The sequence below is a fragment of the Tamandua tetradactyla genome, chromosome Y, assembly GCF_023851605.1.
Source record: "Tamandua tetradactyla isolate mTamTet1 chromosome Y, mTamTet1.pri, whole genome shotgun sequence".
In the NCBI taxonomy this organism is placed as follows: Eukaryota; Metazoa; Chordata; class Mammalia; order Pilosa; family Myrmecophagidae; genus Tamandua; species Tamandua tetradactyla.
This window is the reverse complement of record NC_135354.1, coordinates 13397785-13469873: the sequence shown is the minus strand read 5'-3', so window position 1 is coordinate 13469873 and position 72089 is coordinate 13397785. Positions and strand designations below refer to the sequence as shown.

The window sequence follows — 72089 nt, the reverse complement described above, 5'->3', positions numbered from 1 at the left end:
TGAGTCATCCAGATTTTACTAAGTAGAGTTATATGAACTTCTTTGATTAGTTGTTCCAACATTTGTTTCTCCTCTGGCATTTTATGTTGTCAATAGGCTGGACTATCTGCATTTTGATATGCTTAGTGATCCTCTGTTGTTTTCATTGCATGCAGATATCTTGATTGATTTATTTGTTAGTTGATTTCCTTCAATAGTATAAAGTCTTGTATTTGCAAGATGGATGTGTAGCAGGTTGCAGGGTATGCAGCAGGGCATAACAGTAAAGGTATAGGTGAAGATTTGGGCTGTTACACTTGTCCTTGTGAACATGGGTGCCAGTGGCTAGGAAGGATGTATCTGTGTGGATGCACAGGTCTGGGGGCCATAACCCTGCTGTGCACTGGTCTAGGGTATGAGATCTTTTGAATGCATTCACAAAGTTATGGCAGCAGGTCAGCATTATGCCTTCATGGGCTGGGCATGGATATGACCCATCTGCACAGGCCGGCAGTTTCTCAGAGCTTGGAAGGGTGAGGGCAGTCATGCACATGTGCTGGTTTTGGAGTGCTGTGCACTGATTTTCTCAGAGCTGAAGGACATGATTGGGGGCCATGTGTATGCAGCTGTCTAAGAGTGCCATAAACTGATGTTCCCAGAACTGAGGGCATGATTGGGGACCCTGCACATGTGTGGGCCTAGGAGTGCCATAAATTGATGGACAGTGCTCAAGGGGTGTGGGGTGTTCCTGTGTAACCCTATGGGTGGATGGTGGGTGTATCCCTGTCATGGAGATTAAGTGCCTGCATATGAAGACAGATTTCAGTGGGCAGGGAGGGGAAGGTAGCTCTCAGGGGGATGTGCAGGAAAGGTGAGTTGGGTTGTGCTTGAGGTTGGGGTGTTGGGGCAGGTATGCATGCTTGGGATTGGTGTAGCAGGGGTGTTTGGAGTGCTTGGAGTAGGGGCAAGTGATGGGGTACAGGTGTGTAGTGTGGGGAAAGTTGGTCACAAGACTGTGCTGATGAGAATAGCACATTCGAGGAAAGTGGCTTGGCTTACTTCTCAGACCCTGTCTGCTTGTCCATGCACTTCTATGGGTTCCATGCTTCTGCATTAGCTCCAATCCTCTGCCTTTCAGTTCCTCAGCCTGTGCAACTAGGGCCACTCTATTTGGTGCAAAAAATTCTCCCATATCATTTGCATTCCTGAATCACCACCTCAGTTACCTTCCTATTCCTTTTCTAACATTTCCTTGAATTTGATCTACCTATTGGCCATCTTCCTGGACTTTACTATTCTCTTTAAAGCTGTTATTTCTTTGCCCAGACTGCCAAAATTTCATGAGTTCTTACATCAATTAAACTGTCTGAAAGCTAATTCTCCTTGCAAGGGTAAGTTATTGAAAGGCAAGTCAGTGAGTGTCTTGGTTCAGTCCTTTAGGCTACACCAGATAGACTGTCACAGATAAACACATAACCCAGTATGCGCACAGACTCCTTGGCTCCCTCTCACATGGGCTTTAGTGCAGGCTGACTTCATACTGAGTCAGGGAGGGATAGGGGAAGAGGCTAATAAAGTTGTCCTTGAGTTTTACAAAAAATTTTAAAGTCCTTTTTTTAAATTGGCCCTTTCCCAATTATTGAAATTGTGTCAGTTGGGGTTCTCTAAAAAAAGAGAGTCAAAAAGAGATATTATTAGATTTTATAAATGTGTTTCATGCAATGTGAGGATGAATGAGTCCAAACTCCAAGTCCAGGCCATTAGGTGACAACTCCAATGAAGGTCATCAATGAGCTCTCCAGGAGTGGCTGGCTGGCTGAAGAAGTTGAAAGTTCTCTCTTTTCCCTTAAACGTCTTCAACTTATTTGGATTAAATACAACTGATTGAATCATCTCATTGAGGAAGACGCTCCTTTAGTTGATCATAGATGTTATCAGCCAAAGATGCAATCAATAGACTGATGATTTAATAAATCAGATTCTTAGTTTATTAACCAGTCATGAAATATCCTGGTAATAACAATTAGGTCAGTGCTTGCTCTCACATGAACCTAACCATCACAGCAGCAATTTAAGTACTTTACAGAGCTCTGTCCAAGTATCTATGAATAGGTAAGAACTTTCTTAACCCATCTGTGTTGACTGGAAGACCTCTTGGTATATTTTTAATAACTTATATCTATTGAAATTTTCTGTTTGTATATATAATGTTTCCCAGATTTCCTTTAATTCTTTGTCCATGTTCATATTTTTCTTTAGCTCTTTGGATATATTTAAGGCAGATGCATTAAAGTCTTTGTGTCAAGTGTCTAATGTCTTATTAGATTTTAGATTCCTCATAGCTTCTGTTGCTTCAGTTAGTTCTTTAATTGATGCATTTTACCCATTTTTTTGTACACCTTTATCTGGTTGAAATTTGAGTAATTTCCAATTTTTTTTTTTTTTTTTTTTTTTTTTTAAAGGAAAGACAGAGAGAAGGAAGGAAGGATAGAAGGAAGGAAGGAAGGAGGAAAGGGAAACATTTTCAAACACTTTCTTGTTTTATTGTATTCTGTTTCTCCGTTTTTGTTACATGGGGTGGGGCCGGGAATCGAACCGAGGTCCTCCGGCATAGCAGGCAAGCACCCTGCCCGCTGAGCCACCGCGGCCCGCCCAGTAATTTCCAATTTTAATGTAGGACACCTGAAACCATATTCTTCCTCTTCCTTAGGACTATTGGTTCATAAATTTCATAAATTTTTTTTTTTATTATTTAAGGTGCCATTATTTTTACTGATTTTTCTACACATTTTACTCAATATTTTGAAATTTGTTTTCACTAAAATCTCTATTCTCTTCACTTCTATACAATTGTTATGAAATATTTTCTTGAATGCCAAGTGCTAAAGGTAAATAAATAGGGAAGGGCTATGGGAAGATGGTATAATAGGAAACTCTTGGAATCATCCACTCCACAAACGCAACTTTTGAATGGACAGTATCTTTTTTTTTTTTTTTTTTTTTTTTAAAAGGAAAGACAGAGAGAAGGAAGGAAGGAAGGAAGAAAGGGAAACATTTTTAAACATTTTCTTGTTTTATTGTATTCTGTTTCTCCGTTTTTGTTACATGGGCTGGGGCCGGGAATCGAACCGAGGTCCTCCGGCATAGCAGGCAAGCACTTTGCCCGCTGAGCCACCGCGGCCCGCCAATGGACAGTATCTTAATCAACTCTTTTGGAAGTATAGAATTTAGTTAAATGTTTGAAGCATCCTGGAAAGAGAAGGATGAAGAATCTGGTAAATTGGATATTTTCCCAAGAATTAAACCTGCTGTGTAGTAACTACCATCCCCTCCTTTGAGTTGTATGGCAAGCATCAGTGATACTTCAGTTGGGGTTCCTGATGAAGTCTGTTGATGCCTGCATGGACTATAAGAACCAAAGTCTAGGGCTGCCGTCTGGTCACTGATCACTCCTTTTGATATGGTACTTTTGATCACTGGGGATTGAACGGATATAGCCAATGTTACAAGGCTAAAGTCATAAGAGTTTTATTAAACAGGCAGGTCCCTCTTTATTCCCCTTTTTTTCTATTTTCATTCCTATTTGGGAAAAAATTACTTTGAAACACCATTGAAGTCCAGTCATCAATGAAAAATATCTCTGCCCCCAGAATCTCACATTAATGGGAAAATTAAATTCTGAATTTAAAGTAACTTAAAAGTTTAGAAGCCCATTATTAACAAATTATATAAAATACACAAAGAAATTGAAAATCAGACTTATTCACAGAGAAAAGAATCCCTCCGTGGGGAATTACAATCACTGAAACTAATCAAAGATGTTAAATGAATTGTAAACTATATCAATGACCTAAGGAATTCTTAGACAAAGAATTATATGAAATTCAGAAAACATTGTTTAGAGAAAAAAAGACATAGCAATTATAAAAGGAATTAAATTCTGGAGCTGAACATATAATAATTTAAATGAAATTCACCAGAGAAACTCAACAGAAGATTTGAACAGGATGAATAAAGGATTAGAGACCCTGAAGACAAAACAATTGAATTTACTCAACATGAGGAGCCAAAACAAAAAATTAATAAAAATGAAAAGAGCTGTAGGGCTTATTGGCATCCAACAAGTATATCTACATATGCAACCCTGAAGTCTGAAAGAACAAGAGAAAGAGAAAAGGACAAAATACATCTGATTTAGTAATGGCCCCAAACCTCTAAATCCAATGGAAGATATCATACACATGTTTTTACATATAGGAACCTCAACATTCTCCAGGAAAGTTAAATTCAAAGAAACTTTATCAATGCAAATTATAATGAAATTGTCAAAAACAAAATACAAAGAATTTTTAAAACATCAGGAAAAGAACTACTTGTCTTTTCATGTTCAAGGGATCCACCATATGATCCACCACACGATGATTAGAAATCATGAAGGCCAGAAGACAGTGGGATGATGTATTAAAAGTTACATTAATCTGTCATCTAGGAATTCTAATTCCAGTTATTATCATTCAAAAAACAAAGTGAGATAAGGCACATTTATAAATAAACAAAAACAATGAGTTGATTACAAGAATGCCTTCCCTATAAGAAATGCTGAAGGTAGTCCCTATGCCTTATGAAAATAAAAGGCCACTAGATAGGTAAACATAAAATCTCATACTACTGTACTTTTTATTTGAATGTTTCCTCTTCCCCCATAGACTTATAGAGCATATGTGGTAAACAATGGTTAAAAGGAATGTTAATGAGCATAAAATATAAAGATGTATTCAGAGGAAATAAAACTATAAACGGGAGAAGTGGAAGGTTTGTAAATTACTGAAACTCACGTGTACCCTATAAACTGAGTTATTAGTTTAAGATGTTAATTTTAATTATTAAGGTAAGCAGTAACATGGCTTTAAAAATACAGAAAAAGGAAAGCAGAAGGGAATCAAATTGTACATTACAAAAACTAACTGAAACTGGTAGTAAAGGGATAAATGAGAAAATAAAAGCCCATAATATATAAAAAAAACATTAGCTAAATCTCTAGCATGCATTATATATAAAGCTATAACTTATATATTTAAAGTTATATATAAATGGATTAAACTACTCTATAAAGAAACAGAGATGGTCAGATTTGATGAAAGACATGATCTCTTCATGTGCTGTGTTCCAGAGGCTCACTTTAGATGTGAAGACAGAAAGAAGTTGGAAGTATGGTATTTCTGCAAACCATAATCAAGAGAGCCAGAAAACCTATATATTTATCAAAGTCACTTTAACAAAAGAGAGACATTTTATATTAGTAAACATTTTTCAATTGATAAATATTTTGTCAAGGCAGAAGATAAACTACTATAATCATAAATGTTTCTGCAAATAGAGTTCCAAAATATATGAAGCAAAACTTGGCATAACTGAAGGTAAAAGTATTTTCCCAAAACAGTTGCTGTAGACTTTAACACACTACCTTTCATAATTGATAAAACTTCCAAGCACAAGATGAATAAGGAAATAGAGGACTTGAAGGATACTATAAACCAATTAGATATAACAGATGTGTATATTAAATGCTTCTTCCAGCAACAGCAGAAAATATCTTATGCTCAATGAAAATAGGTATTCTCCAGGATTAACCACATTACATTTTAGATCACATCTCAATAAATTTTAAAATAGTAAAATCATATGAAGTGTCTTCTCAAACAAAAGAGAAATGAAACTAGAAATCAATAATGAAGGAAAAGAGGAATATTTACATATGTGGAAATAGATAAACAAAAACAGATGAAGCAGAAAAGCTGATCCTCAAGTTATATGGAACTGTGAGTATAAGTTACATTATTAAGTAACTTAGAGGTCAAAGAAAAAAATCACAATGGAACATTGAAAATCTTAGAAGCAAATAAAAACAAAAACTGAGCAAATAAAAATTTATGGGAATTAGTGAAGGCATGGCTGAATGGGAAATTTTAATTTCATATACTTCCACTAACAAGAAATCAGTAACCTAACTTCAGACCTAAAGGAGCAAGAATAAGAATTATAAACTAAACTTAAAGACAGTCAGAGGAAGAACAGTAAAGACAGAGCAGAGATAAGTGAAATATAAAAGAGTTAACCCAGGGAATCAACAAAATCAAATACTGTTTTTTCAAAAAGAGATCCATAAATCAACAGCCTTTAGTCAGATTGAGAATTAAAAAAGAGAAGGAATGCAGTATTAACTAAAATCAGGAATGAAAGTGGGACATTACTTTAAAAATAAGGATTATAAGACAGTTCTCTGAACAGTCACATACCAACAAATTAGAAAACCATAATGAAATGGACAAATTCTTAGACATTTACATATTACCTAACACTTCACAAGAAGAAATAGAAAACTTCACAGAACTATATGAACATATGAAGATACTGAATCAGTACGCTAAAACCTACCAACAGAGAAATATCAGGACTGGATGATCTCCTGAATTCTACATTTGAGAATAATAAATACCTATCATTCTCAGGTCTTTCTGGCAAGTAGAAGAGGTGGAAATACTCCCTGACTTATGTCTGAGGCCAACATTACCCTGAAAGCAACACCAGATAAATATAATGCAGGAATGGAACATTACAGACCAATATTCTTTATGAATATCAGTGCAAAAGTCCTTTACAAAATACTGGCAAACCAAATCCAAAAAGCATAGTAAAGTAGCTATGAATAACTACAAAGTGGGATTTACTCCAGAAATGCAAGAATGACTAAACATAAGAAAATCAACTAAAGTAATAATCCACATTGACAGCCTGGAGGGAAAAGAAAATCATGGTCATTTCAATTAGTGCATAGAAGATTTGACAAACTTAAAAGTGCTCTCATGAAAAGAAAAATTCAGGAAATTAAAATAGAGGGGTACTTTCTCATCTTGACAAAGGGCATTTATGAAAAACCTTCATCAAACATCATACACAACGGTGAAAGATTGAAAGCTCTTCCCCTTAAGTAAAGAACAAGACAAGCATAACCACTGCCACCACTTTGATTAACATTACATTGGAATTTCTAACTACAGCAATCAGGAAGAGTAAGAAATAAAACATATCCAAATTGTAAAGGATGTAAATTTATCCCCATTCATAGATGACATGATCCTACATTTTAAAAATTCCAAAACATCCCAGAGAAAAGTACTAGAATGAATAAAGTCAGCAACATTTCAGTGAGCAAGATATGGACACAAAACCATTTGGATTCTATATATCAGTAATGAACAGACTGAAAAGGAAATTAAATCAATTCCATTTCAGTTTCATTTAAATGAAAATATAGGCATAAATATTATCAAGAAGGTAAGGAACTTGTACAGGAAAATGACATTGCTGAAATAAATTAAATATACACATAAATAGCAAGACATTCCAGGTTCATGAATGGAAAAATTTGATATTGTGAAGATGTCAATAGCATCCAAAGCTATCTACAGTTTCAAGGCAGTATTTATCAAAATCTAAGCAGCATTCATTGCAGAAATAGAAAAGCCAATCCTCAATCTTGTATGTAATTGCAAGGGTCCATAATAGCCAAATCAATATTGCAAAATAACAAAGTAAAGACCTCGCACTTTTTGAGTTTTAAACTTACTACAAGCCATAGTCTGTACAATTTGGTATTGCCCCAGTATAACAGAGGGTAGCTTAGAAACAAACCCAAGTGTTAGGGGCAATTAATATTTGGGAAGGGTTGTAAGGATGTAAATTGGGTTTAGAACAGTCTCCACAACAAATGGTTCTGGGAAAACTGATATCCACTTGCAAATAAACAAGTTTGACTCCCACCTATACCATAAAACAACTATAAATTGATCAAGGAGCTAAACATAATAGATAACACCATAAAACTCTACAAAACATAGGGGGAAGCCTTCATATCTGTGGCTTTGGTACTGATTTCTTAGATATGGCACAATACAGACCCTTAGAATTTGGGAGCAAAGTCTTACCATCTGCTGCAGATAACTAGTCTCCTTTTGAATAATAGCTTTTGGTCTGCTACTGGGTCTTGGTAGAGACTGAATGCTTAACCATGAACCACCAAGTTACCATAAGACTTGAGTTGCCTGTCATGAGCTGGATACTGTATGACACATCAAGCCATAAACTTGGGCATGTGCAGCAGCATTCCATCATAAAATGGAAATAGTTTATATGAGATAGGGCCAGAGGAGGTCCTGAAGGCACAAGTTACATGAGGAAGTGACCCCAAGGCCCATGGTCTCCACCCCTGCCACACTACCTTCTCTTTCCCAGACCAGAACCATGGTCCCTTGGGGATTTCCTTATAGTGACTTGATTAAGGAAGAGAAAACTCAGGCCTGGTTTAAAGATGGTTCAGCAAAATATGCAGGTACCACCCAAAAGTGGACAGCTGCAGCACTACAATCCCTTTCTGGGTTGACTTTGAAGGACAATAGTGAGAGGAAATTCTCCCAGTGGGAAGAGTTTTGAGCAGTACACCTGGTTGTTCATTTTGCTTGGAAAGAGAACTGACCAGAGCTGGATTTATATACTGACTCATGGGCTGTTGTTAATAGTTTGGCTGGGTGGTCAGGGACTTGGAAAGAACATAAATGGAAAACTGGTACAAAGAGGTCTGGGGAAGAGGTATGTGGATAGATCTTTCTTAGTGGGCTAAAAACATGAAGATATTTGTGTCCCATGTGAATGCATACCAGAGGGTGACTTCAGCAGAGGAAAGTTTTAATAATCAAGTGGATAAGATGACCTTTTCTGCGGATACCAGTCAGCCTCTTTCCCCAGCAACTCCTGTCATTGCCCAATGGGCTCATGAAAAAAGTGGTCATGGTGGTAGGGATGTAAGTTATGCATGGCCTCAGCAATACGAACTTCCACTCACCAAGGATGGCCTGGCTACAACCACTGCTGAGTGCCCAATCTGTCAGTATCAGAGACCCACACTCAGCCCCTGATATGGTGCCATTGCCTGAGGTGACCTGCCAGCTACATGGTGGCAGGGGTGCCCCTTCATGGAAGGGGCAGCAATTTGTTCTCACTGGAATAGCACATACCTTGGATATGGGTTTGCTTGCCCTGCATGCAATGCTTTTGCCAAATTACCATCTGTGGACTTACAGAATGCCTTCTTTATTTTCATGGTATCCCACACAACATTGCTTCTGATCAGGGAACACACTTCACAGTAAATGAAGTGAGGGAATGGGCTCATACTCATGGAATTCTCTGGTCTTACCATTTTCCCCATCATCCAGAAGCAGCTGGAGAGAAAGAATGGTGGAATGGCCTTTTGAAAACTCAACTATGATGCCAAATCAGTGGCAATACCTTGGAGAACAGGGATGATGCTCTACAGGAAGCTGTGTATGATCTAAATCACCATCCATTGTATGGTGCTGTTTCTCCATAACCAGGATCCATGGGTCCAGGAATCAAGGGGTGGAAATGGGAGTGGCACCACCAACTATTACCCCTAGTGATCCAGTAGGAAAATTTTTGCTTCCTTCCCCTGCAACCCTGAGCTCTTCTGGTCTTCAGGTTTTAGTTTCAAAAGTGGGGGAGTGCTTCCACCAGGAGAAACAACAATGATTCCATTGAACTGGAATAATTGACTATTACCTGGTCACTTTGGACTACTCATGACCCTGGATCAACAAGCCAAGAAGAGATTACATTATTGTCTGTGGTGATTGATACCGACCATTAGGGGGAAATAGGACTGCAACTACACAATGGAGGCAAAGAAGAATTTTCCTGGAATATAGGAGATCCCCTAGGGCATCTTTTAGTACTACCATACCATGTGCTTTGATTAAAATGAATGGAAAACAGCAACAACCCAATCCAGGCAGGACTACCAATTGCTCTGAAACTTCAGGAATGAAGGTTTGGGTCACCCCACCAGGCAAAGAACCATGGCAAGCTAACGTGCTTGCTGAGGGTAAAGGGAATGTGGAATGGGTAGTGGAAGAAGGTAGTGATAAATATGAACTATGGCTACCTGATCAGCTACAGAATTGAGGACTGTAATGTTGTTTTGTTCATGTTATACTATTTAAGTTGTAAGATATCGAGAAAATGACAAAAAAGACAAGTGTTGTTTGACTTGGCTAATTTGAGGAAGAAAATCTGATAGAGGCAGGGAGCAAATTGGTTAAACAGAAGCTGAGGAGGGAAGGAAAGGCTATTATTGCTTAATGCATGCAAAATTTCTGTATGAGATGATGAAATAATTGATGATGCAGATATAATATTACAAATGATTAATACCACTGAATTGTACATTTGAAGGTGGTTATGGGGTATTTTAAGTTTTATATACGGCATAATAATAAAAAGATAAAGAAAAAGGTAAAAGTCATATTAAAGAAGTAAAGGTCTTTTATTAAAAAGTTCAAAATCCTGCTGAAAGGAATTAAGGAAGGACCACATAAATGGAAAGACATTCCCTCATAGTTTGGAAAACTTAATATTGTTGAGAAGTCAGTGCTACTTGAACTGATCTAAAATTGCATTGAATCAGAGTATAGGAGTCTTACATGATGAAGCAGAAAAGCTGATCCTCAAGTTATATGGAATTGTAAGGTGTGTGAATAGCCAAAAAGCAACTGAAAAAAATAAGAACAAAGTGCAGGACTCCAGTTTTGATTTCAAAATTATTAAAAAGTTTCAATTAGTAAAACTATGATATTTTGTTCATGAAGAATTGTAATGGTCTGTTTTGATCCATTGAATGGCTCTGAGAAGAACTAAATTGAAGAGCTTTTCTTTCCTCTACCCCAAAACTGTCTCATAGGAGAAAAGCAGCCTTGTTTGGCATTTGCCAAAACACCCAAAAGCAAATGACTCAGCCTTTTCCATCTAGGGCAAAGATCAAACACTGGGGCAATATTCTACTTCTGAAAAATTTCCACATATTCCTGGAAATCTAGAAGGCCACATGTATGTCTAGGGCTGGATGTATGCATGGTCAGAAAAACCCTGAGAAGGCTCTGAGTTCTCATCTTTAGCTTACCTTAGGCTCTCAGAAAGTAGAAAGTAAAGGCAAAGTCAGCATCATAAATTGCTTGGCTAAGCATATAACACACACACACACACACACACACACACACACAAATTCCTGCTGCAAAGACTCAGTGATTTCTTTTAAGCATGTTGCTTATTGTTTGTTTTAGGTTTCAGGTATTAAAAGCAATGTCAATGAAATCACTAAATGACATCTACTGTGATGGGACAGACATCAGTGAACCTAAATGAAAAAGAATATCATTAAACAAAAAATAATTTTAAAAGGTCAGTAAATAAAAAAATTATAATCCACAACAATAAAGAACAAACCTTGGGATAGGGGAGAAATATAATTTCCAGAGCAATCACATTATATTATTCAAGGGTTCTGTTTTCAACAAAAGAAATTATGATGCATGCAGAGAAACAAACAAGTTCAGCACATGAGGAGGAAAAAAGAAAGGAAAAAAACATCCCTGAGGAATTTAAGGTGCTAGACTTATAAGACAAAGACTTTAACTGTCTTTTACATGGCAAAGAGCCCCCCCCCCAAAAAAAACAACCCATGGACGATGAACTAAAGAAAAAACATAAAAATAAATAGAATTCTGGAGTAGAAATGTACAATAAATAAAATGAAAAATTATTAGAAGAATTCAACAGTAGCTTTTAGCAGGCAAATGAAAGAATCAGAGAAAAAAGAATGGAAAAGATGGACAAAGACTAAGAGATCTGTGGGATATCATGTGTACTATACCAACCTATGCATAATGGTAAGTTCCAGTAGAAGAAAAAAGACAGGGACAGAAGGCACATATGAAGAAATAATGCCCAGACCCTCCCCAAATTTGATGAAATACTTATATTCACTTATTTAATAAACTCAGTAAAATCCAAGTAGAAGACATTGTCTATGTTTTAGAATCTCATTTACTTTTTGAGACTAAAGGAAGAAAGTTTTATTTTGTGCAGAACCTAAATTTTCTGTAGCACATAATCTAACTCAAGATGTCTGGATAGACAAATTTAAACAATCAAAACACAGGGAGCACAGAATAAGAATGAGGGCCTTTAATCCTGTATAGCTTATTGTAATCTTGAATACATCCCAGAGTATATTAAGCAGATAATGAATTGGCAAAGTCCATTGAGGAATGGAAGAAAAATTATGGAACTATTAAACTTTACCATTGGGGAAACACCTGATATAGGTTCAACATTATGGACACCCAAATCAACTGCCAAGCCCTTGATCTTAAGGCTTTACTATTGTTTAGCATATGTAGGTAGTGGAGAAGCTTAGCCTCCATATAAATAATGTAAGAATTAATTCAGGAGAACATTCTTTTGGTGCTCAGAGGTGGCTTTTCTGCAAGCCCAACTCTGCAAGTGAAATCATTGCCCTCCCCCCTGCATGGGCATGAAACCCAGGAGTGAAAATATCCCTGGCAGCATGGGAGATGATTCCCAGGAATGAGCCTTCCCCAGGCTCAACAATACCACCCTGACTAAAAGAGGGAAAAGAAGTGTAACATTTAAGGTATCAGTGGCTGAGAGAGTTCAGAGTCAAGAGGCTACTCTGGAGGTCACTCTCATGCAAGCGTCAGTTAAGCATTGCTCTCTATCATGACTTGCCAAACCCCAACTAAAACCAATCCTGCCAATCTCAAAGAACACTTATCTTTTATAATGACGTAAAGGGCATTATGTAAGATTCTACAAAGGTTTCATGCACTTGGGCAACTTTCCAGAAATCTACAACCTCTAGATGGGTCCCTGGGCCAGGTAAGTCCTGAAATGCAGAGGGCCCAACCTCTCCAGAACATCAACTAGTTCCATTCCCCTTATCCCACATTACTGACAGCCCCTTCCAATATGAAAAAGTTACAATGGGAATAGCCCAAATACCCCTCAAAAGTGGGAGAAAGATCAAAGGTGATGGTGGAGTTCTACAGAGAAGGTAGGGTTTAACAAATTAGTGTGACTGTTGTATCATTATATTGATATTTCTTTCGGTCTCCAGTATCTTAGAGCATCTAGAAGGAAAAACCTAAAATTGTGGAATAGTGACCCATACCAAATTCTGAAATCCTCTCTATAACTAATTGTTGTGTTGTGCTTTGACATGTATTGCTATTTTGTATTTGTTATTTTTCATGAAAAAGAAATCAAAGTAGAGTGTGATATTTAAAAAAAATCCAAGTAGAATAAACCTTAAGAGGTCCCCACTTAAGACTATTGACAAATAGAGACTATTGAAAGCTGTAACAGTGAAATAACTCATCATATACAAGAGATCTTTAATAAGATTAACAATTGAATACTTAATAAAAATCATGGAAGTCAGAAATTTACTGAAACACACATTTAAAATTTTGAAAGAAAAAAAAGCTATCATCCACAAATTCTATATAGATCGCAAAACTATGCTTCAGAATAAAAGTACTTTTATCCTGTTTGATTATTTTTACTCTAATGATTACTAATTGCTTTCAAAGTCAGCTTTAGGTTAAATTAACTTCTTTCTTTGATTACTAAAGGTGTAAAGTTAGGTTATTGGTTAGAGATCATTGTTGTTTTGAATTGTAGGTATTTATAGATACAAATTTTCCTTTAAGCAATGATTTTCACTGCATTCTATAAGTTTCAGTATGTTGCATTTTCACTTTATGTCACTAAGTAGTTTCTACATTACATGTAATTTCTTTCTTGATCCATTTGTTGTTTAAGAGAGGGCTATTTAATTTCCATATATTTGAATTTTCAGAATAGACAAATCCAGAAATGAAAAGAGTGGTTTCTAGTGGCAGGGGATTATGGGAGTGACCATTTCTTGTGAATGGAGGTTTCATTGAGGGTGAAAATATGTTCTACAACAGCAGTGATGGTGATGGTTGCACAACATTAAGAAAATAATGCCATAGTGTATTTTGAAATGGAAAAGTTGGAGTTTTTGCATGTATTTATATAAAATTAAAGAAATCCTATTGACTGTTAAGCAAACTACTGGGTAAAATGGCCTACAGATTTATCACTGTTAGAAATTAAACCAATCTTGCCAAAAATAAACATAGTATCTCGCCTTTAAACAGTGTTTGGCCAGTCTGGAAGTTGGGTCTGAAACCCAGGTCTTGTGCCCAATTTAACTGAATCTTCTCATAATTATGATTTTCAATGCCTAAAAAGATTCTGTATGCCCTGGAAACCCTAAAACATAAAAGTCATAAGGATCTTAAGGACCTGCTGGGGAAAGCCTGCCACTCTATTGGCTGGTAAATTTTGTCTATCAAAGTGTTCTGGGGAAAGGTAAATTGTTACCACAATGAGGGATCTGTTCAAGTGCTGTGGATCATTCAGATAACTACCAAAGTGAAAGACAAAGCTGTCAGTTCATATTTCCTATGCTACCATTTCAGGAAGACTAGACAGTAGTTTCTCCCAAGGACTTTAAATTTACCTTTACCAGAATAACTAATATTCAGCCTGAATTTATTTGAAGAGTGGTATTTGAACATACCTGTTATTCTTCTTATACTCTACTTTGTCATTCTCTTCACAATAGTGATTATTTCAAATGCTGCAAGAACCACATTTTAGTAGAAAACAAAACATGTTATTTTTATTGTAAACATGTTTTAATGTTATTTATTTCATTACTCTCAGTAAGAGATCCCATAATTGTGTATATCTGATCAGGTCCATTTTGTATTTCCAGTTTAGACATGATCTGGACTTACATACAACAATCCAGTTACTGAAGACTAAAACTGGACGATGTGCATTACTAAGTTTGTGCAATTTCAAAGTGAAATTTACTGATATTCATCCACATACTCAATCCATATATTCATCCATATACTCAATCCATAAATTTGAATGAAAGTGTTTGCCTGGCTTTATGAAATTTTATAGACTAAAGGAATCACTTCACTACAATCTAAACAACAGGAGGAGTAACCAGATAGTGAATTTTCTCTATCTTCACTACGGGAAGGGTTTGCTTCAATAAATTACCAATAACTGTAAATGTAGTAATGGTATATTACATCCAAAGTGATAGAGATTCTTTTACCAGACAACTCAAAAAATATATATATATAACCAAGATCTCCCTGCTATATGGAGAATATGACAATATTCTAAGCTTATTTTAATAGCCCCCATGTTTATGTGTTTGAGAAATTCTCTTAATATATTTGAGGTCATTTTCAGTGCTCATAAACTAATTTATAACCCTTGGGAGTTGTAATGGGAGCAATTTGTTAAGGGGCTTGTTTGGGGTCATATTATAAGAGTGCAAAGAAATTTAGTAGATACAATCCTGGGAAGAATAGGAACAGGAAGATAGAACTAATTGTTTTGATATTGAGACCTTGACTAATAAACTTAGTGCTTTGGGACAAATACATATTTGTATTTGTATTTGTATTTGTATTTGTATTTGTATTTGTGCTTTGGGACAAAAACATATAATAAAGTTGCAAACTGGGTAGATTCACATCATTATGCGAAAAACTGCAATGGAAATTCAGAATGGAAATGGGGGACTTGGATTGGACTGCTTGGAATATTTTAGTGCTAGAATGATATGAGAAATGCATCTGAGATTCTTACTATAGTCCAGCAGAAATAGATATATGATTGTTACAAGATATACCCAATAGGCCAGTGTTACAGAACTATTCATATTTAAGGGAACAATTAGGTATTGGTTTGACTGCATCAAAAGTCAAAGAATGCTGCTGAAAAGAAAAGGATCTAATAGGAAAACAATGTTACATTTACATATAGAGACTGCATAAAACAGATCTAATTTCACTCAAATGATTTATGGCATAAGTTCTTCCTGGTTTCACAATGGATAAATAATGATGGATATTTGTTATTAATGGAGAATTGAGTTACAAGTAATGTAACTATTGATTAGGACAGGTGTAAAAAATGGCCCATATGATGGGTTTGTCCTCAAGATTTAAAACAATTTTGAGACATGTATATTAACTGGAAATTAATCTATGCCCTTCATACGAAAACTATTACACTAGATAGCAGCCATGGGTGTCATTATATTTCAAATCTGGGAAAAAGTTATTTGGGTCTAAATTAACATGTAAATGTGATTTTACTTTATGTTTTTGATAGGAACTCAGATACAGACTAGATTTCCCAAGAATAACACAATTAAAATTTTAGATGATCTGGACCCAGAGTTAAGATACTCTTTAGGTTTGGAATGGGTAGCACTTTGTAAGGAATATCAATATAGTACTCAATAGCTAAGATTTGAAAAGTACAGTCAATAAGACATCACAACATATAAAATTCTTTCTAAAATTAATGTATGGTGGAGACTTTTGTGTGTTATCCATGAAAAATCTCCTGAAACCATACAACATTGGTAAGATATATTTAAGGGCTTTTTCCATCAATGCAAAAATTCTATTAAATTTTAAAACTAATCCTATTGCCAATCTGACTACTCCTATGCTTTGCATTTTATGATGGACTTGCTACATATTTAGATAGCTACAGAAAGGCCAGAGAATGGTAAAAATGGGAATGGAAATAATTAGGAAATTAGTATTACTAAAATATAGGAACAAAAAGGAGAAATTGTAAGAATAAATACAAATCTAAAAGAAAAAAAATTATTTTACTCTGATGCAAAAAGGGAAACTTTCCTCCCTTTTCTTACAGCTCTTCCTTTGAGAGTTCAGTCTTTAAGAGCTTAATAAACTTCTAATCAGTTTCACAGAACCAACAATGCTTTTCTTAAGAGACTAGGAGCCATCCTTTCAAATGTAAACATTAAGGCCAAGAGAGTGCCCTCTTTCCCTCTTTTGATGAGAATTAAACTTAGGGTGTTTGACTCTAGGTTGTAACCACTCATTTATTATCAAAGTATATTTTATTTTTTCTTTTTTGCATAAATACAGGTGCCCCCCAACTATTAGGTGAGTCTGATAAACTATGTGTAACAGAGGGCTCTTATTTGGGGACAAGTAATTATGCATGTATGTTTTGGCTATGCAGAAGATAAGATCTGTGTCTATCCTTCCAATCTCTTTTATACCTGTCATGTACCACACTGCAGTCCAGTATAATGCTTAATCATTAAAACTGTTTTCTTTCTCTTCTTTCTGAGTTGACAGATTTTATTTTCAGTTATTTCTTCAAATACTACTAATATAGATTTGTTTAGTTCTCCTTCTTCTACTTTCAGTATTTGCTTACTATATTTTGAAATTGTGTTTAAGATGCTTTTCACCAAATATAATTGGCTCTACTTATTTCCTGATGCTGTTCTAGTTGGATAGAGTAAAATGTGTAATTATTGCCAGGATTTTATTCCCAGAAAGAACTTTTTTTTCCAGTTGTGGTTTGACTTTCCTTTTTTTTTTTAATAATTTTTTATTAATTTAAAAATTACAAGAAAGAAATGCAAACATTCTTAATATATGCTCATTCCGTTCTACATTTCTAATCAGTAATTCACAATATCATCACACAGTTGCATATTCATCATCATGATAATTTCTTAGAATATTTGCATCAATTCAGGAAAAGAAATAAAGACAACAGAAAAAGAAAACAAAAACAGAAAAAGAAAAAAAAATTACATACCATACCCCTCACCCCTCCCTTTCATTGATCACTAGCATTTCAAATTAAATCTATTTTAACATTTGCTCCCCTGTTATTTATTTTTATTCCATATGTTCTACTCATCTGTTGATAAGGTAGATAAAAGGAGCATCAGACACAAGGTTTTTTCACAATCACACACATTGTGAACACTATACACAAAGAACATTTTGTTGCTGATGTGCAGTTTTCCAGTGTTCCCTTTTCCCTATGGCTTGTTGACTGCTAAAGTCTGAGAAGATGACTAACGTTTCAGCCTGATTTTCAGCTCCTAGAGAAGCTAAAATGGGCATAGTGCTTTGGTAAGAAATAAATCTTTGTATTCCGGCTTATTTCTTGTTATAGTATCCTTAGTCTGTCCTCACTGAGGCATGTATTTTAAAGATATGTTGTAACTTACCCAAGACCCTGTTTCTAAAAAGGCCATTTCTCCTAATGATTCATCTCTTTATATATGCATATTTGTTTTCCTTGTGGAAGAATAAAACACATTTAGAAAAATACAGGAAAGCAAAATATAAAAAATAAAAAAATAAATCTACAGTCCAATTCTGAAAGTACTATTCTCTATAAAATTCCTTTCAGATTTGGATTTTATCAGGTAGTTCATTCTTCTGTAGAAATACTGGAAAGCATAAGAGAAAAAAAATTTAAACCTATAATTCTACCATTTGAAGCTAATCAGCCATCTTCATGGTGAAAATTATTTCAAACATAGGCATGCACATAAACATTTTACTTCTCATGATTTTAAATGGAGTCATGCAGAATAAATAAATTTTATATGGGCTTTTTTATACTTCATCTTCTTTTTTGATGTACTACATTAAGAACAAGACAAGTTAGCATGTCCATAAATAGATCTACACTATTTTGTGACCTCTCAATATTCTAGTAGGGATGGACCATACTGCTTACTCATTTTTTATATTTTAAAAACATTCATTGTTTCTGTGTTTTTGCTATAATAGACAGCATGGTAATTAACTATTTAAAGAAAATAATTTCCATAGGATAAGTCTTCAAAGTGAAATTGTTGGGTCAGAAGTTATAATTGCACCAGTGCATAGGATTTTGCTTGATTTATTTTTTTTACTGGTATCATGTTTCGCCTTTAAGTTAAATATTTCCCCATCTTATTACATATGTTGTATAAAAATATTTTGATGCTTTATGTGTACTTGAAGCAGGATGAAATGTCTGTATTACATCTATTCATTCTTCTGTTGATATTGGACAGTTTGCTGGCTTTTAATTGGTCATGGTGGTAAATCATACTTTAATGAACACCTTTTTATAAATATTTTATTTGATCTTTAGTCTTGCTATCTGAGAATACATTCTTAGAAAAAATACTAGCTCAAGGGGTATAAATATTTTAAGGTTTGATGGTACATAAAACACAAAATTTTTGAACATATGTTTAGTTCCTTTTTATAGAATACGAGAAAATTTATCTACTTTCCATCAGGTTGTTCTAATATCTAAAACACAAGAACAGAATATGTTTACAATGTGATAAATATAATTATTTTGGAAAAAAGGTCATATTAATATACACCATAAGAGGTTCATTTTTTCTTCTCTGTATCTAGGTCATACATTCAAAAGCATGGGAAAAATTACATAATTCTTACTTAAAAAGAGAACCCACTTAACTTACAAATATCCAGGAAAGATAATATGAAATTTATTTTCTTTGTCATTAAAAAAATTATATTTTATGGTAATTTTCTTTCTGGGTGAATTATATTCATGTTATCTCTTCAAGGTAGCACTGTGTTAATTTTTATAGTCAGGGAAAGTCTAACGCATAGGTAAAATCTTGAAGTCAAGATTTCTGCTTCTCTTCAACATTTGACAAACTGATTAGTATGTGTCTTGGGGAAGGCCTATTTGGATTTATTCGATTTGGAGTTCCTTGAGCTTCTTTGACTTCCTTAATTATGTTCTTTATAAGGACTGGGAAGTTTCCCCCCAATAAATCCTCAACTACTTTCCTAGTCCTTTATTCTCCTCCTTCTGGGACAACAGTGGTTCTTACATTTATATGCATTGTTTTGTCCATCATTTCTGAGATCCAATTCAAAATTTTTCCATCTATTTTGCCATTTGCTGTTGTGAGTGTTCAAAAATGTTGTCCCTCCTCTAGTTCACTTGTTTGTTCTTCTGTCTCTTCAAATCTGATATTGTGTGTTCTAGTATGTTTTTCATTTGGTCTATAGCATATTTAATCTCTGGGATATCTGCTATTTTTCTACTTATTCTTTCAAATTTCTCTTTATGCTCTTCTAGTGTCTTCTAGATCTCCTTAAGTCATTAGCCATTCCATTTATTTTATTTAGTAGAATTATATGATTATCTTTAATTAGTTGTTCCAACATGTGTGTCCTCTGGTGTTTTATTCTGGTCATTAGGCTGAGTTGTATATGTCTGTTCATGATATGCTTATTAATCTTTTGCTGTCTTCATGGCATGTAAATATCTTTATTGGTTTACTTTATAAATTGACTTCCTTCAGTAGTCTAAAGCCCTGTATTTGTGGGATGGTTGTGGAGTAGAATGTAGGGGCTGTGCAGGACACAACAGTGTGGTGATGTGCTGCAGCACAGTTACGGGCACAGGTGGTAGATGCTGTGCAGATGCTTGTAAGCATGGATGATCACAGGCAGGGAGGATGTGGCTGTGCAAGTACATGAGTCTGGGGCCTGGTGTTTGCTGGTCTAGGGCATGAGATTCTTTGTGTGCATCTTCAGAGCTCAGGGCAGTGGTTCGAGATTGTGGTTATGTGGGCTGGAAGTCGGTAAGGCCTGGCTGCCCAGGTCAGTGCTTGCCTAAGCTGTGCTGGCGTGACTGGGGACTGCACATTGGCAGAGATCTGGAAGGGCTGTAAAACTGCAGTATACATGTGCAGCGCTTAGGGGGTCAGGGTGGGGTTGCAGGATTGTATAGGCAGGGGGTGGTGTAGCCTGGGTATGGAGGTAAGCACTCCCAGCCATTGTGTGCTGGCAATCCCCACAGGGGCAAAGGAGGGGGAGATAGGGTTCAGAAGGGGCAGAGCAAGACTGTTCTTTTGCACAAGAGGTAGATTGGGCTGGAGCAGGTATGCACACATTTGTGATGAGTTGTGTGGCGCGAGTATGTGTGCAGAGGGTGGTAGGGGCACCTGGAGCACAGTTGGAGGGGATAGAGGGTGGTGGATGGGGTGTGTGGGGTGTGGGATGAGTCGTGGGTCACAGGGCTGTGCTTCAAATCTGTGAAGGTAGTGCATTCAAGGAATGTGGCTTGGCTTACTTCCTAGTCCTGATCTCCCCTGCTTGTGCACTCCTGAGGGCTCCAGCCTTCCGTCTACACCAGTCAGGTCTCTGGTTCTGTTTCTCAACTTTTGCAACCAGGGCCTCCCTATGTGGTGCAGAAGACTATTGTGTGTCTTTTTAATCTTTGTCAATTTCATTCTAAATTTTGAATCTTCTCTGAGAAATTGTGAGCAAGTCCCCTCAGATATCCTAGGATTGTTTCAGTGCCAAACACCAAGGTCTAAACATGAGCCCAAATGTAGAACTTTGCTAGGAACCTTATTTTTAAAAGTCCTCTTTCCTTAGACTGCAACACATAGGTTACATGAATAAAACTGAAGACTTTTAAACACAAGTATTCAAAAGTAACTAGGATCATGCTATAAATTAGAGGAAAAAGATGTATTAGGAATGAATATGAGTAAGAAAGTACAGGAAAACATATAGATGAAGATAAAACACCAAAATGTTGGTATAAATTTATTCTTTTATTGTTAAACATCCAATGTCATCAATCAAGCTACTGATGAAGAATTATAGCACAATCAAGTATTTGTAGGAAAAAAATCTTGTATGTGGTTATTTAATAAATATCATAGGTCAAAATGACATCCGAGTCACATATCCATGAAGAACATATTTACAATTTACTGGTAGAACACCTACAAAAGATCAAATTTATCTGCATATCTTTTCAAACTTAAATCCTGAAGAAAATTTACATATTCTTTACAGATTGCAGATCAAAAAACCCCTCAAAAATGTAAACAATGCAGAACAGGATCACTGAGAATAAAGTTCTACTGTTAAAGTATCAAAAGAGAAATAACAGTGTCTTAAAATCCTTAATATAATTCATTTTTCTAATAGCTCTACAGAAACCAAAGTGAGTTAAAGACAATGTATCAGCAACACAAAGACCTTTTATGTTTTATGTTAACAAATACTTGCATTAGCCAATTGTTTTTTACAGCTTCCTTAGAGATATGCTTTTCTATCTAAATAATAGTAATCACCATCAATTCAAACCACATTTATTAAGCCTCTGGTGTCTTATGCATGTAACAAGAATGGAAAGATGAATATGGTATGCCAGTTAAGCTGAAGAAACAAATTTGTATTTTCTCTCTGGGCAGGCAATTTTTATACATATGGCACTGATCTGCCAATTTAGTATTTGAGAGGATCCTGAACCCTGCTCCTATGGATAAATAGATCAAGGGGTTTATTAAAAGAAAATGACTTTTTTTTTCTTTTGCTATTTTGTCCCAAAACACACTGTATAGATTTCCTTCTACTATTCTCTTAGTTAAAAAACAAACGGAACTGACTTAGCATAGCATTTCACTTAGCATTTTTATTAGAAACTGCCTTAGTGCATATAAATGAGTTAATTCCATAAATATATCATAGCACAGCCCAACTTTATTAATTTGTACAAGCTTGAAAATTACCAGGCTACTAAAATCTGATCACATGACTTTCTAAGACTACAATGCCATATTTTCCCGAGAAAAATCAATTAGGCTTGTTTTAGTGTGCATATTGTTAAATGTGAATTATTTCTAAAATGTCACATATTCGATATATAGTACATTGATATACATATGAGTAACTTAGCTCAAAGTTGTTGGTGAGTATGTAATTTTAAGGAAACAACTTATTTCACATCAATTAAGATACTGAATGGCAATGAGTATTTCCATATACATTGTTGAATCAGAGAGGCCTATCAGAAGAGCTTAATTACCGTGCTGTAACCATCCAGAGTCCCAGGGTCACATTAGCAGCCAAAAGCACACTCCCACCAAGCAAAATGAAAAATCCTATCAGATCTTTGATAGCATCATCTCTAATCACTGACGCAAGGGTGGCATCAAGAAAAGAGTTTAAAATCCACTGTCCATCCAAAGCAAAGCAGGGCACCGCATTAACAATAGCCAGAGCTCCTGAGAGTGAAACCAGGTACCTGGTTAAAATCAGTTAAGGAGCAGACTTTGAGGTGTGTTTGAATCCAGAAGAGAGAACAAATTTTAATATTACTTAAAATGGATAAACACTATTTATCCATCTGTCAACCTCACTACTTTAAATTTCTGCCCATATCTGCAAGCCATTATTTTTCAAATGCTGTTATTTAAAATACATTAATTTATGTTGATTGTACAATTATGCTTCTTTTGTACAATTTACAAAGAACAAAATCCTTGAGGAGATAAAGGCAACGAGATAAAGGCCAAGCAAGCATTTACATACTAAGCTGATCTGTAGCTGATTCTCAGTAAGATAAGTATAAACCCTATGGTAGCAAACTACCCAGCCCTTAGGCCAAATTCAACCCACTGCCTGTTTATAAATAAAGTTTTATTACAATACATGCACATTATTTTTATATAATATCAGTGGTTACTGTCAAGGTAAGACTAAATTTCAAGTAAAAGACTTTTAAATATTTTTCACATTAGTAATTGTGATAATGTAACAATATTCAGTCCCTAAAGTACTTTCTATATGGTTCTATACACAAAAGTTTGGTGATCCCTGATCTTTACCTTTAATGACAAATTAAGGATTGTGGAAGAAGTTAAAAAAAGAGAAAATTTTCTTATCAATATAAAGTATTACCCTTTATTAAGAAAACAGAACTTTGACACTTTAAGTGACATCTAACTTTACTATAACCTATAAATCTGGGATAAACTAAAAAAAGTCCACAAGGTATAATGTGATTAAACATTTTGAGAAAAACCTTATTCATTTGATTTCCATTTCCTATTTTTCGCAATGTTGGGAAAAGAAATTTATAAAGATTATCAGACAAAAATAAAAATGCCTCAACTTCAGATTTTTCAAATTCTACATCAAAATAAATTGTTAAAAAACACGTTTTATATATAATATATGAAACAGTACACAGTAGTTTGTTCTTTGAGTTGCAATATTAGCAATGGGAATCAGATTCTCTCCCTGGAACCAAGCAGTAATACATATAATTTTTGGCTATGCAAACACAATTTGCTAATAGCTAACAGGCCCAGATGAGGAAGGATTTATCATCTTACTAGTAACTGAGGTTTTCATCCTTTATAAATTTACTAAAAAGAATAATTTAGAAATGGAAATCCAACTTTCAATTTGCATTCCACATTCCATCCCCTTTCAATTAATCTTTCTTCCTCACTGATTCATCTTTCTCTTCTGACTCTTTCTCTTCTAATTACTTAACTGTAAAATCTCTTTATTAACTGCCACTTGATACCTGTAAGTTCTATACATACTCCTGTCAAGGTGAGACTGATTATGTTCCAAGTAAAATACTTTTAAACATTTTTCACACCAGAAAGGATACTTAACAAATGTCTCAACAACCACAGGAAAATCAAGACTTAAAAACTTGAAGCGTGGAACAAAACTGGTGATACTCACTGAAAGAGAATAACAATATTTTTCATACAACACAGCAGCAACACTATGGATTTTATAATTAGCCAGATTTACCAAGATATGGAAAATGCGGGCTAGCTTATTAAATGGTTCCCAAACATACGTAGGCAAGCTAATAGTTGCACATATAAAAACACTTTCTATTCTAGCACATCCAATATAAAACCAGTGCAATGAAGAAATTCAAACCACAGAACATTTTCTTTTCAAGGTGAGGCTAAGATGAGGGTTCTGTACACCAAATTTAAGTACCAAATACAGAGAATGACTTAAAGACAACACTAGAACTTACATTCTATTGCTTGGGATATACCCGGAAGATATAAAACATGTGAACAGACTTTTACACACTGATATTCACAGTGGCACTACTTACAACTGCCAAAACATGGAAACTATGTCCCTTAATAGATAAATGGATAAAAAAAATGTGGTATAAACATACGATGGGATTAATTCGGCAGTAAGAAGGAATGAAATCCTGATGCATCTAATACATGGATCTATCTCAAGGACATTATGTTGAGTGAAATGTCAGACACAAAAGGACAAGTATGTTATCATCTCATTTATATGAACTAATTATACTATGTAAATTTACAGACATAAAATCCAGAACATGGGTTTCCAGGATAAGGATGCAAAATGCTTAAAATGTACAGAATGTTTAACTACCTTGAACTTAAAAATTTGGAAATGGACAAGATAATAGTAGCATGTTGTTGTGAGAATAATTAACAGTGCTGAATGCTGAGTGAGATCAAAAGAGGAAGTTCGGAATCTTCTAAGTTTCCAAAAGGAAAGTTGGAGATAAAAACATGGGAATGTGTAACCCACTGAATCTTGTCGTGAACGTTGTGCATGATTAATACAAATATGGAAAAGCCCTTTCAATACACATTTAACTATTCTAAGGGCAAAATAATAGAGGGGTATAGGGGGGAATTATTTTTCACCAACTATGAACTATAATTAACAGCAATATTTTAATACTCTTTCATCAACAGTAGCAGATGTGCCACACCAGTACTTTAGGTCCATAATATGGGGGATAAGAAGTATGGGAGAATTAGGGTTTTATTTCCTTTCTGCAGTAATGAAAATGTCATAAATTTGATCAAAGGCGGTATGTACAACCAGGTGTTAATACTGTGAACCAGTGACTGTATACTTCAGGTAGTTTCTATTCTATATGAATGTATCAATAAAATTGCATTACAAATAAGTCTTTTCCCTCTAAAAAGCTTAAATTTTACATTTGTTAAAAACATTATTTCACTTAATCTCTGAGTTTCATCTTCACTGCCTAAATATGAGGGAATATTTGAGGATCTTTCCATTCTGTTAATTTCATAATCCAGTTGTTTGATAACTTTTGTTCAACAACTCTTCTCCTGTTATTCTGCAGATCCATCTTTGATACAGCTGAATTACCCTAATTGGAAACATTTCTTCATTGGCTGGCATATTTAATATTTGATGTCCTTGGTAACTTATAGTCAAACTAGATGCATAGGGAGAACGACCTAGGTTGTAACTCTAGATATAACGATAAAGCAGTGAAAGAGCTATTTAAAGAATATAGAACCCACATATGTATTAAATGATGAAGCAAAACATGGGTATGTACATACTTTGGGATATCATATGACCACAAAAAGGAGTGATACTGATATATGTTACTACACAGATGAATCATGAAAATGAGCTAAGTGAAAGAAGCTAGTCACAAAACACCATGTATTTGTTTTTTATCCCATTTATAAGGAATTCCAGAAGAGGATAGCTACTTACAGAAAAAAGTAGATTACTGTTTGCCAGAGGCTGGGAGGATGACTGCTAGCAGATATGGGGTTTCATTTTGAGGTTATGAAACTTTGTTTGGAGATTCTATGTGGAAATACTTTGCACACTTCTGTGAATAAACTAAAAACCCCTGAACTGTACACTTTAAAAGGATTAACTGCATGATTTATGAATTATGTTTTATTAAAGCTCTTAAAACAAAAATGACAAAAATTCTTGTATAAAGAAATAAGTTAGACTATATGATCATCAACAATATGAAAAGGCAACCTACTTAATCCAATTATGCTGGCACAGAACAATGATAAAGGTCCAGTTTTGAAATGATATTCATATAAAATTCATATCATACATAAATTAATTTATTGTCACATTCTATTCATCCTAGAATTCTGTGGAATATGCTTCTCTTACCACTGCTTTGGGGAACTGGATAAATTTCCTAAACTGTCAGAGAATATCTGTGAAAGACCATCCACTTTTTCAGACTTAAATGGCGGTAAAGGAAAAATAGATCACTCTTTTTAAGAAGGAAAGGGCTACATTTGTCTTTATAAACTTTCATTTTTTTCTACCACCTAAGTTTTATTTAAAACTGAAGAGCAAGTCAACAAGACACTGATAAAAAAACCAAGCTAGCAATAAATCAAATCCATACAAGGATTTATCGAGTTTCTACCATTAAGAAAGTGTGGTCTTAATGGATTTCTGAGGGGTACTACAATAATACCCACCTGCATAACGGAGATTCAGTGGATGTCCTATATACAACATATCAACTTGAGGTGGGTGTTTCACTTTTATAAAGCGAGTGTGAGTTTCCAAAGAAGGTATTAAACAGAAATTTGAATTTGATGCTTTTTTACAATCTTTATTGGTTTTACAAATTTGAGTTGCTTCAGTTGCTTTCCGAGCAGGTAGACATGTATACTATAAACAAAATTTTAGTTTGTTAATATAAAAAATGATACAAAATATCCCAAGTTATATTTCCAAGTTATACTTTCTGGTATCTTCCATGATGTCTAGAACTTTAGGAATATACCTTATATAAAGTATGCCATTATAGGTATCTATTTAAGTTAGATTCAAATACTTCAATTAGCCCAAATTAGAAATTACCACTATAATTAAAAAAATTCTCAAAGAAATGTAACATCTGAATACATAAACTGTGGCAATTCATATTAATTAAACAGAATAAAAGGGAAATATTTTCATACATTCTTTACCCTTATTTGTAATAATTATAGTAAACAAGGTAGAATACTTCAGCACAACTTACCAAATGCTTATTAAAATTATTTCTGTAAGAAAAGCACATATCTGTGAGGCTTTGATTGTTACAACATTCTGTAGAACCATCTAGCCGTGTGTATGCTAAAGAGAAATACAGTCAGTCATTGAGAGTCTGTCACACAGAAGTGAATTAATAATAAAAATTTTGCTTTCAAGACAAAAAAAGAATAAGTAAATTGGTATATTAATTTAGAAACAACAGTAGTAATAATAGGTTCAATTTGATGGCTTGAGCTGTGGAGTTTGATTTTAAATTAAAAAAAGAAAAGAAATACATGGAATTTGAGATCAAAGATTAACACTGTTTCCACATAAACTTACCCACCCATAAATCTAGAGGCCCAGGGTCTTTAGATTTCAGTTATATTAGCTGTTTAACTTCAAATATGTAAGCCAACACTATTGATTGCATAAATTATGTTCTTTACCACATACCTTTTTATCAGCATTTATATTTAAAAATTAACAATTAGTTCTTAACCACCAACTTCAGTACGCATACAGTATTGAAAAGAAAAATTTGGTATTGGTAGTAACAGCTGACACATGTTGATTCACTAAAACCGCAAATAGATATGCTTACTGTTTGGTTTTTAAATAGTAGAGTAGTATTAAACTGTTCTACCTCAACATCACGAACATCACCAAGGCTGGTTTAATTCCACTTCTGCTTAAAAAGGGCTTGCCTCAAACATCTTTAAAGATTCAGTGGCCTGGTAGTGAATCAGAACTTTCCAGCAAGCACCAGAAATGACAGTGGATGGGGCTTGGGGATTTTTGCACCTGTAATAACTCTAGTATCATTCTGGATCAGGACAGAAAACAAAACTTTCCCCACATTCATATCCAAATACTTGCTTTCAGGATTATTGAATGTCCATGTACCACTTAGTGATTTAAATATAAATGAACACTAGGGTGCATGGGTGTTAAGCAGCTAATAAATAAATAAAGCAGTTTATATCTGAGAATAAAAGGAAGTAGTTGGGCTGTCATGAATTAGGAGGCTCCATATCCTTTTCTAAGGGATTCTTATGGCCACTCAGTTTACAGCCCAGCAAATTGTTCACAAAAAAAGTCTGAAAACTGAATTTTTGTGAAGTTTCTTCATTTTTACACATTGGCAGTTAATTAAAATTAAAAAAATAAAATAGTGGGCAAACCAAACTAAATATTAACATAACTAAATTAACGTAATTTAAACTGCTAATCCTGGATTTGGCATTAAGCTAATACTTAGTTGACAATCTTTGGAGTATAGTGATTATTCCACCCAAACTCATGATTGCACCCTTACTTGTCCAATAAATATTCAACATGTTAGCTTTCACGTGAGAACTAAACTTGGTGTTTTTCTGTTGACCTTTACTAACCTGAAAAGTTCTAGATTTCCAAAAAAAATCTGAGTTTAAAGTCTTTTCTAGACAATCAGTTAAGGTTAAATTGTTTAAGTCTAGAGCAGTTACATAATTCCACTACAGGGAAAACATTTATATTATGAACATACCTAAATAGGGTATTAGAGTAGTCAAAGAAATAATCTAGTTGTTAGAATCTATGTCAGTATTATCTAGCAATAAATACATTAAAAGTTACAAGTATATTTCCATTTTGTATACCAAAGAAACCATACATTGTAATTTGGCACTGAAAAATTTCTTTTTTTAAATGGAAAAGTTGAGCAACCTAGGTTCACAAAATGTAGGAAAATAGTTAGGCAGTCTGTCATCTAAAACTAAGTAAGCAAGAGTCTTTTCTCAGCTCTGTAAGGCAGTATAATATTTCTATTGCCAAGCAGTTAAAGACATGCAACACTTTCTTCTTTAGATAGGAGAAAGATTGTTCAAATAGGTAACTCGAGTTTGGATTCAATGCCTCAGTTTTGGTAACAATTTCCTCTTTGAACATTCACTCCCATCATCTGTAATATTCAAGTAATAGATTTAATAAATATATTCTTCCATCCTTAAGACAAAGTTCTCAGGACAGAACAATTTGCATAATAAACACATAAAACGGAGTATTCCTCAAACAAGAAGAGAGGATAAAAAACTAATTGTTGGAAAAACTACCCCTGAAGTGCCATAATTCCTGGCTTTAGTGTTCATTTCTTTTTTTATTTTGGGGTGTGTGTGTGGTGTATAGTCTGGGAATAGAACCTGGGTCTCCTGCATGAAAGGCAAGCACTTTACCACTGAACTACTCATGCACCCTAGTGTTCATTTATATTTAAATCACTAAGTGGTACATGGACATTCAATAATCCTGAAAGCAAGTATTTGGATATGAATGTGGGGAAAGTTTTGTTTTCTGTCCTGATCCAGAATGATACTAGAGTTATTACAGGTGCAAAAATCCCCAAGCCCCATCCACTGTCATTTCTGGTGCTTGCTGGAAAGTTCTGATTCACTACCAGGCCACTGAATCTTTAAAGATGTTTGAGGCAAGCCCTTTTTAAGCAGAAGTGGAATTAAACCAGCCTTGGTGATGTTCGTGATGTTGAGGTAGAACAGTTTAATACTACTCTACTATTTAAAAGCCAAAAATAAAGAATTAACAGAATGCAAAAGCATATTCTAACAATTTCTTTAAAAGTATAATTTCAGGGGGTTAATATTTTTAGTAATACACCTGAAATTTACCTATTAACACGTTAATGAGAACAGTTACTCTGCTTAATTACCATCTTAATTAATTAATATTCTTTTAAAGTTTAATATTAAACAAGGGAAAAATGAAGAAAGAAATAGCCTTTGGAAATTACTGGTTGAAAGAGTGTACCAGAAAGTCTTTTCAAAGTGGCTCCATTGTTTGAAGTACTACTTACTCCTGGAATTTCAGTTATTTGTACTAAATTCAATTTAAAACTGAATATAGATATCTTTTGGATTATTGGTCTCAAATGTGGGAAAACACATTTTCACTCATGCAAAAGGGGTATCAGTCATTAAATTTAATTTAAAATTAATGTTTATATGTTTATAAATGCTTGTTATATTAAGATTCCTATTAGAAGCATATCTACTGATTAATGAACATATAAGCTTTCATAATTTAACACATTTTACAAAATGTTTACAGGAACTAAAGGAAAATGATAAAAGATTTGTAGTGTGAAATAACAGATTATTTTTCTCAATGCAGAACACATTTGAATTATACAACCATCTTTCATTCTCTGGAAGGTTTTGGAAAATGATGACCAACTCCTAAAAAAATAAATAAATAAAACTTTTGCTAATATTTCAACTTTAAAGAATCAAATTAGTCCACTAATCCATTGTGCAGACACAACCAGGCACTGTAGGCTTCTTAATATGACATAATAAGAACTAAGCACTAAAAATGGAATATTGTCAATAAAAACATATGTATTTAGAATCTAATAAAGTCTTTATATGAAATTAAAACTGGATAGAAAATTTGGGGTGCAGATGAACGTGTTAATGACATCATTAAGGGGGATACACTCAGATGAATCTTGATTATGAGAAACTGACAATACAAATAATTCAGTTTCATCAGCAGATAAATGACATTTCAGAGAAAAGTAGCAGAAACTGTTGAAATAAAGAGATTTAAAAACTAGAAACAAATCAACTGTAAAAAAGCCTCTAGTAAAAATAAAAAAAATACTTGGGAATCAGGAATTATTAACCTTTTTAGGTGTGATAGGGATATTTTGGTTATATTTTAAAAGACTGATTTATAAAAGATATAAAATAAGATTAAAGGGTGAAGGGATAAAAGGTCTGCTTTAAAATATTCTGATAAAGCTTGGATATTGCATTTAAAAGTATGGCAAAAGGTTAACAATCATTCAAGCCATGAGAAAGGTCCATAGGGTTAGTTATACTCTTTTGACTTTATAACAATAAAAAATAATTAAAAAATATAGGTTATACTTGGAATACACTTTTTTTCCCCAATTAGTTATTACAATTTTACCTTTGCCAAACACCATACTTCAGTAAAATTTATTCTTGATTATTATATATGTTTGTTAACAATAGTAGATGATGTTCACAAGCAACCAGGGCATTTCTAGACTTAAAGTTAAAGCCTTTCTGTATAATTTTCCAACCCATTCAATAAATCGAGCTTCCACAAATTCGCAGAAATAGCTGGGAGACATACACTTTAGAGTTAGTTCCATTGCTCCATCCCCAATAATCTGTAAAAATCAACAAACATGACCTATGATAACTTGTAAATGCCCTGACACAAAATAATTCTACTCAAATGGCTTTGGATATGCCCTAGGCATGTTTTACTGGCAACAGACAATGATTTGGATTTCCCTGCAGTGGACCTGTTCAAAGCTTGTCTGCTTCATTCCTACAGAAACCCTTAAGAACGCTGGGTCAAAAATACATTAGAACAGAACTCTACCTTTTAAGTTTTATTTGGTTATTAATTGTCAGTATTTTATCTCTTCTGATGCAAGTTTAATTTCTGCTACTTATGTACTGTTTTCTTTTATAGATGTATAGATAAAAATATGCTGCAGCATGTATTTATATACTGGAATTTAATTTTTGGTCAGTTGAGTATAACAGTTAGCTCTTCTAAAAGAAAGAAGTAAACACTTGTGCCACAAAAGTGAAAAGTGATGTTAATATTAGTTAGAAACTCAACAAAGTGTTATAAACATACATACTGATGATATCTTACCAAGAAGAATGTCTGCTAGTTAGACCTAGTATACATAATTGTTATGCTTTAAAAGATTTCCAACAATATACATCCATAGTCTAAGGGTTGGTGAATCCAAGCACTTTTGTGCCTTAAGCATTACATTATGTTGGAGAAATATACACACCTCTAACTGGAAGGCTTAACTGCTGTAAAGTTGATGTACTTATACAGAAACCAATTTGGGATTTATACGCGATATTATCTAGACATTCATTCCAATCTTGTACATTAGTAACGGGACAATCCTGTAGATGGGTGACAAGGTCTCCTGCAAAAAGTCCTCTGGGTCCAAAAGTGGGTGAGTCCTTAAAAGAAGACCAAAAACAAATCAGATTAAAATTAATCTGACTAAATTAAAATTAAAGATTCTGAATTAAATAGAATCCTTAATTACTGCAGGTTATAAAAAGGTACAATGGCTTTGATCACAAAAAAGTACTCAAAAAATTTTAAGATTTTGAATTTTTGGCAACTGGAAAAAATTCATTTGTTAACTAATTAATATTAAGAAGGGTAAATTTTTCCTAATCTGCTAGTTAAGATTTTATGTGAAAGCAGTCATCAGAATGCCTTCACTATCCTATTCCCTCAAAAGGCAGAAATGTAAGACAAACCCTTACATAAACGTTGTCCCAAATATGTAGACTACTGGTCGCAAAATGAACCATGCAAGCCAAATGCTAGAAAGCTTACTTTTTCCAATATCTAAATAAAAGCCATGATGGCATCTTTGAAGGTTACCATCTCAGAGAGTTAAATACCCAGTGAAGACAAGAATTTGAACTCCTATTAAATGAACTGACTGACTAGTCTAGGTGTCATCTTTTTACTAATCAAGAGTAAACATCTTAGATTCAAGCATAAACCATAAACATAAATGTTTTTATTTTATTAGTATACTACATTTAGATAATCTTGAAATTATCTTTATAACAAAAATTATTTATTATTTTTTAAAAGTAAATGTGTTTAATACCATTATTTGTTAGACCTGAAAGATAATGATTACTTATTTTGAATTACATAAGTATTCAGAATAACTGGAGACTTGAATATCAATTCCTGACATACTATGCTATGGTACGCTGCAAAATCTGTTGGAAAATATGTCAAGCAAGTCATTGTTTACCTCAGCAACATCAGTGATAAGGACCCCCACTCCAGTGTAGTACAATGGCAAAAGAATTAATGGGAGAAGAGCAAGAACTAAAATACCCAAAAGAGCAAGGATGAAATTATGCCAGATACCTGAAAAGAGAGAAAAAGTACAAAAGCTTAATCAGTGGCAGAGATGACAGTTATTTGGATTCACCAACCAGATACTCCTGTCATTGAGAAATGTGGCGGAAGGAGTTCTAAAGCAGATGGGTCTATTTAATAAAGTACAGCAGATAATCATCAGATTTGAAGCTCCTTCTTTTCCAATATATGACTCTAAAAATACTGGCATATATATATATTTTTTTTCTTCAAGAGCTCATGATTATTCTCCAGGACAGACCACAACCTGGGACACAATATAAATCTCAATAAATTCAAACAGCCTGAAATTACACAAAGAAATTTTTCTTACTATTAATGGAATGAAGCTGGAAATCAGTAACAGGAGGAGTACCGGGAAATTCACAAAGAAATGGAGGTAAACAGAACACTCTGAAACAATCAGTGGTTTAAAAAGATACTGCAAGAGATATCAGTAAATATCTCAAGATGAATAAAAATATGTATTAGGATGGGCCAGGGTAGCTCAGCAGGCAGAGTTCTAGCCTGTCATGCCGGAGGCATGGGTTCATTTCCCCGTGCCTGCCCATGCATAAATAAATAAATACATAAAAAACTTAAGGGATGCAGAGAGGTCCCAAGACGGCAGTTTTGTGAGGTGTGGAATTTGGTTCGTCCTCCAGGGCAGCTAGTAAATAGCCAGGAACAGCAGAGAACAATTGCTGGGGCCACATCAGTGACTGGACACACAGAGTGTAATCACTCTTGACAAGCTGGACCCCCACACAGTACTGTAAATTCCCAAAGCTGTGGAGGCCAGCACCCTCCCCAACAGGTATACAGCCCAGTTTCTGGAAGGGAAATGAAAGAGACTTACACTGATATCAAGGGCTTAGCTCAACCAAGCTCCAATTGTGGAATTAACTAACAAATTCTGACCACTGAAAATAGCCCCCAGCCCCACATGCTCAGATAAACTTGGAATAAGAACTAAAGGCACTAGGAGTTTTTTGCCCCAGGAGAGACGGGCAGGGCTGATGGAAGAAAACAAAACAGAAACTCTTTGGATTAGACAGCACACAATACTTGAAAAGGGTTGGACCCTAAAAAAAGAGCGGGGGGGGGGGGGGGGGGCATAGAGATCCTGGAGATACACAGAGCAACGTATCAACTTAACCCCTTGATTAACAAATTCTACGAACTGGAGTCCTGCTCTTAAAATGATTTTTTTTTTTTTTTTTTTGCTTTGTTCCTATTACTTTATAGCTCATTAGATGGAACTGCAAAGCTTCTCAGATTCCAACTGCCAGAGGCAAGGGCAGAAGTAAGTTTGTCTAAAAGACAAGGAGTATGAAAGGAGTTAATTCCCTGGACGCTGTATCTTCCCCAGGAGAGGAGTGGGGCCCAGCTGAGGTGGAATCCGTCCCTCAAGGAATTTAGACTCCAGGGACAGGAAAACTGAAGGAATTAAGTTTTTAAACTAATTGACTGCCTATAATCTCTCCTCTGTCTCAACCACATGTCCAACAGGGAGAGTCTGCTGAAGTTAAAGGCACCACATTATTTTATGCAAGTGGGAAGCCACAGGCAGACAAGTAAACATATGGGGCAGGATAAGAAAAAAACAGAGGCTAGAGGTTTCATAGGAAAAAGCTGTCAACCTGCTGGATGTCACCCTCATGGAAAACTCCTCCTGAGAGTAGGCCAGTCTGGTCTGGAAAATAAGTGACCGGGGTCTGTAATATCTAAGTAGACTCTTCTAAGGTAAAAAAAAAAAAAAAAAAAAAAAAAAAAGGCTCCATATAGCTAGGGCAAGAAACAGAAAACAAGAACGGAAAAATTCTGATTTGTTAACCAAAATGTATGCTAGATGTCTAGAATAAGTTGAAATGAGTGTAAAGAACATATACCAGCAAGAAAATCCTAGGTAAAAGAGTGAAAACAATCACCAGAATAAATTAACTAAGGAAATCAAATGTCCAGATGCCAGCAAAAAATAACAAGTCATACCAGGAAAATCAAAGATATGGCCCAGTCAAAGGAAAAAACCAACAACTCAAATAAGATACAGGAGTTCAAATGACTAATTCAGGATGTTCAAACAGGCATGGAAAATCTCATCAAAACTCAAATCAATGAGATGAGGCAGGATATAAAGAAGGTATTGGATGAACAAAGATGAAACGGAAAGTCTGAAAAAACAAATCACAGAACTTATGGGATGAAAGACACAGAAGGAGAGATGAAAAAAACAATGGAAACCTACAACAACAGATTTGAAGAGGCAAAAGAAAGGATTAGTGAACTAGAGGACTGGACAACGGAAATCTGACATGCAAAAGAAATATAGGGAAAAGAATGGAAAAATATGAGCAGGTTCTCAGGTAATTTGAATGACAACAACAAGCACACGGATATACATGTGTAAGTGTCCTAGAAAGCAGAAGAGAAGGGAAAAGGAAGAGAAAGACTAATGGAGGAAATTATCACTGAAAATTTCCCATCTCTTATGAAAGACATAAAATTACAGATCTAAAAAGTACAGTTTACCTCAAACAGAATAAATCCAAATAGACATAATCCAAGACACTTACTAATCAAACTGTTAGATGCCAAAGAGAAAAAGAGAACTTTGAAAGCACCAGGGAAAAGCAATCCATCACATTTAAGGGAAGACCAATATGACTATGTGTGTATTTCTCAGCAGAAATCACAGAGGAAAGAAGGCAGTGATATTATATATTTGAGATTCTAAAAGAGATAAACTGCCAACCAAGAATTCTATATCCAGCAAAACTGTCCTTCAAAAATGAGGGGGACTTCCGGGAAGATGGCCAACTAAAGTAGTTAAAAATTAGCCCTACTCCACAAAAAAGTTAGAGAAGGGACAGGAGGACAACTGAGGTGGCAATTCAGTAGTGCAGTTGACCTGGGAAAGCCTTCTGTACCACATGCAGCAGCCCTGGTTGCAGAAGCTGAGGAACTGAGAGGTAGAAAGCTGGAGCCTGCTGTGGAGGCATGAAGGTGTACAGCCCACAGGAATGAATGGATAGGAATGAGAGTCTAGGAACAGTCCTAGGACTGTGCATGTGCACAGCCCTGAGCCTCACTTCCCAGCTCTGAGAAAGTGCCAATCTGTGCAGCCAGGTCACATCTGCCCCCATCTGCAAAACCAACCTTCTGCCACGGCTCTCTTCGTGCACACAAAGGGCCCTGAGCCTCAGACTAGTGCACACTATGGTTAGGGCCCCCAGACTGTTGCACATACATAGCTACATCTGCCTTGGATGCTGGATGCCCATGTTCACAAGCATTGGCGTAACATACCCAACCTGTGCCCATACCTTCCCTGAAACAAATCACCTTATTGAGTGCTCCACCCTGTGCCTTGCTCCCTGATGAACAACCATCCTGCAAGCACAAAGCCTTAGGCTACTGAAAGAAATCAACTCCCAAAGTAAATCAATCAAGATATTTACATGCGACAAAGACAGCAGAAGATCACTAAGCATATCAAGATGCAGACAGATATAGCCCTAATGATCAAATTAAAACACTAGAGGAGACTACTCAACTCACCACCCTGGACATGAGAAGATAGTGGTATGATATATTCAAGATCTTGAAAGAGAAAGATTTTCAGCCAAGAATTCTGACCCAGCTAAATTGTCCTTCGAAATCGAGGAAGAGATAAAAGTTTTCACAGACAAAGAACTCCTGATAGAATTTGTCAACAAGAGACTGGCCCTACAAGAAATACTAAAAGGAGTTCTGCCAGCTGAAAAAAAAGAGGACAGGAGAGGGAGGTCTGGAGGAGGGCACAGAACTGAAGAGTATAGCTAAGGGTAATTTAAATGAAACCAAGAGAAAGAGGGGAAAGAATATATAGATCTGACAAATAAAATAAAAAAAGGTAAGATGGTGGAATCAAGAAATACTTCTCAGTAATAACTTTCAATGTTAATAGATTAAATATCAATTAAAAGATACAGATTGGCAGAATGGAATAAGAAATATAATCCAGATATGTGCTGTTTACAAGAGACTCATCTTAGACACAAAGATACAAATAGATTGGGGCGGGCCACGATGGCTCAGCACGCAAGGATGCTTGCCTGCCATGCCAGAGGACCCGGGTTCAATTCCTGGTGCATGTCCATGTTAAAAAAAAAAAAAAAAGATACAAATAGATTGAAAGTGAAAGGATGGAAAAAGATTTACCATGCAAGTTGTAACTAAAAGAAAGCAAGAGTAGCTACACTAACATTCACAGCATTAGACAGGACAGCACTTGCCCAAAATGAAAACTGGGCACCACCACCTGGCCAAGTTGACACATAGCACCTGTACATGACAGTTCATCCCTTGTGGCAGCTACACATACTATCTTAAACCACATTAATCTCTAAGAAGAAAACAGTAGCAGACACATTTTTTTCCTCTCCAAACTATACTCAACTTTTTCATGTACTATACTATACTGTATTAATATTGTACAAGATAGACTTTAAATGTAAAGACATCATAAGAGAAGAAGGACACTATACACTAATTAAAGGGTCTATTCACCAAGAAGATATAACAATCATAAATGTTATGTTCCCAATCAAGGAGTAAAGATGCTATAAGAAAGGAAAACTACAGGCCAATCCTCACCCCAATGAACACAGAGGCAAAAATTCTCAATAAAATATTAGCAAATCAAATCCAACAGCACATTAAAAGAATTATAAACCATGACCAAGTGGGGTTTACACAAAGAATGCAAGGATGGTTCAATGCAAGAAAATTAGTAAATGTAATACAATTTAACAAATTAAAAAGGAAAAATCATATGATCATTTTGATTGATGCTGAAAAAGCATTCCAAAAAGTTCAGCATCCTTTTCTGATAAAAATACTCCAAAAGATAGGAATCAAATGTAGCTATCTCAATATGATAAAGGGAATATATGAAAACCAATAACCAGCATCGTACTCAATGGACAGAGACTGAAAGCCTTCCCCCTAAGATCAGGTACAAGACAAGGATGTCCACTGACACAATTATTATTCAACATTGTGTTAGATGTTCTAGCTAGAGCAATCAGGCAGGACAAAGAAATAAAAGGCATCCAAACTGGGAAGGAAGAAGTAAAACTCTCATTATTTACAGATGATATGATACTATACTTGGAAGATCCTGAGAAATCTATGGCAAAGTTACTTGAGCTAATAAATTCAGCAAGGTAGTGGGATAGAAAATTAATGTGCAAAAATCAGTAACATTTCTACACACAAGGGACGACCTAGTTGAGGAGTCAATTAAAGAAAAAAATGCAACTAAAAGAATCAAATAGTTAGGAATGAACTTAACTAGGGATGTAAAGGATTTGTACATGGAAAACAACATAACACTGCTAAAAGAAATTAAAGGACACCTAAATAGGCAGAAAGATATTTCCTGCTCATGGGCAGGAGGGCTAAATATAGTTAAGATGGCAATTCTCCCTGAACTGATCGACAGATTCAACACAGTACCAATCAAAATTCCAACAAGGTACTTTGAAGATTTGGAAAAGCTAACTACCAAATTCATCTGGAAGGGAAAGAGACCAAGAACAGCTAAAAGCATCCTAAAAAAAGAAGAACAAAATGGGAAGATTAACACTCCCTGACTTTAAAACCTATTATAAAGCCAGAGTGGTCAAAATAGCACGGTACTGGCATAAAGACAGAACCACTGACCAATGGAATCAAATCGAGAGTGCAGAAATAGACCACCAAATCTATGGTCAACTGATTTTTCACAAGGCCCCCAAATCCTCTGAACTGGGAAAATATAGTCTTTTCAATAATTGGGCATGGAAGAACTGGATATCAATAGCCAGGAGAATGTAAGAGCACTCCTGTCTTACATCTTACAGAATAATTAACTAAAAGTGTACCAAATACCTAAATGTAAGAACTAGCACCATAAAGCTTCTAGAAGAAAATGTAGGGAAACATCTTCAAGACCCAGTAATAGGAAGTAGCTTTCTAAACTTTATACACAAAGCACAAGCAACAAAAGAAAAAACAGACAAATGGGAACTCCTCAAAATCAAATGCTTTTGCACATCAAAAGACATTGTCAAAAAGGTGAAGAGACAGCCAACTCAACAGGAGAAAATATTTGTGTATCACATAACAAACAAAGGTTTGATTTCCTGTTTATACAAAGAACACATATAACTCAACCACAAAGGAAGAATCAATGCAATTATAAAATTGGCTAAATACATGAATAGCATTTTTCTGAAGAACAAATACAGCTGGCTCAAAAGCACATGAAGAGATGCTCATTTTCACTCACTATAAGGAAAATGCAGATCAAGACTACAATGAGACACCACCTCACACCTATAAGAATGGCTGACCTATGTGTCTCATTGACTCACACTAGAAATATGAATGAGTTCTTATAAGAATTACTTCAAAGATATGATTCTTATATAAAGAGTGTTTAAGTCCAGGGTATAGGGGAAAACTGCTATTGCACACTATGAGCCATGTTCAAAAGGAAACCATCAGTTCTACCACAGCAACAGCAGAGGTAAAAATATGCAGTGAGGGACAAGAATTAAGGGGAGGTTTAGATTTCCTATTTGGTGAGTGTATTTATTGGTTTTCTGACTTTGGGAAACAATGAAATTATCTAAAATTAAGAATGTTGATGGACTGTGGACTTTAGGTTCTCTACATGATGCCCAATGAATGCAGGTGGCTGAAATAAGCATTGACAAAGTAGATTGGCGAACGATGGTGTATACTTATGAACGAAGGTTGTGTTGCTACAAAAAGGATCAAGGTTGTGAAGCATGCAACAATGTGAATGCACCTGTGGGACCTTTGGTGAGACTAAATAAGCCAAGAACAAAAAAACAGCAATGGTATGTTCACTTTTAGAAAATGCGTATAAGAAAACAAGGGCCTAGATTATAAGTTTTTTAGAGCAGTCACCTTATGTCCAGAGTGGTGATTACTATTTCTGGATTTTGAAAGGCTGTTTTGTATATATAACCTGATATTTAGAGATAGGAACAAAGTCGAACAGGTTGGGGTTAAAGTGATTCAGAAACAGGGGTAAGGAAGACAGTGTCTATATTTTAGAACCACACAACGGAAGAAAGGATTAGGTGACCTGGAAATAAAATTTTCTATAGTGCATAACTTAATTCAACCTATCTGTATAGCTCATTTAAACAAGTGAAACACAGAAAGTACAGAATAAGAGGTAATTTAATTCTGTATAGATTATTGTAATGCCTGGAAATATCCTAGCATATTAAACAGATAATCAAAAAGTACTGGGAAAGTCTCCTGAAGGAGGGGACAAAGAATATGGAACTATTAAACCTTACCATCAGAGAATCCCCTGATACTGCGTCAAACCTTAGGTATATCCAAATTAACAGGCCATGCCCTTAATCATGAGGCTTATCCATGTGAAATTTATGTAGGTAGTGGAGAAGCTTAGACCACCTATTGCATACCTAAGAGTTACTTTTTGGAGGACCTCCTTTATTGCTCAGATGTGGCCTCACTCTCTCTAAGCTGAACTCTGCAAGTGAAATCATGGCCCTCCCTGCTCCGTGGGATATGACATCCAGGGAGAAAGTCTCCATGGCGACATGGGAGAAGACTCTCAGGGATGAATCCAGACCTGGCACCATGGGATCAATAATTATATACTGATCAGAAGGGAGGAGAGAAGTCTAATTAATAAAGTATCAGTGGGAGAGTTTAAATACAGTTGATAGGCTACTCTGGAGCTCGCTGTTACACAAGATTAGGTAGAGCTTGGTACCTGTCAAAACCTGCAAACCCCCAACCAGGACTATTCCAGCCAATCTTATATAGGGCAAAATATAATATTCTACAAGGGTTCTATGCACTAGAGCAACTTTCCAGAAACCTATAACCTCCTGATGGGTCCCTGGTCCAGATAAGTCCTGAAACCTAGCCCAGCATCTCCAGAATATCAGATAGTTCCATCTTCTGCCTCATATTAGTGACAGACCCTTTCAATAGCAAAAAAAATTAGAAATGTCATAGCCCAAACAACCCCAAAAAGAGTATGGAAAAATTAAAGGTGATGGTGGAATAATACATAGAAGATAGGACTTAACAGATGAATATGAAGGCTGAATCATTAAACTCTCATCTCTTTTAATCTCCAGTATTTTAGAGCAGCTAGAAACAAAAACCTAAAATTATGAAATTGTAACCCATGTCAAAGTCTGAAATATATCCTACAACTAATTGTCTTGCTGTGGTTTGAAATTTGTAGCTTTTTTGTATATATGTTATGTTCAGAAAGAAAGAAGGAAAAAAAAGTCTATTGTAATGATAAAAATGTATTTAAGCCCTCTAATCTCCTATATTCTGAAGCAGCTAGAAAGGAAAATATGAGAGATTATATGGTAGCCCATGACAAACACTGGGATCTACCCTGTAACCACTTTTTGAAGAGTGCTTTGAAAATTATTGCTTTTTTAATTTCTTTGCTTTGTATATATGTTATTCTATATAATAAAAATTAAAAAGAAAAATGAGGGGGAAAGGAAAACATTTTCACAAGCAATCACTGAGAGACTGTATCTGTAAAAATACTAAAGGGAGCACTAGAGGCAGATAGGAAAAGACAAGAGAGAGGTATGGAAAAGAGTGTAGAAATGAAGACGACTAGTGAAAGTAAAAAGTGGGAAAAAAAGGTAAAAAAGAGGAAAAAAAGTTAGATATAACATTTAAAATCCAAAAGGCAAAATGGTAGAAAAAGTTTGCCCTTACAGTAACACCATTAAATATTAATGGATTATACTCCCCAATCAAAAGACTGATAGAACGGATTTAAAAACAACTTTTCTATATGCTTTCTATAGGAGACTCACTTTAGACTCAAGGACAAACAGGTTGAAAATGAAGATTTGGGAAAAGATACTTCATACAAACAACAATCAGAAAAGAATAGAAGTAGCTATACTAATATCTAACAAATCAGACTTCAAATGTAAAACAATTAAAAGAGACAAAGAAGGACACTAAGTATTAATAAAAGAAACAATTCAACAAGAAGACACAACAATCAAATATTTATGCACCAAGCCAGAGTGTTTCAAAATACATGAGGCAAACACTGAAAATACTGCAAAGAGAAATAGACACCTTTACCACAATAGTTGGGATTTCAATTCCCTGCTCTCATCTAGACAGAGGATCAGTAAAAAAAACAAAACAAAAGAATTTGAATAATAATAAATGAACTAGACTTCACAGACATTTATAGAACATTACACCGCCCAATATCAGGATATGTTTTTTTCTCAAGTGCTCATGGATCATTCCCAAAGCAAATCTCAATGAATTTAAAAAGACTGAAATAATACAAAACACTTTCTTGGATAATAATGGAATGAAGTTGGAAATCAACAACAGGCAGAGGGCCAGAAAACTCACAACTACATACAGGCTAAACAAACACACTCTTAAACAACCAGTGGATCAAGGAAGAAATTACAAGACAAATCAGTAAATATCTCAAGACAAGTGAAAGTGAAAACATAATATATCAAAATTCATGGGATGCATCAAAGTCAGTGCTAAAAGAAAAATTTATTGCCTTAAAATGCCTACACTGAAAAAGAGCAAAAACTGAGGAGTTAACTGTTCACTTGGAAGAACTAAAGAAAGAACTGCAAACTAACCCCAAAGCAGGCAGTAGGAAAGAAAATATGAAGATTAGAGCAGAGAGAAATGAAATTGAGAACATGAAAACAATTGAGAAAAGCAACAAAACCAGAAGTTGGGTCTTTGAGAAAATCAATAAAATTGATGGACCCTTAACAAGGTTAACAAAAAGAAAAAGAAAGAATGCAAATAAATAAAACAGGAAATGGAAGAAGAGACGTACCCACCGACCTCAAAGAACTAAAGATGATAATGATAGGATACCATCAGCAACTTTATGCTAATGAACTAGACAACATAAATGAAATGGGCAACTTCCTAGAAAGGCATGAACAACCAACACTGACTCAAAAAGAAGCAGATAACCTCAACAAAACAATCTCAAGTAAAAAAGTTGAATCAGTCATCAAGAAGCTCCTAAAAAAGAAAAGTCCAGGACCAGATGGCTTCACATGTGACTTCTACCAAGCATTCAAGAAAGAAATACCAAACCTGCTCAAACTCTTCAAAAAAATTGAAAAGGAGGGAAAGCTACCTAACTCATTCTATGAAGCCAACATCACCCTTATACCAAAGTCAAAGATACCACAAGAAAAGAAAATTACACACCAATCTCTCTAAGGAATATAGATGCAAAAATACTCGTGAAATTTTCTGCAAATTTGAATCCAGCAGCACATTAAAAGGATTATACACTATAATCAAGTGGGATTTCTTCCAAGTATGCAAGGATGGTTCAATATAAGGAAATCAATTAATGTAATACACTGTATCAATAAATCAAAGCAGAAAAAATACAATCTTAATTCATGCAGTAAGGGTGTTGGACAAAATTCAACATCTTTTCTTGATGAAAACACTTCAAAGAACAGGAATTGAAGGGAAATTCTATTTTTTTATGAAAACACTTCAAAGGATAGGAATAGAAGCAAACTTCCTCAACACGATAAAGGGAATATATGAAAAACTCACACATAACATCATCTTCAACAGGGAAAGATGTCCCCTAAAATCAGGAACAAGACATGTAGTCCACTGTCACCACTGTTACTCAACTTTGTGTTGGAAGTTCTAGCCAGATCAAATAGACAAGAAAAAGAATCACAAGGCATCAAAATTGGAAAAGAGGAAGTAAAACTTTCACTGTTTGCAGATGAAATTATATGTCAAAAACCCTGAATAATCCTTAGTAAAGCTACTAGAGCTAATAAATGAGTATAGCAAAGTGGCAGGGTAAAAGATTAATACTCAAAAATCAGTAGTGTTTCCATACACTAGTAATAACCAATCTGAGGAGGAAATCAAGAAACAATATTCCATTTACAACTGCAAACAAAAGAATAAAATATTTAGGGATAAATTCAGGATATAAAAGACCTATACACAGACAACTACCAGAAATTGCTAAAAGAAATCCTAAAAGACCAAAATAAATGGAAGTTATACTGTGTTCATGGATTGGAAGATTAAACATAGTCAAGATGGCAATTCTACTTAAAATCATTTACAGATTCAATGCAATACCAATTAAAATCCCAAAAGCTCACTTTGCACAAATAGAAAAACCAGTAACCAAATTTCTTTGGAAGGGCAGGGTGCCACGAGTAGCTAAAAATATCTTGAGAAAGAAAAGTGAAGTTGGAAGTTTCACACTACATGAATTTAAGGCATATTATGAAGCTACAGTAGTCAAAACAGCATGGTACTGGCATAAAGATAGACATACTGACCAAAGGAGTCAAATAGTGTTCAAATATAGACCATCTTATCCATGAGCAATTGATCCTTGCTAAGGCAGTCAAGCCAACTCACCTGGGACAGAGCAGTTTCTTCAATAAATGGTGCTTGGAGAATTAGATACCCATATGCAAAAAAGAATGAAAAAGGATCCATATTTCACACCTTATACAAAAATTAACTCAAAATGGATCAGAAACCTAAACTTAGAGCAAAGGCCATAAAACTTTTAGAAGAAAATGTAGGGAAATATCTCATAAAATTTGTAATAGAAGATAGCTTTCTAGTTCTTAAAGCATAACCACTGAACAAAGAAATAGATAAACGGGAATACCTCAACACTGAACTCTTCTGTGTATCAAAGAACTCTGTCAAGAAGAAAAATCATAAATCAATAACCTAACTTTGAAATCTGCAACATTCAGAAGTAGGAGAGGAAATTAAACTCAAAGTTAGCTGAAGGAAAATTAAAGATTAGAGCAGAAATAAATAAAATAGAAAATTGGAAAAGTAATTAAAAGAATCAGTAAAACTAAAAGTCTGCACTTTGAAAATTCAATAAAATTGACAAGCCTTTAGCCACACTGATTAAAACAAAACAAAACAAAACAAAACAGAAAAGACACAAATTATTAACATCAGAAACCAAGAGAGGATAGCTGTTCTTATGACTTTAATTCAAAATTGACTAGAAGTTCTAATTAGAGAAATGAGGCTAGGGAAAGAAATGAGATACACAAATAGGGAAGAAAGAAGGAAAACTGTCATCATTCTTAGATAACATGCTCCCATATACAAAAAAATTTTTAAAAATATATAACACAAGCTATTAGCATTAATAGATTCACCTAAGTTATAGAATATAAGGTTGGCATTCAAAAATCAGTTGTTCTTCAACACACCAGATTGTTTTCTACAATCTAAAAAGAAAATTAAGGAAAACTTCCTTACAGTAGCATGTAAAAGAATACCCAGGAAAAATTTTATTTAGGAGAGGACTTATACACTGTAAAGTACAAAACACTGCTGACACAAATTAATGAAGACCTAAACAATGGAAAGAAATCCTGTGTTCATGGATTGGAGAACAATAATGAAAAGATGTCAATACTACCTACAGTGATCTAAGATTCAATATCACCCCTATCAAAATTCCAGCAGCATTTTTTTCAGAGATTGGAAAGCCAATCATCAAATTTATATGGTATTGCAAAGGTCCCTCAATGGTTAAAACAATCTTGAAAAAGAACAAAGTTGGATGACTCACAGTCCTTGATTTTAAAATGTATTGAATGCTACAGTAATTAGAAGTGGGATACTGACACCAGAATATAAATAACAGTCCAAGAAACACCAACATTTTAAAGGCCAGTTGATTTTAACGAGGGTTAAAGTTCATTCAATGAGGAAAGGATAGGTTTTTCAACAGAGAGTACTGGACGACAGGAAATCCACATATAAAAGAATGAAATTGGACACTCCCTATCTCTGATCACATACAAAAATTAAGTCTAAATAGATTGGTGATCTTAATAAAACAGTAAGCATTAAAATTCTTGAGAATATCTTTAGCATCTTGTATTAGATGATGTATTCTCTGATTTTAAACCAAAACCACAAGCAAAAATAGAAAAAACATAAAATTGGATTTCAAAAAATCAAAATTTTTTTCGGATTGAAGGATGTTATAAAGAAAGTAAAAAGACTTTCAACAACAGGAGAAAATATTTGTAAGCTAAATATCTGCTAAAGGCTTGTATTTAGAGTAAAGAATCACAAAACTTAACAAGAAGCCAGAAAACCAAATTGAAAACTAAGAAAAGAGTTGGAATAGATATTTCTGAAAAGAAGATATTTCTATGACCAAAAACGCACATGAAAGACGTGCTTCTGTCAATGGCTCTGCTTCTCTGCCCAAACCATAACTACAGAAATACTCACCACCCATCCCTAAATACCATCACATTTCTTGATTACTTGGATTCATATCTTTGTATGATCTTGTTATTTTTCCTTGATTTGAAGCAAAATTCAATATATTTAATGAATTGATATTCAATATGTTCACTATATTTTGATTATGCTAAGTAAATATTTTAATTCTCCCACTGAAATCCCATAAATTGAATTTATTAACCAAAAGGCATGGTTTTCATTTGTGGTAGATGTATTTTCCTTAAAACTATCAACATACAGGCAGAATTTAAATGAACAATTTCAAAGTTTTTTACCTGCACAAAATATCCTTAATTGCTGGACTGGCGATATAAGTTGCAAATGAGTAGTGAACAGATCAACAAAAGCTCCCGGATATATTATGAAGAGAAAAATCCCAAAGCCATTAAATCGAACTTGTTCTCTAAGAAATCACATAAGAAAAAGTAATTTACTAATGCTACTGCATTTGTCAAATAAGAAGATTCCCTAGACAAACCAACCCAAACCAAATGAAAACCAAGTCAGAACACAGCTGCACATATACATAATTTTATAACTGTTTTATAATAGATTCCTGTATCTGTGAAATAAAACAATCAATTTAAAATGGACTTAAAGTAAGAATTAATTTAGTGTGTGAAAGATACTAATCACAAAAATAAAGGGGTGGTAAATATTTGCATGAGGTACTAAATGAAAATAATTAGATTATTTACTATTAATCAAAAATTTTAATTGTTTTCAGGAAAGGGCAAAGAATATAAAATCTAAGTAAATTATCTAAATGTAGTTAAATTTGGCTTGGAAATTAAAAACAATAGTGAAGATTTAACCTAGGAATGTTTCAGTTTAATGAATAATGCTTAAATAAACATAAAGTATATTAAGTGTCAGACTGTCCTTAAAGTACTCATTAAACACATTTTTAATTTTTCTATCAGGTTATTCTGTTAAAACAGCAGTTACATTCATTATTCTCATAATAGCTGTTTATATTAGTTGGCCATTTAATACTGAATGCTTAAGTTACAATATTTGTAAAATTAACTTTTTCTTGGCAGCTAGTATTTTAACAGAAATCATACAAATTATTTCACAAAGATTGTGAAGGATTAAATGTTAATAATGATGCATCATCTGTGTATACACAAAACTAAAAGCTACTGAGGTAAAAACACTAAATAAAAAGAGAAAAGGAGAGAAAAAATGATGCCCACTTTAATCTTTACTGTGCACCTGTGTTAACAATATATGCTGTCAAGATGAGGTTTTAATGCCAGTCCAGAGGCACTTACTCATAAGCAACTAGAAAATAAGGAAAAGTGATTAAAACAAGTACTGTAAGCAATGGTTTTCAACATTCTATCTAGTCGACACAGCCAAAGGATAAAACACATACCCATTAGTATGATTCTCCCTTATGGCAATGATTACCAGGGTAGTCAAAAGGAACTGTGACTTGCATCTCCTCATAACCATTTTAGAAAACGAGTGAACTTTAAAATGGCCAGGTGCAATTACAATAATAAATTTTGGGCAGTTAAAACCAATAGCAGAGCATGATATATGAAGTAGGTCCCAGGTCTCATCTTTCTTCTATCTTCCAATGTGTTTCTAGATAGGCTATGGTATTTGTTACAGATACAGTGTTTATAGTTTTCTTGCTCTACCCAGCAGAGAACAAAAACAGAAGCAGAAAGGTAATTTAGTTGAAAAGTCCAAGTAAGTAGTAAGAAGGTAAGTGTATGAGCTTTGAATGCTGTGATTATTATTTTGACAGATTAGGTTTGGAATTGAAAGAAAAATTTTATTTGTACCATGAGAATTTAACATTGCTGGTAAAACACCAAAGACAGAAAATGCCCCAATTACAGATATATATACATGGCTGGGAACTGCATGTATTCATCAATATATTAACTTCTATAAAAGATAAGAGACCTCAAGTATTGATGGTGGATATGCACTGGGTAACAGCCAAAGACAGAAAAATTGCTGAAGTATCACAGTTTCAAATATAGACAATTTTGTACTAATCCTAAATGAAAAGTTTTGTTGCATGTAAGAAAAAGGCAAATGTCATTACCTAATAGCTGCTATCCCATGTCCAATTTCATGTACAACACCACTAATGAGGACTGCAGCAAAGAAATAGGTGAGCTGATTGACAGGTAAATTGACACCAGGAATCTGTTATAGACACAATAATAAACATTGGGGCACCAGGAAAACAAGATGTTCACTCTGTATTAAAGCTTAAACTTCCAAATTGAGTGTTCTAGAAGCTAAAAGTAATAAGTTTCATTTCTCTATCGTAATAAAAACTAAAATCCAATTTTTTACTTAAAACTATTTTCACAAATATATTAACATTATGTTCTCAAGAAAATACATTTGAAAATGTTTTACTGATATTTTTCCAAAAGAGGAGTGTTTTTCTGAATAATTATTTCTAATAAATACATGTAATTCTGTTCATATTCCTATTACTTTAAGATCTACTAATAGTGACTCTATCTTAACTGCAAGCCTTCCAGTATTCAAAGCTTCTACCTAAGGTTACTTCTTTCCTGGAAGCTTTGTGATATAGGCTCAAAGACTGGAAACATCAAATACTTTCAAAAGCTCCTGCGTATACTGATGACCAGTCCACAGAATTAAACTTTGGTGCTGCCTACCTGCTTACTATGACTATTATTAGTGCAATTCAAAGATAATATTGGAATGTATTTTGACATATTAAATAGTAGTTGTTATTTCTGTTACAAAATTATATAAGCAGAATTGTGAACTAAGGTAATACTAAGCAATATGATTTAATAATAGATACTCATTTTACAAATGAATCTTCGTATGAGGAATAAATTAAAAAATTGGTTTTCCCTAATTTAACAGACTTGTTATTAAGAGTAATTACATCCATCCAAATCAAATAAAGACAACGATGTGAGAGGTGTTTGTGTCCCATCTCAAAAATGCAGTTTTATGAGAACTCTACTTATCATGCTACTCTGTAAAAAAATTTGAGGCAATACATACACAACTCATTTCCCATTTAAACTACTACAATGAATGTGATTCAGCTGACATTAAGTACATTTACAATATTGTGCCCCCCAACACCACCACTACGAAAATATTTTCATGATACTACAGAAAAAACATGTACACATCAAGTAGTGACTCCCTATCTCCATCCTCCTCCACTCCTTGCCACCCTAGCTTCTAACAACCTGTAACGCACTCTCTCTCTAAGGTATTTGCTCCATCCAGTTATCTGACAAAGGGAAATAAAGCAGTATTTGTCTTTTGGGTCTGATACATAAAAAAGTGTCTTCAAATTTCATCCATGTTGTACCATATGCTAGACAAGAGCATCATTCCTTTTTACAGTTAAGTAAAAGTCCATTGCATATATATACATTTTGCTTATCCATCCACTGATATGCAATTTGGCTACATATATCTTTTGGTTAATATGAATATTATCTTTGTCAACATTGATCTGTTTGTAGTCCCTACTTTCACTCATTTGGGGTATATACCTAGAATTGGAATTGGCAGGTCATATGGTCAGATTTTGTTTAACTTTGAAGAACAGCCAAGCTATTTTCCATATTGGCAGCACCGTTTTACATTTCCATCAATAACGTATGAGTATTTCTATTTCACTGCATCCTTGCCAAAACTTAATAATAGCCATCCTAGGGAAGTGAAGTGGTAGCTCATAGTAATTTTGTCAGTCAGTTATTTGAAACAACATAACTTCTCTGTAACAAAAGGAAATACTAGATTTTTGAGGAAAATTTAGCTCCTGTAGTCTTCATTAAGGAAATTAAGTATAATTAAGTCTGGTAAAGTCCAGAGAATGCAGAGTGACAAAGGAATCAGCAGCTGATTCACTCTTAAGAGATGGATGTCAGATTTGAATATTCTTGTTAAAATTCCTTTCCTTTCCTCTGAACTGTTACTGCAAGGTTCAAGGACTTGTGCTGAGTCATAAAAGAGATCCCCTCCAAAATCAAGTTCCATTTTCATATCTCAAGTTATAAGACAGATGTTAATGAAGACTAGCATTCTAAAGTGCCTGACAGTGGGAACACCTCGCTCTTCATTTCTTCATTTCATCAGTTTGTCCATTACATTTGGCAGAAAAAATATTATTAAAGAGATACATAAATACCATACTAAAATTGAAATTTAAGGCAGAAAGGCATTTGGTGTATACAGTGGGACATATGAATGGTAGTTGCCTTAAAATTATGTTCTCCTAAAATGCTGTGTTTATACACATCACTGCATACATCAAGGAAGCCTGTTATTTGTAAGAGTTGCACTGTAAAGTTTTTTTTTGAACAGCCAAGACAGATTGTGTCAGTTAATTAAATACTCTTAAGTTTTATAATCTGGTAAGTTTCTAGAAATCAGGCGATGCAGGGCGTACCACAACCATTAGTATAATTTACATGCTTCTATTTCTCTGGATTTGGGACTCAATATATCCTTTTGAGGGAATTTCTTTTTTCTCTTTTTTGTCTGCTCAATTGTTTTTTTTATATAGGCAACAACTTTTATGCCACTAAAAGTATCAAAGTGTCTGTCATTAGTTTTGTCTATAATGTCTTCCTCACTCCAGAATTTCATTTTATAATCTCTTTTGGAACTAAAAAGAAGATCTGAACAATGCTGTTTGGGTCAATTCTTAAATCTCATATATCCAAAGTGTCCTTCCTCCTAGTTATAAAACTAATTTTCATTATCATAATTTAAAAATATGTACAGTAATCCATTAAATAACAATTCCATATTTAACCTTTCTCCAGTATGAAATATTTTGGTGTATTCAACTTTTCAAACTAAAAAATGTTAGTCTAAAGAGCCTGATAAATACTACTGGAAGCAGTACCTAGGCTAGAGACTCAGACTCTGAAGTACAAGATCAAAGGATACGGACATTTTTATTATGCTATCTGAAATTCTGTTCATGCAAATCATACTAACATCTTTTAACAAGAATATCAATTTTTTTCTATGTATACCCTACACTCACACATTGACAGGCATGTGACAGCTCAAATGCATAAGTTTTCTTTTCTCTAATCACTCTCTAAATTTTTGTTCTGAAGATGAATTCTCATGTATTCCCTCCATATCACAGGGTATACTGGTTACCTTGCCTTTATTTCAGATAAATAAGTAAACTTGATCCAATAGGGCAGTGGTTCCCTCTATTACCTTGTGGATGCAATAATGAGATAAGAGAAAGTAAGAACTTGAGTGTATTACTAAACTTACACATGGCAGCATCTTATTTGCTGGCAGTAGTAGTTTATTGCCTAGCTGGCTCTGCCATGGTCACACAAGGCATTAGAAGTGTCAGAATATTAATTTCACAACAATACAAACGCCAGATTTTGGGGATTGAATAGTGGACAAGACTAAGGGAATTAAAGAGTAGGGAGAAGCTATGAAAAAAAAGGTACCAAGACTCAAAATTACAGTCAGGAGTTACAGTGTTATTAAAAATCTATGCATAAGGACAACAGATCAGAGAAGGAGGCTAAGTTCTAAATGGCAGCTAATAAGAGGCAAAATGTGTGAGCTTTATGAATAAAATGATAAGTGAACAGTAGAAATAATTTCTTCCAAATATTTCTGCCATCCTAATCCTAGCATACAAGCAGGTCTATGAATATTTCTTCCAAACCAGCTCTGCTTCTCATATTTTACTGGTGAACTATAACCATATGCCCAACTTGAAAGTCATCCTAACTCTTCCATGTTCTTGAAGCTACATATTCAATTAATCACTAAGGTCTGAGAACTCCATTCACAAAGATTACTCGAATTCATCCCCTTCATACACTTTGCCACCAATTTAGCTGTTATAACATGAATTACTGCAAATACCTGTTAAATGGCCTCCCAACTTCACTGACTGATCAATTTTATTTTATAGAGAGCTTTAATACCCAGGCAAATCAAAACTTCTTGCAGTGAACCATCATAAGTAGATCCCACTTATTTCTACCCTGTCATACTTCCTTGCCAAAACATTTATTCCTTCTTCCACTACATAACTCCTAAATACAGGTCAAAACTAGTTATTGTTCTTTGAGGAATTATTTGCAGAGCAAAATGTTCTATAGGTTCAGAGGTCTCTGGTGGTTACTGAGACGTACCACTTACTAGCTGTGACCACAGGCAAATTACTTAACATCGCTAGGCCTTGACTTTCTCATTTGTAAATCAGTGATAACAATAATACTTCCTCAGGACCATAGCAAGAATAAAACAAAGTGGGAACAAAAAAAACTCACAAGAAGCTCATAAATTTATTAGGTTTTATTATTGTTATTATTATTCCCTTCACTTTGCCACATCATATAGTTCCTTCTATTCTAAGATGTTCATTTTCCATTATTCTTTCCCAGGATATGTGAACTCACCTCGTTTTTCTTTTGAATCTCCTTTACTCTCCTTCTAGAGCCAAGCACACCTGGGCATTCCTCAATATCCACAGCACTTTATAAGATTTCTGACTGCAGTATAATCACAATAATGGCTAAACACTCTAGGAATGCTAGGATTTGATTTTGTTTTGTTCCTTGCGTAAGAAAAAGACAGCATATGACCAGTGTACATCAATAAATGTTTGCTGAGATCATCTCTTCTAAGGTCTGACCTGTAAATCAGTTATTTTTAGCACAGAAGAGATTGTATACTATTCTCTTTAAATGATTTCTAAATCTCCCCCAGTCATCTAACTAATTAGAGATGTGTTTAAAGAGATGAGTCTAAAACATAACAGCTGTGATTCATGGAAGTGAGAACGACACATGTAAAAATTTGAAATAAAATTTAGGCAATAGTAGAATAACATCAAGACTCAGGCGATATGAAATAAGGAAGATACAAATGTATACTTTAAAGTGAGAATTATTATAAACAGTTAATAATCAAAGGAACATGACAACATATCATTTAAATAAGGAAATCACAATGTCCATCTACAAAGGTCTTACATAGTTTAATAAAAGAGCATGATTGTTTAGACACTGTGGTAGACATTTCTCTAAAATGGTTGTCAGCCTGTCTGATATTCACATCTGTGTAATTCCCTCTACTTTGTGAACCTGCTTCTACCAAATAGATTATGGCCCAAAAAGAGATCGGATGTAACTTCAATGATTTTATTAGTCTGGTTCTCCAGAGAAAGTGAACTGACAGGATATATTTATATGTAAATATCAAAGATAATAGGAATTGGCTTGTGTGACTGTGGGGATTGGCAAGTCTGAATTGCTTGGAACAGGGTGCAAACAGGGAATGTCAAAGGAGATTTGGATAAATTCTTCAGAAGGTGGCTGCCTGAAGGAGAGTTGGAATTCTTCCATTTGACTGCTGAAATCATCATTTCTCCCTCCAAGCCTTTTAACTGTTGGAATGAGACTTCTCTCATCACTGAAGGCAATCTACATTTGTTAATTGTAGATGTAAACAGCCATAGGTGCAATTAATTTATTATTTATTTAAAACCACAAAATATTCTCACAGCAACAATCAGGCCAGTGCTTGCTTGACTGAACAACTAGATACAACAACTGAGCCAAGATGACACATCAACTTAATCACCACACATATATAAAAAACTATGACTTTGATACTGTTGGTATTTTCTCTGTTGCTCTTCTGAAGCAAGCTGTTCAGTGTGATAAGAAGCTAATGTAGGCCTGGAGCCAACAGCCTGTGAGGAAATGAGGCTCTCAGTCCTATAACCTTTGAGGAATTGAATCCTATTAATAAATTAAATGAGCTTAAAAGCTGATACTGGCCTGAATTTTGAGGTGAATTTTTGAGTTGAATTTTCAGGTGAGGCAGATATCTTACCAACATCTTGACTGCAGCCTATTATGAGAGACCGTCAACAGGAAGACCTAGCTAAAAGCTATATTTGGTCTCCTGACCCAAAGAAGCCCTGAAATAATACATGATAATTGTTTTAAGCCACTAAGTCTTGCAACAATAGGTAATCAATAAATATTCTGAATGCAATGGAGGAAAAAAAGGCAAGCATTTTTGCACAGGACTAAAATGCAATTTATTTATATGTTACACAGATTTATTCTTCTATAGTTTCAATCTTTTAATAACTCAACACGCAATACGAATTAATTGCTTTTCCATTAGTTAGGAGCTGTATGGTAATGGCTAATTTGTTCTACTACTACTAATTACTGCAATCATTGTTGCTAACTTGTAGAAAATTGCCACCATTTCTAAACTAGCATATTACTAAAATTTGTGAGACAATTGTTAACATATATCATGGATAGGAGACAAAAAGAGAAACATTTTATAACTTATACTTAAAGAAAGTATTTTTAAAGGTACTTACCACAACTTGGAGCACCTGTTCATTGTGAAGTGAAAAGGAAGAGGAGGAAGTGGGGGAAGAAGAGGAAGAGGAAGAAGATGTAAAAGAGGAAGAAAAAGAAGTGGGAGGAGATTCAACCATCATTTGTCCCAAAGTCTGCATTAGTGTTTTCCCAAGAAGAAAAAAAGAACTAAACATGGCAATTACTCCAAAGACCATTCCAAAATTAAACCTGTCAAAAGGTAAAAAATCACATAAGTGGACCATTCATTACAAAACCATGTACTAACAAAATCAGTCACATTTCACATTAACAGTGTCACATTAACACCTTCAATTTTGTCTGTTTTACCAATCTGAAAGGACCTCAGATATTTGACTGATGCATGACAATGATCCGAATTAAAAAAAAATTTTGTATCCTTTCATTTCTTTGCTCAGTTATAACATGCTGTTTTGATCTTGTTAAATATTTATGAAGGCTCTGCAGTATGAAAGACATTATTTTCACTGATTCTGCTCTTTTATTTTTATTTTAGCTTTGGTGCAAATGACTTTATCACCAAATGAGTTTACTATATTTGGGAAAAGTCAATGATATTTCCTGGTAACTTCTGGAGAAGTTGTATTTATCAAGGAACGTCTCAATTTCATATAAATTTTCAAATTAATAGGCACAAAGTTATTCATAAGTTATTTTTTATGTCTATGTAATTTGTGTAATGTCATCTTTTCAAAATTGATTTTTGGTTATGTATGTTTTCCCTTTTCTTTATTATTCATGCTAGGTGCTTCTCAAATTAATGTTTTTGAAGAACAAATTTTGACTATGAATATTTTCTGTATTATATGTCTGCTTGCTTTTTCAATTATTTCAGTAATAACTATTTTATTTTTATTTCCTTACCATTTCCTTTCTTGGATTTGCTGTGATATTTTCTGCTAACTTCTTTGTCTGTTTATCTCCTTTCCATGTGAACTTTTGGAAAAAGGAATTTTAAAAAGTCCTCTAATCCATTTTACAATGACTTCTCTTACCACAAAGCTTATCAATCTCTGAAGTGTTCCAGAGAGCACTGTAAATGCTTCACCATACATACCATAAACTTTTTGATTTTTAATGTATGAAAAGCAAATGATGCAATTTCATGAATTTAAGAAAAAAAATCAGACAGTAATAAAACTGTCAACACTTTAAAATAAGTATATTAAAACAAGCCTTGAAATTGCTTAAAGACTTAAGATATGGTCACAATAATTAATTTAAAAGAGAAGATGAAAAATACCATTGATTAAGCATCCTTGCTTTCTGCCGTCCCCAACTGTAAAAGGCATGATTGAAGGCAGCAGTTTGCCATCTTATATGAAAAGGGGAGATGCTCAATCCATTGTTTTCCAGCCAGTCTTCATACGAATGCTTAAAATAGACAGATGACTAAGAAAGAAAGAAAAGTTTCACATCACTGAATTCTGAAGAGCAATTTGTAATGTATAAGAAAAGCAAACAGAAGTATTTTCTCCAGGTAACCATGATGACTGTTCAAATGTTTACTTTTAAAACTATAGTTGGTCTTCAACTATTCAGAAGGTAATTCAGTGAGAATCTTAGACTAGCTGGTATACTTTTACTCTAGAAGTCTTTTATCAAAGACAAAGCAGTTTTTATTGTAGCTTAAAACCACCCACAAACAAGCATTCGAAGAGATATGCGCTGTTGACTTACAATTATTCCATAAATTATGTTCAATTTAATTCTATAAATCATCTATCACAAATCTGTGAGATTTGGAAAGAGAGCTGTCTGTAAGTATAGCTAATTAGAATTGTATCCATAGGGAGCTTTAAAGTTACTAATCAATACAGAATTTTGGATTACTTAACTTTTTTTAATGAACATCAGTTCTGATCCTCATTAGCAGATCAGAACTGATGTTCTGATCCTAACATTAGCAGACATTTGCAAATACGTATCTGTTGGGGACAATTAAGGTAGCATGTATAAAATCCACCCTCAGCGATGCTGGAAACATGCAACATGGCCGCCAGGGCTGAAACAAAGAACAGCCTAAACTATAATCAGCCTTCTTCACGGAAGTAATAGTAGTTCACGCCTAAAGTTCAGGCCAAAAGTACTAACCGTACATCTGCCCTCTGCCCCAGCAACAGCAGCCACCAATCCCAGATCACCACCGTCCCTACTAGCCACCCCCTCTCCTTCTAGGGTATATATACCCAGCCTCCTCAATAAACTTTTGCAGCTTGATCAGAATATTTGTCTTGCTGCCGTTCTTCGCGTCTCTTTGTCCCATGCCATTCTTCCCTCACAGGAGTTCGAGCTACGGTTGATTGTCCCGCGGGCCGGGACACGTATCCTGTAAAACCGACTGTCCATAAACTTACCGGAAAACTTATCTGTCACTAAAAGGACACTACAGCCCTATCACAATCATTAAATAACAAACAAATAAACACAGTGTAAACCAGATACTAAGTATCCATTTGCCTATATATCTATTAACTTCCCAGTTATCTATAGGTGAAGCTTTTAAAATTGTCTGTTTTCCAAAACCTGGAAAAGAAGAGTAACAAACAGTTTCTCCTACCTCAAATGTTACTGAGAGAATTCTACGAGAATTATTAGTAGAACAGATCACCAAGCTGGAAAAAGAAAAGATAAAAATATAGGCTCCTAGGTTTGAGAAGACAGTGAAAAAAACAACTTATAGTACTGAAGGAGTCCCCAGTAACATGGATGAAACTGCAGGTATCATGGTATATCAGCTGTGAATAATGGCTAAACCACAAACTATGCCAGAAAGTCACAGTTTACAAAAAATGTACAGGTGAACATAAAGGTAAGTTAATTAAAATTAGACAGAACAGGAAGAGGAAAGAAAGAGAAATAAAGAGGTAGTCTGATGCTCAGAAAAAAATTCTTAAATCTAATCATCCCTATGGTATAAATTCATTGTAAATATGATCTTTTGATGAGGCTAGTTTAGTTAGACATGACCCACCTCATTCAGAATGGAATTTAATCTTCAGTATTAGAGCTCTTTATGAACTGAATGAATACAGAGCAAAAAGGGAAAGCAACTGAAGCAAGAAGCTAAAAGCAAGGAAAGAGAAGGGAAAGACCAACAGACAGCATCATGTGCCTTGACCTGTGACAGAGAAGCCAAGGATTCCTGGCATTTTGTCACTGGGAAGGAAGCATCACCTTGTTTATGCCTTGATTTGGATATTTTTCCAGCCTCAACCCTAGCAAATAAATTCCATTTTTTTAACCTGACCCATTTCTGATATTTGCTTTAAGCAACCCAGGACACAAAAACAGACCCTAAAGATCTTGTCAGATATTGTCGAGCATAAAAATATAACTATAATAAGAGTATAGAAGGATAGCAGAGAAAAAAAATGCAGAAATCTTTGAAGAAATAATGTTCCTTTGATAAAAGACATGAATCTGCACATTCAAGAATATCAAGGAACTCCAAGTAGAATAAATTCAGAGATCAGGAAAATAAACACATTATAGTCAAACTGTCACAAGACAAAGACAGAGTATTTTAGAATCTTGAAAGCAGTAAAAGAGAAGTAATATGTTACACACAAAAAATTCTCTACAAGATTAATAGCCTTTTCTCTTCAGAAACCATGCAGACCAGAAGGCAGTAGGATTAAATATCAAAGTGCTGTTAGAGAAAAACATCAATCAGGAATCCTACGTTTAGCAAAATTATTCTTCAAAAATGAAGGAGAAATTAAGATACCCACATATAAACAAAAACTGAAGGATTCATTTCTTGTAGATCTGCCATAAGACAAATGCTTAAAAGGAGTCATCTAAACAGAAATTAAAGGGCACTAGAAAGCAAAATGAGGCCCTATGAACGAACAAAGAGCAAACCCAGTGGTTGTTACATAGTAAATATAAAGGTATTTATATATAAACATTTATATTTAAATGCAAAATTTTATATAACTTTACAAAATTTATAAATCTATAAAATTAAAAACTGCATTTTTGTCTTGTAACTTGTTTGTTCCTATTTGACTTAAAAGACAGATGCATAAAACAATAATTTTAAGTCATCTTTGCACAATGTAAAAGATGTCATTCATGACAATAAAATGGAGACAGAGACATAGAGAAGAGGGCTTTTTTTTCCTACCAAAATTAAGTTACCATTAATACCAATTTGAGTGTTATAAAGTTAAGATGTTACTTGTGATCCCCAGGGTAATAGGAGGGAAAAAATACTTACATAAAAAAAGATAAGAGAAGGGAAAAAAATGGTTCACTAGAAAGAAATCAATCTCAAAAAGAGACAAGAACAGTGGAATTGGGGAACAAAAAATTACATGGCAAATTGAAAACAAACAGTGAAATGGTAGTTCTTGCTCATCAGTAATTACTTCAAATGCAAATGGATTAAACTCTCAGTTAAGATGCTCACTGGCAGAATGGACTGAAAAAACAAGGAAGGAAGAATGGGGAGTGACACTTTAATGGATACTGGGTTTTCTTTGGGTGATGAAACGATTTCAGCTAAATAGAGGTGATACTGCACGGCATTATAAATGTACTAAATACCACCATATTAAACAGATTAAAATGGTCAATTTTATGGTGTGATTTTTTGCTCCAATTTAAAAAAGCCATTTGTTTTAAAGTCAAAGGAGATTTTGAATAAACTTTTCACTGTTTATTAACAATAAAGATGAATTCTACTCTCAAAAGAAAAAACAAACAATACTTGAAGCAAAAGCTGTCAGAAATACATAGAGAAATGGGCAAATCCATAATTTTAGTTGGAGATTTCTATATTCCTCTCATCTTAATTTACAGAACAATTTTTTAAAAATTGTTAATGCTATAAAAAAATTGGCAATGCTATACAAGATTTGAACTACACTAAGTGAGAACTTGGCATGATTAAAATTTATTGAGCATCTGAGGAAAAACCTTGTTCTCAAACAAACATAGAACATATCACCAGAGGGTCAATACTTTGGGCCATAAAACAATTCTGAATTAATTTTAAGTGATCAAGTCACAGGAAGCATGTTTGCAGGCCAAAATGGAATTTATACAAATTGATAACGATGCAAAAAGATATTTTTAAAATCTCCAATATTGGGAAACAGCTAACTCTTATCAGTTTAACATGTTTCTATTTTTGTAATACAAATGGCCATTACAACAATTTACCCAAATTTAGCATCTTAAAACAATACACCTTTATTATCTTATAGTTCTCGAGGTTAGATATCAAATATTGGTCTCAGTGGTCTAAAATTAAGGAATGTGCAGGGCTATGTTCCATTCACAAAGCTCTTAGGTTATTCCATTTTTTCTGTCTTTTCCAGTGTCTAGAGTTCTCCTCATGCCTTGGGTGGTGGATTCCTTTTTCTCTATTTTCAAAGACTGCAAAGGTGTATCTCACTCTGACCCCTCTTCTTTCATCATATCTGTGATTACAAATCACATTTGTAATTTCCTCAGCTAAGAAAGATACAACTGTTACAAACTCCTATAGGATTAGGCCATATGGACGTATTTGGGAGAAGGTAATTATCTGCCCATCAGACCGAGGGATCAAACAAGAAAATAAAAAGGAGATGAAAACATATCTAGAACTAAATGAAAGTGAAAGCACACCATACTAGTATTTTGGGATGCTTTAAAACAGGATTAGGAGAAAACTGCATAGACTAAATACTTTCACCTAAAGAAAGTAGATGAAAGAAAAGCAGGGTAAAATTGTTTACCCCATGGGATAAATATTTTAATGGAAAATAATGAGTGCTGGTGAGGATGTAGTGAAGCAGGAACTCATATATCTGTTGTAGGTAAAATAAAATAGTCTAGCCACTGTGGAAAAATTTGGTAGTTCCCCAAAGGTTAAACATTAAACTACCATAAACTCTGTACTCCCACTTCTAGATATTGAGAGCAGGAACTTAAATATCTGTAAATCACTGCTCACAGCAGTGTTATTCACAATATCTATAATGTGGAAGCCAAAATGTCCATAAGCAAATGTGTGGAAGAACAAAAGGCAATTTAAATACAAATAAAGGAACACAACTCAGCCTGAAAAAGAATTACATTCTCTTGCATGTCACTACATGATAAAATCTTGAGGACATCAGACTAAGTGAAATTAGTCAGATATGAAGGGAAAGCAATTCTGTGCTTCTGGTTATATAATATAAAGTAGAATATGCAAGTAAATAGTAACAGAAAAAGTACAAGATATAAAGGAAGAGGTAAAAAGGGGATGAGGAGCTATGCATAATGGGCTTAGTGTTTTTAACTGGGACTATGGAAAAGTACTTGCGGATGGTGGTGAGGGTAGAACAACATTTTATATGTGATAAATTCCACTGAATAGTATGGTTGTGAGTCGTTAAGGTGGGAATGTTAATATATGCTTCAAAAATTTGAAAGAAAAAAGAGCAACAATAAAAACCATCATACAAAAATGTATCATGTGATTGTTTAAAAATGGTGAGGGAAAAAGCCAAAAGGACATTACTGGGCATGTGAGAAAAGCAGAATATGGACTGAAAGCTTTAGATCAATGTAAAAGTTCTCAAACTTAAGAAACTGCACTTATGGTGGTTACATAAATGAGCATGTTCTGGGAAATGTACATGTAAATGCTATGTGTTCAAGGGGCATAATGAAAACAATTTACTCTCAAATATTTAGAAAATAGATAAATAGACAATATATGCATGACAGACAAATGGAAAGATAAATAGAATGATATAGAAAATGTGACAAAATGTTAAAATTGGTGAATCTGGGTACAGTGTGGAGGGGTAGAATGGTATTCTCTGTATAGTTTTGTTTTATTTTCACAAGTTTCTGTAAGTTTGAAATTAGTTCAAAATAAAGAGTTTAGGGATAAAACCATAAATAAGCCAAGATCTTCTTCCTAGAGAAGACTGGTAAGATTAATAAATCCCCAGCTAGAATCACCAGGGAAAAAGAAAAGAGAAAATAAAGGAAAACAGAAATAACAATATAAAGAGTAACAAAGGAAACACCACTAAATATTCTATGAAATTCAAAGAATATAGGGATGACATTATCACCATTGTGATGTGAAACACGCCCTAAAGAATTCCCTTTCAGAATCCACTAGTAAAAGTTCAAATCCCACTTTCTTGGATCTCTGGAGGATGACAGAGACTGAGAAGGGCTCCACAAATGCTGAATCAAAGGAAAAGGAAAAATAACACTAAAACCAGGTAAGAGATTTACCTTCTGGACCCACCAGCCAGATGATCTGGGAGTACAGCTTGGGAGTTGCTGGTACCTTCTGCCAGGTACCTCCTGCTGCCAATGCAGACTACACAGTCACTCATAGTTGTGATTTAGAACTTGTTTAAGTGCTAGTAACCTAGTTTGCTAGCTGCCAGAATGCAATATACCAGAAACAGAATGGCTTTTAAAAGGGGGAATTTAATGAGTTGATAGCTTATAGTTCTGAGGTTGAGAAAATGTTCCAATTAAAACAAGTTTATAGAAATGTCCAATCTAAGGCAACCAGGAAAAAATACCTTGGTTCAAGAAGGCCTATGAAGTTCAGAGTTTCTCTCTCAACTGAGAAGGCACATGGTGAACACAGTCAGGGCTTCTCTCTCAGCTGGAAGGGCACATGGTGAATACGGCATCATCTGCTAGCTTTCTCTCCTGGCTTCCGGTTTCATGAAGCTCCCTGGGAGGCGTTTTCCTTCTTCATCTCCAAAGGCTGTTGGCTGGTAGACTCTCTGCTTCATACTATTGCTCTATCTGAATCTCTTACTCTCCAAAATGTTTCCTCTTTTATAGGACTCCAGTAAACCAATCAAGACCCACCCAAATGGGTGGAGACATGTCATCCCCTAATCCAGTTTTAACAGCCACTCTTGACTAAATCACATCATCCAGGGAGATGATCTCATTACAGTTTCAAACATACAGTATTGAATAGAGATTTAAAACATGGCTTTTCTTAGGGGGCATACTTCCTTTCAAACAAGCACAGCACTCCATGCATATTCAGGCAAATTCACAGGGATCATGGCAGAACACAAACAGCTGAGAACCTACAATGTATTGAGAAGAAATAAAAGATCCCAACTGACACATTACAAAATAGAGTGAAGCAGTAATCAAAATCACCCCCTAAACAAACAAAAACACTCCTAAAAGAAAAGCTCAGGTGAATATGACCAAACAATACAGACAATGGTACAGAAAAAAAAAAAATTCATTTTCACAGGTGAATTTGACCAAACATTCCAGGAAAATTAACTTCAATCTTGCTCAAGGTCCTCCAGAAAACTGAGGAGAGTACTGCCTAAACTCATTCTTTGGGCCAACATCACTCTAACACCAAAACCAGATAAAGATATTACAAGAAAACTATAAACAAATTTCTCTTATGAAATATATAGCTGTAAAAATCCTCAACAAAATAACAGCAAACTGAATCCAATAGCATATGAGAAGAATTAAACACTATGATCAAGCGGAATTTATTAAGAATAGTCAAGCATGGTTCAACATCAGAAAATCAATTAATGTAATACACATTAATGAGATGAAGCAAAAAAGTCACATGATCATCTCTATTGATGCAAAAAGATATCTGACAAAATCTGGCAATCTTTCTTGATAGAAACACTTATAAAAATAGAAAGAGAAGCAATCATCTGTAACATAATAAAGGATATTTATATAAAAAACATTGCTAATATCTTACTTACTGGTGAAAGACTGAAAACATTCATTCTAATATCTAGAATAAGACAAAAATGCCCACTGTCACCACCACTGCTTAATACTGTACTGGATGTTCTATCCAGAGCAGTTAAGCAAGAAAAAGAAATAAAGTGCATAAAAATTTGAAAGGAAGAAGTAAAATATTCACTACTATGCAGATGACCTGGTGCTAAATATAGACATTCTTGAAAAATTCACAACAAAGCTACCAGAGCTAATTAATAGAATCAGCAAGTGGTGGGGAACAAGATTAACACACAGAAATTAGTAATGTTCCTATACCCTAGTAATGAGCAATCTGAGGAAAAAATTAAGAAAAAAAATTTCATTTATGATAGGAACTAGAAGAATTAAATATCAAGGAACAAGTTTAACTGAGGATGTGAAGGAATTATACTTGGAAAACTACAAACCTTTGATAAAAGAAATAAAAGAAAATCTAAATTAAATTGGAAGACTAAATATTGTAAAGAAATCAATTCTACCCAAAATGATTTATAGATTCAATTCAATCTCAATAAAAACCAACACTACATTTGGCAGGAACTGAAAAACCAATCATCAAATTTATTTGGAAGACTAACAGGCCTGGAATAGCCAAAACCATTCTGAATAAGAGTTCAAAGACTCACCCTTCTGACTTTACAATATATCATACAGTTACAGTGTAAACAGAATGGTACTGGCATAAGAATAGATACATGGACCAATAGAGTGGAATTAAAAGTTCAGAAACAGAACCTCACAACTATGGCCAAATGATTTTTGACAAGATTGTCAAATCCAATCAACTGGGAACGAATAGTCTCTTCAACAAATGGTACTGGGATAACTTGATCTACATGCGCAAAAAAATGAAGACCCTTACCACACACTATACACAAAAATTAAATCAAAATGGATCAAAGATCTAAATTTAAGAGCTAAGAAGATAAAACTAGAAGAAAACAAACAGAAGCATCTTCTGGATCTTTAAGCAATGGTTTCTTGGAATTTAAACTCAAAGCACAAGAAGCACAAGAAAACACAAATGAAATAGATCTCCTCAAAATTAAAAGCTTTCGTACATTAAAGGACTTTATCACTCTCCCTTACCTGGCACAAGCCCTTCAGAGGTGAAAATCGCCCTGACAACACGGGTGTGATATGTGGGGATGACTGCGGCTCTGGGACCGTGGAATCCCACACTTTCCTGATCAAAAGAGGAAAGGTATCAATAGCCCAGAGAGATCAAATGGAATCAAGAGGCTATTTTGGAGGCTGTCCTTTTGCAAAATAGTGATGACTGTCATAGTTTGCTAAATCCCAGTCAATATCACTTCTATCCACTCTTAGGAACACCTAGGGCTCAACTGAGACTCTATAAAGGATTAATGCACTAAGTATGCTCTCCGGGAACATGTAATTCCCAGAGGATTCTTAGATCAGATAAATCTTAAAATTTGGAGAGAACAGCTTCTCCAAGATTATCAGTTGATTATATCCCCCTATCCTTTAGAGTTGACACCCTCCTGAACATAAAAAATCAAAATAGGCATTGCCCAAAAATCCCTACAGATTAGGAGAAGGATTGGAGAAGAAGGAACTACAACAAAGAAAACAGGAATTAATAAATGAGTGCGGCTGCTGAATCACTATATTAATATTTCCTCTAGCCTCCAGTGTTTTGGAGCAGCTAGAAGGAAAAATCTGAGTTAGTGGAATGAGAGCCCCTGATACACTCTGGAATCTGTTCTGTAACTACTTGGTGAAGTGTGCTTTGAAAATTATTCTTTTTTTCTCCCCTTGGTTTGTATGTGTTATAGTTTAGAACAACAAAAAAAAGTTTTTAAAAGGTGAAAAAAATCTACTAATGGTAAAAGTATTTGGAAACTACATATCTGAAAGGGGTTAGTTAATGTTTAGAACATAGAAGGAAATCCTAAAACTCAATAAAAAGACAACCCAATTTTAAAATGGGCAAAAAACTTGAATACACTTTTTCTCTCAAGAGGAAATACAAATGACTAAAATGTACATGAAAAGATGGTCAATATCATTACCTCTTGCGGAAATGCAAATCAAAACCACAGTGATATAACATTTTTGAACCACTAGAATGGCAATTATTTAAAGAATGGAAAATTGTCAGTGTTGGAGAGGTAGGAGAATAAAAACACTGCTGATAGGAATGTAAAATGGTGCAGTCACAGTGGAAGACAGTCAGGCAGTTCTTGAAAAAATTAAGTACAGAAATGCCATATGTAATCCCACTACTAGGTATGTACCCAAAAGAATTAAAAACAGAGACTCAGTTAGACATACACATACAATGTTTGTAACAGTATTATGCACATCTGCCATAAGATCAAAACAACTGAAGTATCTATTAACCAAGGAACAGACAAACAAAATGTGGTATAAACATACAATGGAATATTACTCAGCATTATTAAAGAAGTGAAGTTCTGATAAAAGTGACAACATGGATGAACTCTGTACATATCTTGTTGAGTGAAATAAGTCAGACACAAAAGGACAAATATACTATGATAATTATATAGTTAGAATAACTATATATTAGAATAAGCAAATATTAGATAATTAGAATAAGCAAACTTATACAGTCACAAAAAGAATATAGTTTAACAGGGGCTTGGATAGAGGTAGGGAAAAGGAATCATTATTCTATTATTCTGCACAATAATACATTAATATCAATTATATTATGAATGTAATTAACAGTACTAAATTATATATATGAATGTGGTTAAAAGGGGAAATTTCAGGTCGAATATATACCAGAATAAAAATTAAAATACAGAACTATATAACGAACCCTACTGTAAATGATAGGTTATAGTGAATAGTACAGTTACAAAAATGTTCTTCATGAATTAACACAAATATACTTCACAAATGCAGTATTGATATTAGGCTGGCATATGGCAACTCCATATTTTATATATTTTATGCATGATGGTTCCGTAAACCTACAACTTCTCTAAAACAAACATTATTAATAGAAAAATTTTATGAAAAAGGGTAATGAGGGACTGTTATGAAAAACTTTATTCCAACAAATTTAACAACTTAGAAGAAATATATGAATTCCACTGAAGGCACATTACCAAAAATTATCTCAAGAAATAAATTTGAATAGCCATCTATCTATTAAATAATAGAAATTAGGTAAAGACAATCCCTTCCCCTTCAGAAAAACTAAATGAATTATTAAAAAAATAATCCAATCTCTGATGATTTCCACCGAAGATATAAGCAAGAAATAATGCACATTTCTTTATAAACACTTCTCAAAGTTTAAAGAAAGGATCCATCTTCACTCATTCTATGTATATATTTCATACCAACATTTCTCAAAATAAAACAAAACAAACAAAATCCTACACAGCAAGATCCTTTATAAACTGATGTACAAATCCTGAATACAATTTTAGCAAATCCATTTCAACAGTATGTTAAAAGAAAGGGGCATAATACCAGTGTGGTTTACTCAGGGTTAACAGCTGTGGTTTAATGTTTAAAAACTAATCTACATAATTCACCCTATTTACTGAAAAAAGAAAAAGAATATGATCATCTCAACTCATCTCAAGAGATAAAGAATTGGATTTGCCAAAATCTCACATATATTCTTAATACCAACTCTCAGCCAAGTAGAAATTCCTCATACTGAGGATACAGTGCATCAATGAAAAACCCAGTTAACTCACATGGTAACTTTGTTATCATGAAATACTGAGGTTTTTCAACCCTAGGTCAGACACAGGCAAGGATATTTATTTTCATCCCTGTGCTCGTGTTACTAAAATTAGGCAATAAGAAGAAATAAAAGATACTCAGTTTGGGAAGGAAATAGTAAAACTTCTCTTTAAACTGGCAGATGATATGGTCATCTATTTGGAAAATTTACTGCAACATACAAAAGATATTAGAACTAATAAGTAAGTTTAACAAGATCGTAGGCTGGCCAAAAATATACTGTAGTTCTATAAGCTAGCAAAACAACTGAATACTGAAATTTAAAAAAACACACTTTCCACAATAGCATCAAAATTGTGAAATACTCAGGGGATAAAAAGACATAAGATGAAAAGTGTACAGTGAAACTACAAAGCATTGCTTGGAGAAATTTAAGAAACTTGGAGAAATATATATGGTTCAAGGATCAGAAGATTCTAGAATATTGCTAAGATGCAAATTTTCTCCAAATTATTGTAGATTCATTGTATTCAGATTCCTAGCAGAAAATTTTGTAGAAATTGATAAGCAGATTCCAAAATTCACTGATATGCAAAGAACCTTAAATAAGCATTAACTTTACAAACCAGCATAGTTGTTACAAACTACTTTGCTTTCAAAAATAGAGTCTCAGTGCTCAAATAGTCTGGTATAATATACAATAAAGAAGTTAAGAAATAAATTCAGACATATATAAGCAACAATTAATGACAAACACGCAAAGAGGATGCAATAAGCAATGGCAGTCAAATTAATAAATTTTAATCCCAACTTACACCATATGTACAAATTGACTTAAAATTTATAAAAGGCCTACACGTAAAAGCAAAAACTAAAAAACTTTCGAAAGAAAACACAGAAACTCTTGAGACTTTAGGTTAGGCAAAAGCACATTCACAAATTAAACAGATATTTTGGGTTCATCAAAACCAAAGCCTTTTGCTTTTAAAAGTAAATTTTCAGAAAATAAAAATGACTAGCCACAGAAAATCTTTTAAAGGACATATCTGATAATGGATTTGTACCTAAAACATATAAGTAATTCTAAAATATATAAGTAATTCTAAAACTCAACAATAAGAGAACAGCCATCCTAATAAAAAATTGGGCATAAGGTGAATACTTCATTAAAGAAATGTATCATGGCAACTAAGCACAAGAACAGATTGTCAACACCATTAATCATCAGGGAATTGTGAAGTAAAATCAGAATAAGATGCCATGAAACAAGTATTACAGTAGCTAAGATGGAAAAGACTGGCCATACCAAATGTTGGCCAGGAAGAAACTGACCAACTTTCATATTCAACTGATAAGATTGTAAAATAGTACAATAATTTTTGAAAATAGTGTGGCAGTTTATTCAAAAATAAAAGATAACTGGGAGATACAACAGTGGTTCAGTGGTAGAATTCTCGACTGCGATACCACGGACCCGGGTTCGAGTTTTGGGAGTCTGCCCATGCTAAAAAAGGCAAATAAGCAGATAAATAAATAAAACCTAGTATATCCAGTCATTATATTCCAAGGTATTTATGCAAAAGAAATGAAAAGATGTTCATAAGAAATTTATTTGCAAAAGTAAAAAGCTGGAAACAAAAAAGTCCATCAACAGCTAAATGAATAAACGAAATGATATGATCATTCAAAAAAAAGGAATAATAATAATAATAATAATAATTAAAAAAAGTCTCATAAAAAGGAATGAGCCTCTGAATCCATAATAATTATGCCTGCTGAAAAAACAAGACAAAAAAGAGTATATTGTATACTAAATAATCTCATTTATATAAAATTCGGAATATCCTAACCGGAGCGACAGAAAGCGGAGAAAAGGTTGGGAGGCTGAAAAAGTGTAGAAGTCATTACCAAGAAGCAGGAGATCAAATCAGGTTGTGATGGCTAGGTTCAACATGACGAGATGAGGGTTTCGAGAGTCTACGCCTATGTCAAAACTTTTTAGAGTATACGCTTTAAATATATGTACAACTTTAAAACTGTATATCAATTATATATATATTTTAATTTATTTCAAAGTATTTACGTTGTGTCTAATTCATGTGGTCCCTGAACCCTTTCTGCAGCATCTGGAAGTCTGTTGGAAATGCACCACCTTCAGCCCCAGCCCCAAATCTGTTAAATCAGTATATGCAAACAAATGTTTGTGATCACTACTGTAAGTCATACTCTACTACTATTTGTGTAGGGTCCTGATCTTAAAATGAGGGAAAGAAACGACAATGAATTTTCCTCTCTGCATCGGGGCTTTTCTGAACCCACCGCTAGCGTCTTCCCAGCGGGTAAGACCCCAGTCTGCCGAGCTTGGACCGCTCGGTACTACACAGCTGTACATTTACTCCACCGGGTGAATGAGGTGTGAGAATGAGCGCCGGGAGCCACCCGCCGAGCAAAAGGCAACGCAGGAGAAGTAACGCAGGAGTAGTAAAAGAAAGGCCTGCGGGAACCCAGGGCCTTGCGCCCTCTCAGGCGCGAGTCCCTTACCTTTAGCACCAAATCGGTCAAGTAAACAAAGATCCAAACGCCTATGACCACCACCACCAACGACACCGGAATCATACCGGCAACTGCGAAGGGAATTCCAGCCACGGTGTCCTCCTTTTAAACCAAAAGAAGGCCCCAGCGAGTAACCTAAAGCTCCAGCATAGCGGAGGAACCGCTTTCAGCTGAGGGTACCGTTTATTCCGGACCGTTCCGGTTGGGCTGCACCGGAAAACGGAAGTTTTGGTTTCGTGAGTAAGTCCGGTGCTACGACTGTAGCGTCCGCTCTTTCGGTTTTTCCAGTGCTTAGCTTTCCAGCGAATTCGTAAACAGTGGTTATTTCTGCTTTTGCTTTCCAGTTTCACCGATTCTGGTCTGAGTTGTTTTTAATCTGATAACTGTTTGGTGTAAATTTGCTTTCCTGACCTCGCCAGATCTCCGGGATATTTGTTCTTGTTTAATTCCTTTTTTTTTAAATTGTAACACATTCTGTATATAACGAAACCCATATATATTGACTCCGCAGTTCGATGAGTTTTGAGAAATCCGTGCTCCAGAAAGAACGTTTATCTGTTGAATTTTTTTCATGTTTTTACCCTGTAGCGCCTCTCCGCTATCATTGTTACTCGTATTTCTGTAACCACAGATGTTGTTACGCTCAGAAAACAGCGATAACTAGCGATGCCCGTGTTATTCCGCGTTAAATATAGAAACAAATCTCTTGGTGAGAAGCTGACTTGATTGAATATGTATAATTAGGGAACTAAAGGAAAAATTTTCCGAAATCAGTTTGAAGTGGAAAGGGTGATTTAAGATTTTATAACCCCAGACAGACGGAGAGATGACAGAGGTTCAGAAGAAAGCAGAAATTCTTTTAAAAAGAAACTAAAAGTCACAGGAGTCATTAAAATTGAGTAAGATTATATCCTGTTATGTAGTAGACATTTCATTGTTGGCCTTTCAGGCTTCTCATCTTGTCGTTTAAGTAGAGAAGAGTACTGATACTAATTATGTAATGTTTCATTTCTGCAACCAGAGCAAGGGATAATATCTGGAAACAGTTTTCTTTTTGTTGAAATGAGACCAACAGCAGACTGTTTCAACAAGGGCTAAGTTTTTAAGTTCAAGACTGCTTGAGTGAACTGATTATACTACAGTTTTTTAACTAACGCGGACTGTACCAAGCATTATCCAGCTAAGGGATTAATTTGAGGGTTTTGTTTGTTTGTTTGTTTTAATTTACCTAGCTATTAATGCTAAAATTCTCCTCTTAAAAGTTATAAAAATGGATACATGCAGTATTTGACTTGTGTCTACCTTATATTGTTAAAATATTTTTAGATTCATCCATCCTGTTTAAATGAGATGTTTATTGGTTTTGTTTGGTCTTTTCTTTTTCTCAGTATCTTTTTCATGACATTTAACAGAAAGTCCTTATTTGGACCCAGATGGAGTTGGTGAGGAACGTTAGCCACTGCCTCCCTTAGACCAAAAAACAGCAGGCACTGAACTTAAAATTACTTATTAGGATTTAGGAACAGGGGAGTGTCTCGGTGTTGGAGGTTCAGATAGGTAGCACTCCTCAAAGGGGCAAAAGTATAAGAGGCAGTAACTATCAGATTTTAGAACAAAGGCATTCCATGTTGTATGAGGATATCCAACTTCTAGCATAATCATTAAAGGGGCATGAGAACTGATGTTTTATTAAGACTAAGAACAAAATGCAATGATACTGTTTTACATCTGTGATTACATTCTTTTCCTGCTGAGGTTGTATCTTTTTTGACCTTTATTCTGGTCATGTAAACTGGCTGCATGCTTTGGCTTCATTCTTGTTTAGCAAGTGGCCTGGCCGTGGGCTGCCACAATCCACCTCACGTAACAGATTGCA

General features: G+C 34.5%; 1 protein-coding gene across 1 annotated transcript; it reads right to left on the bottom strand.

The window, feature by feature from the left end:
• Positions 1-21412: 21412 nt before the first annotated feature.
• On the bottom strand, positions 21413-70392 carry LOC143672572 (membrane-bound transcription factor site-2 protease-like). The gene is made up of 11 exons (XM_077147175.1): positions 70202-70392; positions 56460-56608; positions 55195-55405; positions 48883-48986; positions 47090-47217; positions 33322-33440; positions 32317-32497; positions 27481-27575; positions 26930-27125; positions 24295-24370; positions 21413-22914 (listed from the first exon to the last, which is right to left on the bottom strand). The coding sequence occupies exons 1-11, from the start codon at positions 70274-70276 to the stop codon at positions 22692-22694; spliced, it is 1557 nt and encodes a 518-aa protein (XP_077003290.1). The 5' UTR covers positions 70277-70392; the 3' UTR covers positions 21413-22691.
• Between the last annotated feature and the right edge of the window lie 1697 nt (positions 70393-72089).

Excerpts from the sequence above, each read along its gene's own strand:
- LOC143672572 (XM_077147175.1), bottom strand. The coding sequence starts at position 70,276 with ATGATTCCGGTGTCGTTGGTGGTGGTGGTCATAGGCGTTTGGATCTTT. Across the intron at positions 47,218-48,882 it reads CATGGGATAGCAGCTATTAG|AGAACAAGTTCGATTTAATG; the intron begins GTAATGACATTT and ends GTGATTTCTTAG. Across the intron at positions 24,371-26,929 it reads ACTGAATCTCCGTTATGCAG|TGAGTATCACCAGTTTTGTT; the intron begins GTGGGTATTATT and ends ATTCTCTTTCAG.